We start from the raw sequence: 72,089 nt of genomic DNA, 5'->3' as shown, positions 1-72,089 counted from the left end.
ACTAAATAGCCCCAGTATTTGCCTTATGAAATAGTGTGTGCTCAGCCTCTCCCCAGTACTGTGTTCTCTCCCTGGTAGGCTGTAAGAATGAGGGGAGAACCCAGATTGTATCAGCTAATGTGGGGGGTTGGAAAGATCACCCAAAAACGATCTACTTGGGTCTGAGACAGGGTACCAATAAGTTTTTTCTTTCCCATCCACCCATCCCTAGGGAACACTATATGAATAAAAGACAGGGACCTGACTCCACTAAAAACATGGTGGAAGGGATCTTTCAGTGTTGGGAAAGTTGGTGGCATAGCTGCCTGGATCCATCACAGACACCTCAAGAAGGCTGTTCCAGAACAGCTATGGAAAGTTATAGCAGATCCTGGTAACCCCTTTTGCTTGACCCTGTAAAAGACACCATGCCCTGCTCCAGTCACCTGGAAACTGACTGGTCCACGCAAGGCTGAAGCTTGAGGAACCTTCTATCTCCTCTTGCTACTTGAGACCTCCCTTTTCTCAAGAGCTCTTTGTGCCCATTGTTATCAACTTTCCCTGGTAGGTGGTAAAACAGTTCAGACACTTACCCCTGTAACCCATATCAATCAGGCTTGCAAACAGTCAGGATTTAGCAAAAATGTTTGTATAGAAGGAGGCAGCTGCTACTATTAGACTAAACACCAAGGACTTGGAAGCTCTGAAAACAGGCAGTCATGCCCAAGAGGAAAACAATATTTGTATGTTACTCTTATAGGACAATGGGGAGTAAAATCTCAAGTCCTCGAGGGTATAAAGCAAGAAAGAAATAGAAAAGACAGTAAAAGCCCTAAAAGCCCAGCTGGCAAACACATCCTATCCCATGTTCCAAGAATCTGACTCCAACTTATATATCTTCTTAAAATGGGATTTATAGACCTTGGGAAAAACCTGTTCGTGGACCTAATCATGCTTATTGCTCAGTCCCCTAACTTTATCTACTGTTGGATTTGTGTGTGTGTGTGGGGGGGGTGGCAAATGAGAGAAAATAGTCCTGGCGGGGCTTAGATCTCACCCCACCACTCTCACAAAACATTTCTCTTTTTCTTCATTGGAGGCCACTTACTTGGCCACTGACCTATCCTTTGATAGAGCCCAAGTGCATCCTCAGGCCCCAAAATTGAACAGGGGGAGCACCCAGTGGGAGATAGTTCCTGCAGGGGCAGCCTAATCTCTGACGGATCCTCAGGAACCTAGTGACATGGCACAAACTATACCAAACAGTCCACCTACAACCCCTATAAGGATCAGCCCTCAGCCTTAGCTATTCTCTGGTAATAGCCTTGGGACACGAGCCTCCAGTGGGTAGCCCCAGATCAGATGCTCTGGTTTTGTGGAAAGACAGTTTATTCTCTCCTCCCCAGCAACTGGACTGGCATCTTTCTCTTGGCACTATCATGCCAGGGTTCTTCTTGTTCCCCAACCCAATTATTGAGACCCTGGGCATTCCCTTATTTGATAATTGGTTGCTAAAGACCTTACACTGGTGATGCTGCATGGTTGAAATAGGGGAAAATCAGAGGGCAGGGCGAGGAATGTCCACCATAGCAGATCATCCAATGTTACAGCCCAGGCCCTGGGCCCAAGATAGATCGTGGGGCTACTGCACACATATTTACATGCTTAACTGCATCATCAGGCTTCAGGCAGTTCTAGAAATAATAACTAATGAAACGGCCACTGCCTTGGAACTCATAGTTAGTCAGCAATGGCAGATGAGAACAGCAATCTACCAGAACCATTTAGTCCTGGATTACTTGTTTGCTGAAGAAGGAGGAGTTTGCGGAAAGTTCAGTTTTACTAACTGTTGTCTAAATGTAAATGTCAAGGTGACACTATAACTAACATTGCTAAAAATATTAGAAAAATTGCCCATGTCTTTGTCCAGACTTGGAAGGGTTGGGACACCAACAGTGTTTTTGGAAACTGGTTCTCAGCCCCAGGGGGCTAAGAACTCTGATTGTCACTGTCTTCATTATTCTAGGGCCACTACTCTTCCTATTTTATTAAATCCTCTTACTCTTTTGCCACCTTTTGAAACTATGATTGAAGCCTCAGCACCCTGGAAAACTGCTGCTCACCCTATGTGGGTGCATTACTACAAGCCTCTCTAGAACAACCCTGAGGACAAATATTCAGAGGATGAGTTAAAAGTTATCTAAGGGTCTCAAAGGGGGGAGGGGATGAGGTAGGAGCATAAGATGACGTTGCAGTCCACTCACCAGAGAGAGACATTTAGGAGAAATCAGGTTAAAAAGGAGAAAACAAAACCTAACCAAAGTTTCTACTTCTGTACACTCAGTTATCACTAAACCAATTAGAACCAGCTGCATCTCCCTCAAGACTATATAACCTCTATGCTGACATTGCTCAGGGCTCAGAATTTGAACTCTAGTCCTCTGAGCTCCACTGGTAGAGGTAAAGAAGCTCTCCTTCCCAACCTGGACTCTAAGTCCTCATCTCTTGGAGCTGAACCTCCTGCATCAGAGAGGCACCCCAAGGGAGGAGAGGAGCTTCAGAGAGTTCTGAGAGGAAATAGCCAAGGGGAGCTTCAGGGAACCCCAAGATTTGAGTATTCTGACCATACACATCAATGAGTCCCATCTGCTATGTTACAGCTTCAAGAACCTGTCTCTGCTAGCAAGTCCAGTAGCATTAAAATCAATATAACAAAACCCCATCTTATCTTTGAGGGCCTCTGGACAAAGTAACACCTAGGGATAACCTCTGCAGGCCAAGCAAGAGGACTATGAAGAGATTGCATCCCTATGGCCCTGCACAGGGCAGCCTTGTGGGAGCAGTCTTGGGACTCTCCCCAAGGCTTGCCACCCTCACTACCACCCTTCCTCTGACACTCAGCTGCTGCATTGCCTCTATTGCAAATGCTTTTCAAGTAGTAAAGTCTATATGTGTCTTCTACTCTTTGTTTTTGGAAATTCTTTTCACCTATGTTCACATCAGGACAATCTACACCCTGCTCAAATGCCAATTAACTGGTGAATAGATATGTAAGTTGTCATAAATTTATTTAATGGGATACTGAGCAATAAAAGGGATGAATTATGATATAGGCAACATCATGAGTAAATCTCAAAAGCATTATGGTAAGTAGAAAATCTAAACACACAAAGTCTACACAGTGTATGTTTCATTTATATGACTTTCTGAAAAAACAAACTTCTTGGGGGTAGACATTAGATGATTGGTTTCTAGGGACTGGGGGCTTGGGGAGTTGTATGCTGTTTATAGTGATCAAAATATTTCATATCATGCGAGTAGCACACCAGACCCCTGGAGAAACCGGGCCCAGTACCCTGGGACCCGGGCGGGGGTCAGGCGGGGCACACTGGCCGGGGCCGGGTCGCGGGACTCTGGGCCCCAGGCCGGAATGCGCGTAGCACGCCAGACCCCTGGAGAAACCGGGCTCAGTACCCTGTGTTCCAGGCGGGGATCAGGCGGGGCATGCCAGCCCGGCCGGGTCGTGGGACCCTGGCTTCCAGGTGGAGTAGTGCGGAGCACTCTGGACCCATGGGGAAACTGACCGGGTTACAGTGCTACTGAGTGAGTGTCTGATCCCACTACCTCCTCAAACCACATATACTGTCTTCTATTATTAAAAAAAAAAAAGGAAATGAAAAAGAAAAAGAAAAATATCAGAGAGGAGTTAAGAAAGCCATTGCGGATGCCAGGACACTGGAGATGCAGACAAAACTTATCTAAATGCACTGGAACTTATGGAAAAATTCCCCGTGAAGGAGGGCTGCTGTTTCTCTATATTGTTAAGAATCTCGGACATCACCTGTAAGGAGAGAGTTTAGCAGAGACCAAGGAAAAAGGCAGTGTTGAAAGAGGTCTCTGCGATGGCGGTGGAGACTTGTATTCAGGAGAAGCAGAAACCGGATCCTACCAACCTTATTTTTTTGGAGAAATTACACCAAATGTCGAATGCTACTGTCATGCATGCTTAGGAACACTGGACAACATTCAGAGTGGAAAAAGAACCTGGGAAGGATTTGAAATGGTGGAGACAGTGGCAATGGCAGTGGCTGGTACTCAGGGGAGGCAGAGATCTGATACATTACACCTGGAAACTTTGAAATAATAACCCCAGAGACAGTGATCGGAGTCTGCTGAGGGGTTAGGCGGGTGCCAGGGCCAATGGCCGACATCAGAGCTTGCCATGAGGCAAGGCCGGTGCTGGGGCCTCCGAGGCCGGGATTGGAGCCTGCCGAGGGGTTAGACCGATGCTGGGGCCAGCGAGGCCTGCATCGGAGCCTGCTGTGAGGCAAGGCTGGTACTGGGGCCTCCGAGGCCAGGATAAGAGCCTGCCGAGGGGTTAGGCCAGTGCTGGGGCCAGCGAAGCCGGCATCGGAGCCTGCCATGAGGCAAGGCCAGTACTGGGGCCTCCGAGGCCAGGATAAGAGCCTGCCGAGGGGTTAGGCCGGTGTTGGGGTCAGCGAGGCCAGCATTGGAGCCTGCCATGAGGCAAGGCCGGTACTGGGGCCTCCGAGGCCAGGATAAGAGCCTGCCGAGGGGTTAGGCCGGTGTTGGGGTCAGTGAGGCCAGCATTGGAGCCTGCCATGAGGCAAGGCCGGTACTGGGGCCTCCGAGGCCAGAATAAGAGCCTGCCGAGGGGTTAGGCCGGTGTTGGGGCCAGCGAGGCCAGCACTAGAGCCTGCTGTGAGGCATGGCCAGTGCTGGGGCCTCCGAGGCCAGGATAAGAGGCTGCCGAGGGGTTAGACCGGTGCTGGGGCCAGCGAGGCAGGCATCGGAGCCTACCGTGAGGCAAGGCCGGTACTGGGGCCTCCAAGGCTGGGATCGGAGCCTGCTGAGGGGTTAGGCCGGTGCTGGGGCCAGCGAGTCTGGCATCAGAGCCTGCCGTGAGGTAAGGCTGGTGCTGGGGCCTCCAAGGCCGGGATCGGAATCCTGCCAAGAGGTTAGGCTGGTGCCAGGGCCAATGGCCAGCATCGAAGCCTGCCATGAGGCAAGGCCACTACTGCAGCCTCCAAGGTCGGGATCAAAGCCAGCTGAGGGGTTAGACCGGTGTGGGGGCCAGCGAGACGAGAACCAGGGCCTCCCATGAGGCAAGGCCGCTGCTTTAGCCAGCAAGGTCTGGATCAGTCCACCGAGTAGCCAGGCCACTACTGGGGCCATCAAGAGTGGTATTGGTAATTGCAGCGCAGCATGCACAGAGAAATATCGCAGAAAATATAAATCAGATGCTTCCCCTAATCAGCAATAACTAGGAGAAAAGGGGCAACAGGAAGAGTTTGAGCTATAGAAAGGGCCCTATAGTGAAGCAACTAATGTGTCCAATCAGAGGGTATGGAATAGTGGAAGATGGAGCCTCTTTAAAATGCAGGAGGTACATAAACAAATGTATCAAAGTTAATCACCAAAGAAGCATGGGATCAAGGGAGGGGGAGGGAATGGGATGGGGGCTGGATGAGGGCTAGTTGGATGATGTGTGCTTGTATATCCTCTCAAGTCTTGTACTCCAGTGTGATTGATATATGACTACAATGCACCAATTTAAAAAATAAATTAATTAGCCGGGCGTGGTGGCGCACGCTTGTAATCCCCGCGCTTGGGAGGTGGAGACAGGAGGATCGCGCAGGTTCGAAGCCAGCCGCGCGCGCTGGCTTAGGAGACCCTGTTTCTAAATAAAAAATATAAAATTATAAAATAGGTCTGGGAGTGTAGCCCGGAGGTAGAAGGGCTTCCAGGAACCCCAGTACCACCAAAAAAAAAAAATAAAATTAATTAATTAATTAAAATAAATAAATAAATCAGAGGAAAAAATATTTCATATCTTGGTTGTAGTTATAGCTACATGACTATGTCAAAACTCATTAAATTTTATTCAAAGGATAAATTTTATTGTATATAAACATACTATAACACTACTGACCAAAAATAAATTTATACTTACCATTTTTTTTTTGTAACACTGGAGAGTGAATCCAGGAGTGTTCTATCACTGAGCTACATATATTCTGGGTCTCTAAACTTTTTATTTTATTTTATTTTTGTGGTACTTGGAATTGAACTGAAGGGCATTCTTACCTCTGATCTACATCCCTGACCCTTGTCCTTTGAAACAAGGTCTCACTGAATTGCTGAAGCTAGTCTTGAACCTGTGATTATATTTTTGGTCATTTTTTTTCTTTTTTTGTTATGCCAGTCATTCCAACAAGTGAAAAAATATTGATTCAAACTGTTCTGGGAGATAGAGAAGATGATGACCGAGTAAAGCAGTGTCTATGAGTACTGCTGACATTCGATCTCCATAGTTCCAAAAATAACAGCTTACATAACCAGAAAATACTATCAATAGAGAAATAAAAGCTATAAATACAAGGGAAAGAGAAAAAGAAGACTAGAAGAACAACCAGAGAGCAGAAAAGAAACTTGCCCACCTTGCGGCGGCGGCCAGCATACCAGCGCCATCTTGCCTCACAGATCCAGATTTTAGGGACAAAAAGGAATACAAGGAGCTGAAGTGACCAATTGCAGTCCAATCAGCTGTAATTCAGCAGTTCTTTAAGCACAAAGACTGGCTAAAATTTCCAGCAGACAAGCCCATCATGCCCTCCAGGGATTCAGAGTGAAGCTCAAAATGAGAAAAGAAATATGCCAGCCTCATGGCCGAGGGCGTGGCATCAGCGTCATATTGCCAGCAGTGGTGGTGAGTTCACCATGCCTGTGAGAGCTCCAACCCAGCAGGCACAACAATTGTAAGTGAAATTGCAGGCCCAATAGGAGAAATCCCAGAGCTGCACCCCAAAGGACTCACACAGCTTTGACAAACTACCTGGGTCTGAGATCTTGCAGGTCAATCCAGTGAAGGAGTAGGGGTGGCAGAAATTACTACACCCTAGTAGCAGTTCCCTGAAGGAAAACACTCAGCCCAGAACCTTCAGGGTCTTGTGTAGCCGCGACTAACTCCCTGGGTCTGAGACTTTGCGATAAAACCTAGGGAAGGAGTGGTGGTGGCTGAGATTACCACAGCCTCTAGAAATCCAGAGCACAACAAATGAAGTTGTGGTGATTGGAGAAGAACCCAGAGAAGGTGGGAGTGGTATCTGGTGTTGATCATATCAGAAGCTCAGACAGACTCAGGCTCTGATCAGTGGAATGTGTGGGGGGGAGTCTTATACTTAATGCTAAACCCAATGGGTAGGATCTTTGGGAACACCACAGACATCCCAATTGTAGTGAACAGGGATAAATCAGACTAGCCCAGCCCTAGCTGTGGAGAAGTGAGACTCCTACATTTAGTTTGGTCTCAGAGTCATATGCTACCAACAGAGGCAGGGAGAGATCTAGACTCCAAATCTATGGAAAATGTGGAGGGTGACCTTTACTCAATATTAAATCCAGCCCCATTGATACCAACCATCTGCATAGACTGAGAAAGACTCGGAGAACCAGACTCACAGTGGGAAAGAAGACATGGCACTCAGTAACTACATAGAGACTGCTGATTAATCATTTATTTTTAGAGTTGCATTAATTCATTGTTGGAATTATTTGGTTTTTTTTGCTCTATTTTGTGTGTGACAGTGTATACCTGACTTTTTTTTTTGGGGGGGGGAGGGAGTTTGTGGGGTTTTTGTGTATTTTTCTGCTTTATTTTTGTTTTATTTTGTTTTTTAACCCTCATCCCAAATCCTCTCCCAAGCTTCTTCCCTTGTACATACTTACTCTCTCCTCTTTATCCCTTCTCTATCCTTTCTCTTCTTTTTAGTGCTCACTTGTCTTGTATTAAATCCACTTCATATCACTATACTAGAAACTCTACATTGGTTACTAGAATATTACTACATTTGTACTATCTCTAATCTCAAGTATATACTACCTTACCAAATTCATATACTCATACTATTCGACCCTATCTGAGACTTTACCCTATTCTTCCATTTACTCCTTCACTTCCCTACTTACTCAACCTTTACTGTTGAATACAGTACAATTTTCCCTTGAATATACCAGCTGACACCTAGACACTGAGAGAAATCTACCAAAAGCAATAGGTACAAACTTTTAAAATAATGGGAATGAAGAACAACAATGGGCCAATGAGCTCTCACAACCACATAATAACAGAACCTGATAACCCAGAAATATAGAGATCTCCCGAAGATCAAATCAGGAATGTAACTGTAGAAATAATACAGGATTTTAGAAAAGAACTTAGAGTCTGAAATAAAGAAAGGATGCAATCATTGAGTAAAGACATCAATTCAAACTATAAGCAATCAATTAGACCACATGGAGAATAGACTCGCTCCTAGAAGATGACAATTCCAAAATTGAACACATAGTTTATAACATAAAAAAAAAAACAATTTGAGCCAGGTGTGGTGGTGCATGCTTGTAATCCCTGGGCTTGGGAGGCAGAGACAGGAGGATCACACAGGTTTGAAGCCAGCTGCACTGCTTAAGAGACCCTGTTTCCAAATAAAAAAGTATAAAATTAGGTCTGGGAGTGTAGCCCAGAAGTAGAAGGGTTTCCAGGAACTCCATTACCACCAAAAAACACCAACCAAACAAACAAACAAAACAACAACAACAACAACAACAACAACAAAAGCAATTTGACAGCAGAATTAGACACTGAAGAAATATGAGTCCATCTTAAGAAAGCCAACCTAAAAATAATTGGAATAGAGGAGGGAAAAGAAGGTGAAACCAAAGGGATCAACAATCTCTTCAAACAAGTATTAGCAAAAATTTTCCAATCATACAGCAAGAGGTTGATACACAGGTTCAGGAAACTTATAGAACTCCCTTTAGACAAGATCATAATAAAGGTTCCCCATGCCATAAAAAGTGAAAATGACCAATGTAGAACCCAAAGAAAGAATCTTAAAGCCAAGAAAACAAAAACAAAAGGCCCAGTGACATTCAGAGGCAAACCAATTAGAATCACTCCAGACTTCCCAAACCAAGTCATGAAAGCCTAGAGTACAATATTCCAACTCTGAAAGAAAACAACTTCCAGCCAAAAATGTCCTACCCAGCAAAACTATCTTTCAAATTAGATGGGGAAATAAGAAGCTTCCATGACAAACAGAGCTGAAGGAATTTATGTCCTCAAATCCAGTGCTAGAGAAAATACTCAAAGAGATTAACTACAAAGAAGAAATAAATAGTACATCCCATAACCAGGAAACAAGAATTTCCATCCAACAGACTACTAAGCAAAGAAGAACAAACAATATTTCAAACAGAAATAAAATCTTAACATGTTAGGAATTAAAAATCATCTCTCAATAATCACATTGAATGTAAATGGCCTCAACTCCCCAATAAAAAGACATAAAGTGGCAAAATGGATTAAAAAACAGAACCAATCTATCTTCTGCTTGCAAGAAACACACCTTAAAGTAAAGATAGTAACAAACTTAAGGTAAAGGGCCGGAGCAAGGTAATAGAACTGCCAATAGAACTTGGAGGCAAGCAGGAGTATCAACCATGATATCAGACAAATTAGACTTTAAGCACAAGCTTATTAGAAGAGACAAGGTCATGTTTTACTGGTAAAAGGAACAATCCAGCAAGAGGACATAACAATAATCAACATTTATGCCCCAAACATAGGTGCAGCTACTTTCATAAAACAAACTCTCTATGACATTAGTCACACATAAATCCCAATACAATAATACTGGGAAACTTCAAAACTCCTCCCATGCCAATAGACTGATCACCTAGACAAAAGGTCAGTAAGATGCCTCAGAGCTAAAAACACCATTAATCAAATGGACCTGTTGGTCACATATAGAATATTTCCCCCAACTACTGTGGAGTTCACATTTTACTCAGCTGCTCATGAAACCTTCTCCAAAATAGATCACATCCAGGGCCACAAAGTGAGCACTAGCAAATTCAAAAAATGTGACATACTTCCCTGTGTCTTTTCAGACCATAATGGAATGGAATTATAAATCAGCTACAGGAAGACCCAGAGAAACCACAAAGACATGTGGAGGCTGAACACCACAATTCTGAATGAAGAATTGGTCATAGAAGATATAAAAGGTGAAATCAAGAAATTTATAGAAACAAACACTAATAGAGATACAACATATCAAAAATTCTGGGACACTTTGAAGGCAGTGTTAAGAGGAAAATATATAGCACTGAGTGCTCACATAAGAAAAACAGAAAATCATTGAATAAATAACCTAACAACACACTTCAAAGCCCTCAAAAAAAAAATCTAACCCCAAAGCCCATAGAAGACAGAAAATTATTAAAATCAGAGCAGAAATTAACGAGGTAGAGAATAAAAAAAAATACAGAAAATCAACAATTCCAAAAGCTGGTTTCTTGAAAAAATTAACAAGATAGATAAACCACTAGCCAAATAACTAAAAAAAAGAGAATCAACCCAAATTATGAAGATAAGAGATAAAAAAAGAGATATTGGACTTCCAGGAAGATGGCGACGGAGAAAAGCAGGGCTTACGAGCCCTGCTAACAACCAATCTCTATTACCACAAAATCAGCGCCTTTCATAGCCAGAAAACACCATCAACAGAGGAACAAAAAATGTAATTACAAGGGACAGAGAAAAAGAGGGCTGGAAAAACGAGACACCAGAAAGAAACCAGACCGCAGTGCTGCAGCTGTAGCCGTGGTGTGAAGTGGCGGGCGCCATTTTTCCTTGCAGCACCAGGCTCCAGAGAGGAGGGGAACTCATAACGGAGCACAGAATCAGAGAGGAGATAAGCCGGCCTCACGCCCGAGGACGTGGCAGCAGTGCCTTACTGCCAGCGGCAGTGGCAAACCCACCGGATGGCACCAGACCAACGCACTCAACAGCCCACCAGGCTCCAGAGAGGAGCGGTGGACAGCAAGCCGAGGTGAGCCGCTGTGGATAAGCCGGGAGGAATTCAGCAGATTTCAGGGTGCAGGGAGCATCTAAAGCTCCCAGAGGCTCGGCTCAGCACACCCTGCAGGGACTCAGAGTGGAGCTCAAAAACAGAAAACAAATACACAAGCCTCATGGCTGAGGGCGTGGAAGCAGTGCCATATTGCTACCGGCGGCAGCAGCAGCGAATTCACCGAGTCCACTACAGCTCCATCTGCACACTCAACAACAGTGAGTCAAATTGTAGCCCCTAGAGGAGAAATCCCAGTACTGTACTCCCAGGGACTTGACCCAGTGGGGGAGTGGCAGTAGCAGAGATATCACACCATAGGAGAACGCCCAACAAGGCACCCCCCATGGTCTAAAGCAGCCTCAATTGACCTCCAGGGTCTGAGACTCTGTGATACAACCCAGTAAAGGAGTAATGGGGACTGAGATACCACAGACTCGAGATCCAGAGCACCTTAAGTGAAGTTGTAGTGAACCAGGGAAGAACCCAGAGAAGGCACAAACTTCCAAAATCATGGGAAAGAGGAATAACAATGGAGCAATGAATGCCCACAACCCCACAACATCAGAACCCGATAAAACAGAAATTCAGAGATTTCTAGAAGATTAAATCAGGAAAATAACTGTAGAAATAATAGAGGTGCTTCGAAAAGAACTCAGAGAGAGCCAAAAAGAGATAAAGGATGCAATTAATGAAGTAAAGGCCTCAATTCAAAGTACAAACAACCGATTAAACCACAAGGAGAATAGAACCTTACTCTTTGAAGAAGAGCATTCAAAAAATGAACACATAGTATCTAATTTAGAAAAAAAATCCAACAGCAGAAATCTGACATTGAAGAAATATGGGCCCATTTTAAGAGAGCTAACCTAAGAATAATTCGAATAGAGGAGGGACAAGAAGGTGAAACCAAAGGGATCAACAATCTCTTCAAGGAAGTAATAGCAGAAAATTTTCCAAACATAGAGCAAGAGGTTGATACACAGGTCCAGGAAACTTATAGAACTCCCTTTAGACAGGATCGGAGAAGAGGATCCCCACGCCACATAATTGTCAAAATGACCAATGTGGAAGCCAAGCAGAGAATCTTAAAGGCAACAAAAACAAAGGGCCAAGTGACATTCAGAGGCAAGCCAATTAGAATCACTCCAGACTTCCCAAACCAAGTCATGAGAGCCAGAAGGGCTTGGAGTAACATATTCCAAACTCTGAAAGAAAACAACTTCCAGCCAAAAATTTCCTACCCAGCAAAACTTTCTATCAAATTAGATGGGGAAATAAGAAGCTTCCATGACAAACAGAAACTGAAGGAATTTTTGTCTTCAAAACCAGCGCTAGAGAAAATACTCAAAGAGATTAACTACAAAGAAGAAATAGGTAACACACACCAGAACCAGAGAAACAAGATTTTCCATCCAACAGACAACTAAGATTGGTTATCTGTGGAGATTCATTATTTATGTTAGTCTTTTACCTATCTCTAAATGGTATTGTTTGCCTTTATTGTTGTTAATTTTTAGGATTTCTAGTTGGAATATTTATATACCTTCAGATATAGAATTTGAAATATTTTATCCCATTCTATTAGTAACTGTTAACTCTGTTTACATTGTCTTTGGATATACAATTTTTTTTTTATTTTTTAGGGAGTTTTTATACTCTTCTGTTGCCTATGCCATTGAAATCATATCCAAGAAATCACTGTCAATTTCAATGTTGTGAGGTTTTATGACCCAGATTTTCTCCTAAAAGTTTATAGTCTTAAGATTTATATTTAGGTCTTTTATCTATTTTGACTTAATATTTGTATATGGTGTTAGGTAAGGGTCCAATTTTATTCTTTTTCATGTAATTATTATTTTTCAACAATATTCAGTTAAAAGATTATTATTTCCTCCACCAAATGTTTGTGGAAACCTTGTCAAAAATAACTTGACAATATATGGAAGAATTTATCTCTAGGCTTTTATTTAACTCCAATGGTTTATATATCTGCCTTTAGAATAGTACTACACTGTTTCAATTATTGTAGCTTTATATGGTTTGAAATCAGAAAATATACATCTTCTACCTTTGTTCTTCGAGATTGTTTTGGGTATCTAGAGTCCATATTCCATATCAGGATAGATTTTTTCTGAAAAATAAATAAATAAATGTATGATAGTTTCACCTAAAAAAAAAGAAAAAATATTCTCTGGTAAGAAAGAAAGCAAAAATAAATATTGAAATGTTATCTTTAAGTCATCAAAAGCTTGGTATCAGACAAATGAAACTGTTATGTGAGATTATCATCACATATTGGATAAATTGCTATAAAACTAGATGTCAACCACTAAGCCAAGCATGGGAAGGAGGGATGGGGAGGGTACGGGGTGGGCATCGTGTAGGGGTTAACTGGGTGATGTGTGCATGTATGTTTACAAAAGTATTTTCTTTATACCATGATGATGTATGAATACAGTGCACCAATAAAAAACATGGAAAAGAAAAAAAATGAAAAAAGAGATATTACTAATTACAATGTAGAAATCCAGAGGATTATCAGAAACTACTTTGAAAAACTATACTCCAACAAAATGGAAAGTCTGGAGGAAATTGACAACTTTCTAGGTAAATACAACCTTCCTAAATTGAGTAAAGAAGACATAAAAATTTAAACCAACCAATAAAAAACAAAAAGATTTAAACAGCAATAAAAATAAAGAGCTTACCATCAAAGAAAAGCCCATGACCAGATGGTTTCCCAAGTGACTTCTATAAAACCTTTATAGAAGAGCTAATTCCAATACTCCTCAATCTATTTTATGAAATAGAAAAAACAGAATTGTCCCAAATACAGTTTATGAAGCCAACATCACATTAATACCAAAACCAAATAAATACAGTTCAAGGAAGGAGAACTACAGGCCTATATCTTTGATGAATTTATATGCAAAGCTGTTAAACAAAATACTAGCAACATGCATTCAAAACCACATTAAGAAAATCCTACATCATGACCAGGAAGGTTTCATCCCAGGGATGCAAGTCTGGTTTAACATATGAAGATCAATTCATGTAATTCATCATTTAAAAAGAACCAAAGACAAAAGTCACATGATAATTTTAATAGATGCTGGAAAAGCATTTTATAAAATCCAACATTTTTTACGATAAAAGCACTGCAGAGAATTGGAATAGAAGGAACATATTTCAACATCATAAAGGCAATCTACAATAACCCAAAGCCAACATTATATTAAATGGAGTAAAACTTCAAGAATTAACCCTAAAAAAAAGAACAAGACAAGGATGTCCATTATCACCGCTTCTCTTCAGTATAGTACTTGGGACTCTAGCCAGAGCAATAAGGCAAGAAAAGGAAATCAAAGGAGTACAAATAGGGAAAGAAGAACTCAAACTTTCACTATTTGCAGATGACATGATACTATATTTAGAAAACTCAAGAAGCTCAACCAAAAGGGTTATAGAACTGATCAACAAATTCAGCAAAGTGTCTGGATACAAAATCAATCTTAAAAATTCAGAAGCTTTTCTGTACAACAACCATAAATCTACTGAAAAATAAATTCAGAAAACACTTCCACTCAGGATCTCCCACAAAAAAATAAAATACTTAGGAATAAACTTAACCAAGGAGGTAAAAGACCTTGACAAAGAAAATTATAAAACATTGAAAAAAGAAATCGAAGATGATCTTAGAAGACAGAAAGTGTCATATTAATGGATAGGCAGAACATATATTAAAATGGCCATCCTTCCAAATGTGATCTATAAATTCAGTGCAATGCATATTACTTTACCAAGATCATTCCTCACATACATAGAAAAATACCAGACTTTAAACTATACTACAAAGCCATTGTAATAAAAACAGCATGGTACTGGCACAAAAACAGATACATAGACCAACGGAGTAGAATAAAGAACTCAGAAACAAGACCACATACTTACAGCCAATTGATTTTTGACAAAGGGGCCAAAAACATACACTGGAAAAGAGATAGCCTGTTCAACAAATGGTGTTGGCAAAACTGATTAACCATATACAGGAAATTGGACATTAATCCCACTTTCTCACCCTACACAAGAGTCAATTCAAGATGGATCAAAGACTTGGAAATTAGACCAGAGAGTTTGAGGCTTCTTGAAGAGGGCATAGGTCCAACATTGCAACACATAGACACAGATAAAAGCTTTCTCAACAAGACCCCAAAGGCACAACAAAGTAAAAGGCAAATCAATACATGGGATTGCATGAAACTGAAGAGCACACAGCAAAGAAAACTGTTAAGAACCTCAATCGAGTGCCAACAGAATGGGAGAAGATTTTTGCTACCCACTCCTCTGATAGAGGACTAATATCTAGAATATACAGACAACTCAAGAAACTCAACAGTAAGACAACAAATAACCCAATCAGAAAATGGGCAAGTCAACTAAATAGACTTTTCACGAAAGAAGAAATTAAAATGGCCAATTAATGCATGAAAAAAATGCTCAGCGTCATTAGCAATCAGAGAATTGCAAATCAAAATTACCCTGAGACTTCTTTTAACTCCAACTGGAATGGAGTTAGAATAGAATTAGAGTCATTCAAAACACAATCAACAACAAATGCTAGCGAGGATGTGGAGAAGTGGGAACTCTAAAACACTGTGGTGAGATTGGAAATTAGTGCAACCACTTTGGAAAAGAGTATGGAGAATCCTAGAAGAATGGGAACAAACCTACCATTTGATCCAGCAATACCACTTCTGGGTATCTACCCAAAAGAAAATAAAGCAAACTACCAAATTAATACATGTGTATCTGTGTTCATAGCTGCACAATTCACTATAGCCAAACTACTGAACTAGCCAAGATGTCCATCAACAGATGAATGGATTACAAAACTGTGGGATATGTACACAATGGAATTTTACTCAGCCATAAAAAAACTACAATTGCAGCATTTGGAACTGGAGGACATTATGCTAAGTGAGATTAGTCAGTCACAAAAAGTAAGAAATCAAATGCTTTCCCTAATATGTGAAAGCTAAGGTGAAATGGGACATAGGAGGAATTCCAGATGAAAAAGGAGATCCTATAGAGGAGCAAATAAGGCAACCTAACTGTGGGGATGGGAGAAGGGAAGAAGGAAACTCTTTAAAGCACACAATGTACCTATTCATATCATAGTCAACCACTAAGCCAAGCATGGGAGGGAGGGATGGGGAGGGAGAAGGGTGGGAACTTGGTGAGAGCTGGCTGGGTGATGTGTGCATTTATATCTACACAATTTTTTTTACCCCATTATGATGTATAAATACAATGCACCAATTAAAAAAAACTGTTCTGAAGTATATTATTGAAAAGTAAAAGTTTCCTAGTTTTTCCTCTCTCTCTCTCTCCATTTTCCTAACCCTTGAATTAACTCCTTTTGATTATTCTTGTTTTTAGCTTTTCTAGTGCTTATTCAAGTCTACATAAAATAAGAAACTAGTTTATTAATTTATACATAAACAGTTTTCCTGTCATGAGAATCGAAATATTAACTTATATTCTTCTGGCTTTATAGCTTCAATTTTTATGATTTTGTTTTGTCATTATGAATTTTAATTCTCATTGATTGCTGATGTACATTTAATTAGTACTTGAGATATTATGACAGCTTTCCATTATTGTAACAAATACTTGAGGTAATCAGCTTATAAAGAGAACAAGTTGATTGTGGTTTATGGTTTTAGAGGTCCAGGGCTGATGGGTCCTTTTGCTTTGGGCCTGTGGTGAAGCACCACATCATGGCAAGGGGCATTTGTTTGAGCAAAACCCTTTCACCTTAACTTTCTGGAAATGAAAAGATAAAGAGGAAAGGGACTGGAGTCTGCATATCCCCACCAAGGATGATTCCTCTCAGCGAGGTGCCATTCCTTAAAGCTTTCACCATCTCTCAATAATGCTGCTCTGGGGAGGAAGCCTTTAATACATGGGCCTTTGGGAAATATGTGAGATTCATCCTACGGCAGATCTCATCTAAAGACAGCTTCTTTTTCCTCTCCCTTGGAAGGAAGAGGAAGTCAGAATGCCTGCACTTCCTAATGCCTTCAGTTTTCTAGCTTCACTCAAGAGATGCCATTGTTTTGTTCTTAATTAAGGTAGGTAACAATTATATTATCTTTTCAAGTGCAAGGTCCATTGTAATTTGTTTCCTCTTACATACAAATTAACTCAAAATCATAAAAAAATTTAGATTTGCTATTACAGTTTTCTAGTACAACTATTTTTTTTTTTATGGTACTGGGGATTGAACCCATAGGCATTTTACCTCTAAGCTATATCCCAAGTCCTATTTTGTTCTTTATTTTTAAATGGTTTCATTAAGTTGCAGAGGGCCTCACTAAGTTTCTGAGATTAGTCGTGGACCTGTGATCCTCCTGTCTCAGCCTCACAAGTACTGGGATTACAAGCGTGCAACACCATGCCTGGCTCTGATACAACCATTGACTTCTTCTGTTTCCCCTTCCCTACCTAAAAGCCATCTTTTATTCTTGTTGATGATAAAGCTTATGCTTAATTTACCCATATGACTAAAATATTAAAACTACTTAATGGTTTCATCTGTTGATCAAAATGTACTTCCTACTTGAGGACTTTTTCCTCAGAGTTCTCTGGCTTCCTATTTTAATTTGGGTTGATTGCTTTCTGGATCCTGCTGCTCATTTGTCTTCCGAGATTTATTTTAACTGTACTCCTAGTTCAATACCATTTTTCTTGGCTCTGCTGTTTTATCTTTCTTGAATTTGTTTTTTAATTTGCTGGATGACATAATCAAACAAATGTTTTTCATATAAACTTTTTCAAGAAAACATTTTCTTACAAAAGAAAGTGCATTGTAAAGTTAAAGAGATTTTGCACATGTAATAAAATTGGTTTTCCTTCACATTTGTTGATGGTTAAAAAGAATGTAGAGGTTTTTTTTTATTTTTTATTTTTTTTTAGGTCTGGAGATGGAACTCAGAAGCATTAGACCTCCAAGCTATACCCCCAGCCTTATTTTTTATTCTTTATTTTGAAACAGGGTCTCACTAAGATGTGAAGGGCCTCACTAAGTAGCTGAGGCTGTCGGTGAACCCGGATCCTCTGGTCTCAGCTTCCCGAATGCTGGGATTACAAGTGTGGGCCACCACACCCGGGTAGAATGTAGAGTTTTTGGTTGAAAATTATTCTCTAAGAATTCTGAATTGTTCCTTTCTAAATCTAGTGTTATTATTATTATTATTATTATTATTATTATTATTATTATTTTCGGTGGTGGTACTGGGGTTCCTGGAAACCCTTCTCCGGGCTGCACTCCCAGACCTAGTTTTATATTTTTATTTGGAAACAGGATCTTTTAAGCCAGCGAGGCTGGCTTCGGACCAGAGTGATCCTCCTGTCTCCGCCTCCCAAGCGTGGGGATTACAAGTGTGCGCCACCACGCCGGGTCTCTAGTGTTATTTTTAAGAATTCCAGGGTCAATCTTGAACTTTTTTCTTTTCATATAATTTATTTTAATATTTCCGTATGTTCTCTTTGCTTTGGTACCTGAGTTCCACATTATGTCTATATATGGATCTTTCTTTGATTCATAGGGATGGGTACCTCATAACTCATTTCATTCTTTACTTTTTCAATCTTCTTGTATTTATCTTCCATCCTTATTTAGATAAAATAAGTGGAATTTTTATGGGAATTAATTTATTTATTTTAATTATTTATTTATTTTATTTTTTATTGGTACGCTGTATTCATACATCATAGTGGGATACAAACTTTTGTAGACATACATGCACACATCGCCCAGTCAGCCCCCACCCGATCCCCACCCCATTCTCTCCCCATCCCTCCCTCCCATGCTTGGCTTAGTGGTTGACATCTAGTATTATAGCAATTTATCCAAAATTAAAAATGATAATCTCACATAACAGTTTCATTTGTCTGATACCAAGCTTTTGATGACTTAAAGATAACATTTCAATATTTCTTTTTGCTTTCTTTCTTACCAGAGAATATTTTTTTCTATTTTTATTAGGTGACACTATCATATATTTATATATTTATTTTTCAGAAAAAAAAATCAATCCTAATATGGAATATGGACTCTAGATACCCAGAACGATCTTGAAAAAGAACAAAGCTAGAAGATATATATTTTCTGATTTCAAACCATATAAAGCTACAATAATTGAAACAGTGTAGTACTATTCTAAAGGCAGATATATAAACCATTGGAGTTAAATAAAAGCCTAGAGCTAAATTCTTCCCTATATTGTCAAGTTATTTTTGACAAGGTTTCCACGAACATTTGGTGGTGGAAATAATAATCTTTTAACTAAATATTGTTGAAACATAATAATTACATGGAAAAGAATAAAGTTGGACCCTTACCTAATCCCATATACAAATACTAACTCAAAATAGATAATAGACCTAAATATAAATCTTAAGACTATAAACTTTTAGGAGAAAATCTGGGTCATAAAACCTCACAACATTGAAATTGACAGTGATTTCTTGGATATGATTTCAATGGCACAGGCAACAGAAGAGTATAAAAACTCCCTAAAAAATAAAAAAAAAATTGTATATCCAAAGACAATGTAAACAGAGTTAACAGTTACTAATAGAATGGGATAAAATATTTCAAATTCTATATCTGAAGGTATATAAATATTCCAACTAGAAATCCTAAAAATTAACAACAATAAAGGCAAACAATACCATTTAGAGATAGGTAAAAGACTAACATAAATAATGAATCTCCACAGATAACCAATCTTAGTTGACTGTTGGATGGAAAATCTTGTTTCTCTGGTTCTGGTGTGTGTTACCTATTTCTTCTTTGTAGTTAATCTCTTTGAGTATTTTCTCTAGCGCTGGTTTTGAAGACAAAAATTCCTTCAGTTTCTGTTTGTCACGGAAGCTTCTTATTTCCCCATCTAATTTGATAGAAAGTTTTGCTGGGTAGGAAATTTTTGGCTGGAAGTTGTTTTCTTTCAGAGTTTGGAATATGTTACTCCAAGCCCTTCTGGCTCTCATGACTTGGTTTGGGAAGTCTGGAGTGATTCTAATTGGCTTGCCTCTGAATGTCACTTGGCCCTTTGTTTTTGTTGCCTTTAAGATTCTCTGCTTGGCTTCCACATTGGTCATTTTGACAATTATGTGGCGTGGGGATCCTCTTCTCCGATCCTGTCTAAAGGGAGTTCTATAAGTTTCCTGGACCTGTGTATCAACCTCTTGCTCTATGTTTGGAAAATTTTCTGCTATTACTTCCTTGAAGAGATTGTTGATCCCTTTGGTTTCACCTTCTTGTCCCTCCTCTATTCGAATTATTCTTAGGTTAGCTCTCTTAAAATGGGCCCATATTTCTTCAATGTCAGATTTCTGCTGTTGGATTTTTTTTCTAAATTAGATACTATGCGTTCATTTTTTGAATGCTCTTCTTCAAAGAGTGAGGTTCTATTCTCCTTGTGGTTTAATCGGTTGTTTGTACTTTGAATTGAGGCCTTTACTTCATTAATTGCATCCTTTATCTCTTTTTGGCTCTCTCTGAGTTCTTTTCGAAGCACCTCTATTATTTCTACAGTTATTTTCCTGATTTGATATTCTAGAAATCTCTGAATTTCTGTTTTATCGGGTTCTGATGTTGTGGGGTTGTGGGCATTCATTGCTCCATTGTTATTCCTCTTTCCCATGATTTTGGAAGTTTGTGCCTTCTCTGGGTTCTTCCCTTGGGTCACTATGACTTAACTTAAGGTGTTCTGGATCTCGAGTCAGTAGTATCTCAGACCCCACTACTCCTTTACTGGGTTGTATCACAGAGTCTCTGACCCAGAGAGTCGATAGAGGCTGCTTTAGGTTATGGGGGGGTGCCAGGTTGCACGTTCTCCTATGGTGTGATATCTCTGTCACCGCCCCTCCCCCAACTGGGTCAAGTCCCAGGGAGTACAGTACTGGGATTTCTCCTCTGTGGCCCGCAATTTGACTCACTGTTCTTGAGTACGCAGATGTAGCTGTACTGGATTCGGTGAATTCTCTGCTGCTGCCGCCAGTGGCAATATGGCGCTGCTGCTACGCCCTCGGCCGTGAGGCTGGCGTATTTCTTCTTGGTTTTGATTTCCATTCTGAATTTCTGCAGCTTGTGCTGAGCTCAGCCACTGGGAGCTTTAGATTTTACCTGCGGCGAGAAATTCTGCCTGGCTGTTCTGCAGCGGCTCACCTCGGCTTGCTCTAGCCGTCCGGGGAAGTTGCCGCTGCCGCCGGCAGTATGGCGCTGCTGCCGCGTCCTTGGGCGTGAGGCCGGTGTATCTCCTCTGTGGCTCTGAGCTCTGTTCTCAGTCTGCTTTCTCTCTGGAGCCTGGTGATTTTTTTGTTTCTCTGGTGATGGTGTTTTCTGGCTATGAAAGGTGCTGATTTTTTGGTAATGGAGATTGGTTGTTAGCGGGGCTCTTAAGCCCCGCTTTTCTCAGTCGCCATCTTCCTGGAAGTCCAGTATCCTTACGGGAATTTATAAAAGATGTTTTTAACCTTTTATTCTAGATTGCATCTGAAATATCTCCCAGATTCCGTGTATTAAAGGCTCGGTCCTCAATGTAGCAGTGTCCAGAGCTGGAGCCTTTGGAAGGAGCACTGAGTTCATCGGTAGATTAATTCACTGATGGATTCACAGTGGATTAATTAATGAATGGGCTATTGGGAGGTGGTGGAAATGTCAGGAGCTGGAGCCTGACTGCAGTAGGTTAGTCATTGGGGGCATGTCCTTGATGGCTAGATTTTATCCTTGGTCCCTTCTCTTTCTCTCTGCTTCTGGCCACCACAAGCTGAGCAGCTTTGCTCCACCACACTCTCCTCTTGATGATGTTCTACCCATCACAGGCCCAGTTGCTATAGAGCCAAAATCCAAGCACTGAAACTGTGTACCAAAATAAACCTTTCCTGCTTTTAAATTTTCTCAGATATTTTGTCACAGTAATGAAAATTACAAAAATACTTGCTGAAGGAACCCCCATCTCACTTTACTTATTTTTCTTTTACTAAATTTTGTTCTCTATGTTTTTGTTTTCTTCATTTTGACAGAGTTCCTAACTCAGTGCTTCTATGACATTTTTTCTTAAGTATTTGTTGGACTTTGGTTCTTCATTTTTGTTTAAAAATGAAGGACTTTCTGGACTATTACAGATAGTTGGTGTGTATTTATTCTGCTTTTGAGTATCTCCCATAAATGCAAAATTTAAATGGAAGCTTTATGTTTTCTTGCCTGTTTGTTTAACAAATATGTAATTAAAAACTACCGTTGCTTTGGGAAATGATAAACAAAACAAGACACGATTCTTTCTCTTATGAGCATTCCTCTTTAGAGGGGGAGATAATCGAAACCCAGTTGACCCTGTGTACCTGTTACTTCCATATTCATGGATTCAACCAACTGTGGATCAGAAGTATCTGAAAAAACATCTTTGTATTGATCATGTGCAAACTTTTTTTTTTGCCACATTTCCTAAATAAGAGAGAATCACAAATATTTACATAACCTTTACTCTGTATTTGCTATTATATGTAATCTAGAGATGTTTTAAAGAATATAGACAGATGCGCACAAGTCATATGCAAATATCACGCCATTTTTTTTTTTTTTTTGGTGGTACTGGGGTTCCTGGAAGCCCTTCTACCTCGGGCTACACTCCCAGACCTCTTTTTACATTTTATATTTGGAAACAGGGTCTCCTAAGCCAGCGCGCGCGGCTGATTTCGAACCTGCGCGATCCTCCTGTCTCTGCCTCCCAAGCGCGAGGATTACAAGCGTGCGCCACCACGCCCGGCTATATCACACCATTTTATATGAAAGACTTGAGCATTTACAAATTCTGACATCTGCAAATACTGAGGGATGACTGTGTATCTAAATAGATGTATAATCACACACTGATATGTGAGTAAAGGACCATATTTATGTAAAAACATAATCAAATAAACTGATACAACACTTTTGCTGCTAGCAACAAAAACCTCACTGAAGCTGAAACAATGAGAAGGGAATTTAATGGTTCTTTTTGTGAAGGATCCTGGTGTCCGATGATATTGTTAGGAACTTGTATCTTTTGATCATTTACCGTGTGTGTGTGTGTGTGTGTGTGTGTGTGTGTGTGTGTGTCTGTTGTTTTCATTCTCAAGTGTGTTCTCCCCAGGTACTAACACAGAGGGCCACCAGTGACCAGGTTTACATCCTACAAGCTCAGAAACTCCATCCTAGACCCCAAAGCAACTTAAAATACTTAACTTAGCTATCACTTTTTGTTTTTGCAACAGCCTCAGGATTGTGTTCCCTTGAGCAGGCAGTGCCACCCATTCTTCCCTGAATCCTTTGCTGAACTTGAGAGTGTTTGTTGGTTTTTCCGATTGGCTACAATATAGACTGGGTGTGGAGCCAGAAGTTTGGGAGATAAAGTCAACCATAAAGGTTTAGATGAGAAGAGGGATGGTTATACAGAGAGATGCTTTTGAACACGATAGATTTAAATGTTATTAAATATATAACATTTAATTTTAGACAGATTTGTGTTTGAGTCTTACTGTGCTATTGTGCTGTTATAGTTCATATGACTGGGGCTAATTACCCATCTCTCTAGGCATTTTCTTCCCCTTTAAAGGAAAAGACTTATCTTGCATGGTTTTGAGTATATGACATAATGGATGTAATGTGTCCTGCATTCAGTAGCTGCCTAGTACTTACTTTTAGAAGAAGAATATGACTAGCACTCATGTACTCACAGCCTGGCTTAAGAAAGAAAACCTTGTGTATACATAATGAGGTATCTGGAGGTGAAATTCACGTCTAATATATCTAATACTCATAGTGTGAAGGTAATATTATACAGTATTCTTAGGGTATGTGCACTTTGACTAATTCATCACATGAGGTTAGATGTGTAATTTTCCACTCATGGCATTTTGTTAGCACTCAAGAATTTCACATTTTGGATCATCTCAGATGTCAGGTTTTCACATTAGGGATGCTTAACTTATGTAGCCAGTTCCCATTGTTTTCTTTGGTCACATCCTCCCATCTGGTTCCAATGTAAATTTAAGGATAATCATCCTTACTATTTAGTGTTGCTTTATATATTTTTAAACTAGGTAAAGAGTATTATGCTGCATTTTTCTTTTAAAACTCTCTCCTCCTCCTCCTCCTCCTCTTCTTCTTCCTCCTCCTCCTCTTCTTCCTCCTTTTTCAGTGCTGTGGATCAAACCCAAGTCCTCACACATACTAGGCAAGTGTTCTACCACTGAACTATATTGCTAGCCCTTGTAACTGTAACTGGCTTTTTTGGTGCACTCTTACATTTAGGATTCATCCATTTTGATACATACTTTGATACATACTCCATTAATTTCTACATTTGCATAATTTTCCAGTTTATAAATATACAGAATTTTATTCATTCTTTCCTTAGTGGAGATTAGGTTGGCTGTTTATATATTTTGCTATTAGAGATAAATGCTTTGAATATTCTTGTGTATATCTCCATGTAAATATGCAAGTGTTTTCTCTAGGGTACAGATGGGGAATAGAATTACTGTATGTTTTGGTATGAATATTTTCAGGTCCACTAGGTTTGTCAAATTGTTTTCAGAGGTTGTTTTAATCAGTTACATTCCTATCAGAAGGCTTCCAATGTTCCTTATCATTTTGAAACATTTTCATTATCTTGGAGGTTTAAGAGATAGGAGATAGAAATGTTAAAAAAGATATTACAATGGAGTAAATGTTTTAATTTTCACAATGAAAATGTAAAAGTAATAGAGAATCTCCGTGCCTAGAAGCATAAAAATGTGTATAAGGGAAGGGATTGGAGCCTGTTCTCTTTGAAGTAGGGCAGGTGAAATCTCATAGTGTCCTCCGACATAATGAGCTGGATGGTCTTTGGTGTTTCTTCTACAATGCCTAACATGGGAAAGCGGCATGTTTCTTTCGCAGATTTCCCATTACATGCCTGCTAATCTGAGCAGAGAATCACCTTCAGAAACTCCGTTCACAACATTCAAGCAAAATGTCCTGAGTCCTAAGGACATGACCCACAACTCTGTAGAAGGAGTATAAATGACATATTTGCAGTCATTATCAACTTTTAACATTATGTGATAATTTTTTTTTCTTTTGTGGTACTGGATATTGGGCTCAGGGCTGTTCTACCACTGGGCTGCATTCCCGGCCTTTTATAATTACTTATTTTGAAGCAGAATCTTGCTAAGCTGCCAAGGCTGGCCTCAAATTTGCCATCCTCCTGTTTCAGTCTCCCAAGTACTGGGATTACAGGCATGTACTACCACACTCATCATCATATATACAGCAGTCTGGAGTTTTAATAATGAGGCCTGACCTATGTTAATGCAAGATATGACAAATACAGAAATTGTATACCTCACAAAAAAAGCCAAAGGGAAAACATGTTTATAATCTTATTATAAACAACTAGAAAATAAATGAATGTTTAGTTTTGCTTAAATTTAATGAAAACTGGAAGGCAGAATGTGGCATTAATATATGTTACTGGAGTAAGGTTAAATTTCCATATTTGAGAGAAATGGTAAATTAGAATAATTTAGGAATCAATTTAGCCTCGTAAGCAGTTGTTTTTATTCCTGGCTCAAGAGTTCAGGAATGATTTCTTAAGCACAGAGAATGGCTTGTGATCACACTGATTAGAAATTTTATTAGCAAGTTTTTCAAAGGAGATATGGTGGATGACTGGTTATCCCATTTGTGCTGGCCTCCCCAGACTCTGCTTAAATGATCTTCTATTTGCATTAGTGCATCATTTTGTTGTTTCAAAGTGCTACTGCAGTTTTAATAATGATAGAAATAACCTGCTGCATGCCCATACTTTGAAAAGAAGGTTGAATTTATATTGAGTAGAGCAAATGTTTTGGATTATAGTTGATAAAACTAGCAATAGTTTCTGGCCCATAATAATAAGGATACTATATTGAAGTCCTTGAGTAGTTCATATTATGCTCAAGTGTGGAACCTTCAAAACACATGAACTTAAAGATGTTCTTTGATATCTTTAAGGCTACAGTAAGTATGTTTGTCCAAAGGTACAAGTGGAGAAGTTTAAGAATATTTTTTTAAAAAAATGTGGTCAGAATCCTTATCAGAAAAATCAGAGGTGACAGCTCTTTGGAAAATCAGTAAGGGGAAGGGTGATGGAGGAAGACTATGGGAAATAGGCAATTGGATATTCACATTGGATAAGTAGGGTGGAAGTAAAGGAAGGAGAATTCATTTGCTTTTGAGTCTTTCCATGGAAGCCAGGGTCATTTATAGAAGGGTATGAAATTTGATGTTGCAGAAGGTGGGAGAAGTATCTTCCTCTTTTTCAATTCAAAGAGTCTCTTTCACCGGGCATGGTCGTGCATGCTTGTAATCCCCGTACCCTGTTTCCAAATAAAAATATAAAAATAGGTCTGGGAGTGTAGCCCGAAGGTAGAAGGGTTTCCAGGAACCCCAGTACCATACAAAAAAAAGCCTCTTTCCCAGAAAAAAGGGAATTCCACTGGGCAAGCCTCATTCAAGTGACAGTTGAGACACAACTCCTGCTCTAGCCAGAAGCTAAAAAGAACATTTGCTGTGCCCAGAACCAAGGTGGTGTGGAACAACCCTGTGGAGCAAAGTTCAGAAAGTACATTCTTCCTCTTTTCTCCTCCCCCTCTTCCTTCTCCACCTTCCCCTCCTTCTTTTTGTAGTACTGCAGATTGAACCAGGGGCATTCTACCTCAGAGCTGGACCCCCAGCCATATTTTATTTTATATTTTGAAACAGGGCCTCACTAAGTTTCTGGGGCTGGCATTGAACCTGGTATTCTATTGTCTCAGCTTCCAAAGTACTGGGATTACAGGCATGTGCCACAGTGCTAGAGAGAATTTTCTAGATCTGGCAGTCAGAAGTCTCATGTGAGGGCCAGGGATGTGGCATAGCAGTGGAGGATTTGCCTGGCTTGGGTTAGGCCCTGGCTCTTGTTCCAGCACTGCTTAAAAACAGTTTATGTCACTTATGTACTTAAATCTGAAATCCTTCCCTGGCCTATAAGACAGAGACAGAGACATGCTTGGGTCTCTGCTGCCTTCCTGAGCTCATTTCATCTTACTCTTTATCAGCATGCACCACGTACACCCTCTCTTTTCTATTTCTTAGTCACTCAAACTCTTTGTGGCAAAGGGTCTTCATACTTTCTCTCTGCCTGGAATACTATTCCTAGTTCACTGAAAGCCCAGTTTATCCTCATTTTTTAGACCCAAGATCAAATGTCATCTTTCCAAAAAGGTCTTTCTTGACCACTGTATATAGATTAAACCCTCTCAGATTATACACCATGTGGATTTATTTTGCAGCACTTATCATGATTTGTAATTCTACTGTTTATTTGTTTACATGTTTGTCTAGATCTCCCAGTACAGAGTAAATATTATCAGGAAGGATGTTTCTCATCTTTTTGCTACTCTACTTCTAGTATGGTTTCTGGCATATGCCAGGCATTTAACAAATACTTGCTGAACCAATGATTGCTTACTATGTAATTTTCCAAATACCTATTGGCCATGGAAATGTGCCCCAACTAGATAAGAGAGATACGACTCTTGTCTTATTGTTATATCTGCATCAAGTCATATGAGGGTTACCTTTTTTGGATGTGAACTGCTAGGAAGTCAGACTCTTCCATGTGTGTACACAGTATGGCTATAACCAAATGCTTGATGGGTACCCTTTCATTATGATAAAAATGTCTCATAAGTCAAACTTTGAGAAATAATTTATAAGTGCATATAAATGAGATATATATCTACATATCATAGAGATGTTTCCTGACTTGAAATGGGGTTATCTCCCAATAAACCCACCCTAAGCTAAAAGTATCATAAGTCAAAGCTGCATTTAATACACCTAACTTAATAAACAGTATAGTTTAGCCTGGTCTACTTCAAACATGCTCAGAACACTTACATTTGCCCACAGTTGGGCATTGGAAGAAAATATTGTACCACAAATTATTAGTCTGAGAAAAGACCAAAGTTTACATTCTGATTTACAGCCAGGCATGTAAACCATGTAATTGGTGGGACATCTGTAATCCCAGTACTTGGGAGGCAGAGACGGAGGGACCACATGTTTGAGCCCAGCCTCAGCAACTTAGAAGACCTTTTTTAAAAATAAAAAATAGTAACACCAAAAAAGACTGGAGGTGTAGTTCAAAAGCAGAATGCATTTGAGTTCAATTCCCAGTTTTAAAAAAAATCTGAAGTAGTTTCTATTGACTGTTGCTGTTGCACAAAGTAAAAAAAAAGTAAGTCAAACCACCCTAGGTTGGGGATCATCTGTATATTTTACATACACATTATATTTATAGATATAGGTAGATATTAATATAATGCCAATATCTATCTATACCTGTATCTATCTGCCAAATTAATTTAGAGACCAGACTTATTCTGTGAAAGATTTTATGACTGTTTTAAGTCGTTAAGTTGCCAAACTTGCTTGGTAGCCAATAGATCAGTTGTAAAGGATTTATTTATATTTTTGCTAATCAAAATAATGTGTAGTTTTTAACAGGGCTTTAAAAATAATTAAAATTTTACATACTATCTTTATCTTCTTAGGGTATCATAATGAGAAACGAAAAGCAAGAGTCCAGGAGGGAGGTAACTTCCACCAGAAGTTGTGATGCTCCTCACCCCCAGTTCCTGTCCCTGTGAGCTCTCCCATGAGCTGGACTTGTGACTTGCTTCTAATGAATGGGATATGGCAAAGGTGGTAGAACTAGTTTCTAAAACTAGTACCTTCTGAGTGTGGATGCTGATGGTAGGGTTACTACTGGACAGAAGTCCAAGGAGGGCCTTCTAAACAGGAGAATGGGACCCTAGCTCAAGCTGGGAAGTTTCTTGACTTTTGCTGCTGAAAAGAATTCCAAGAGGTAGGCATGGTGGTACAAGCCTGCAATTCCAGTACTTGGGAGGCTGAGACAGGAGGATCAATATTCAAGGTCAGTCTCAGTAACATAGTGAGGCTCTCAACAACCTAGTAATACCCTGTTCCAAATATAAAACAAAACAAAACAAAACAAAAAAATAAAATGGACTGGGGGTGTAGCTCAGAGTTAGAATGACCCTGGATTTAATCCCTAGTAGCAAAAAAAAAAACAAAAACAAAAACAAACAAACAAAAAAACCCAAAATGATAAAAAATTTCCAGGATGTGTCAAAAGCAAGGTACAAGTTAAGATCTATTTAAGCACAAAGGGATATGCAACCCAAAAGCTGACTGTGGGTGGCTTTGTCTCTCAGAGAAAATGAGTGACACCCTCAGGGCTGAGCCCTTTTATTAAATATATGATTTTCCTGGGAAGACATATTTAGGTTCTCAGGCAACTTTTTTTTGAAATTTAAATGATTCTTAACAATCATTTGATATTTGGGGTTCAGAATATTTCTTCTTGGTTAGGTGGTTTAGCTATAAATCATTCACAGGCACATTGTGTTAGTCTTTGAATCTGGTGACATTTAAATTGATTGTTTTGGCTCTAGTTGATCTGTTACAAGCACACATTGGAGATTTTGTTCAGTTATCTAACTCATACATTCCCAGACTTATTTGGCTTGTTGCCTTTTCAGAAAAAACAAACAGACAAAACAAAAAAGCTTTAGTGCCTCCTTGGAAATCTAACTTTTTTAAGCAAATAAATAAAAATATATGATCTACATTTTATTCCAGTTTCTCCTGGCAGCAGTATCTCCCACCTACCAAGGGGACAAGCATGGCTGGTCTTATTCATAGATCTTGGTCTTTATCTATTAAGATCTCTTTTTCTCTGTCTCCAAGAGCCCATCTATCTCACAGTGGAGAACATGTACTGATTGGGGGCAGGTGAGCTGGGTGTCCTCCCAGGAGACAATGCCTAAGAAATGTGAGGCTGATGGGGATAGGTGTGTGTTCTGATCCATCCCAGAGATACTACATGAATTAACCACAGTGGCCAACTATGAATAGCACTGAGCCAGTTTCTTCAAACTAAATAGCTGTGGATACAATGGACTTTCTGTGTTAGACCATTCTGAGAACAGGATTGACTTAACAAGAAACTCCTGACAGGAGACTAGAAAAAGCGTAGGTTTGGAAGTTGACCATGGGCTCTGCTTCCTTTCTCTCTCTCTCTCTCTCTCTCTCTCTCTCTCTCTCTCTCTCTCTCTCTCTCTCTCTCTCTCCCTCTCTCCCTCTCTCCCTCTCTTCCTCTCCTTCTTTCTCTTTCTCTCTCTATTTTATACTTGTATTGATGCATTATAGTCTCACTCTGCATTCCTGCTTTCTCACATGTTAGCCAGTTGACTGGTCATGTTCCTTGCACCTCTTCAAGCCCCAGTCTCCTCTTTTTGAGATGCTGAAACAAATACTTGTTTCATAAAATTGCAATTATGCTTATATAAATTAGATATTAAAGGCACATCCTATAAAGACTCAACAAAATGAAGCTGGTATTATTATCAATTGAGATATTTTGGGGTCTGTTGTCTATTTTTCCTAAAAAATAAAAGGATGAGGGAGGCAGATTGAATGGATGACAGGATGAAGGTTGACTCTAAAATTTTAGTGAGTGGGCCAGATTATTTGAATGATGCTAAACTGAATTCAAGTTTTATAACAGCTTTACTCTATAGGCCTGGTATTCATATCAACCCTCTTTCCACAATATTTGTATTCCTCATCAATTGTTCCCTAAACTAAAAACATTGTCATCATTCTTAATTCCTTGTTGACACCTTATGCTAACCCACAGCTTCAAAATATGTCCACTGTAATTACTTTCCTAAGATATTTGGTGACAAGTTAGATTTCATTATAAATTGTTGAATGGTTGCAAAAACCAATTTATTGACCTTGAGCTTCTGAGAAAATTATATCCTTCTTTGTTTTCTGCTTGTCTTCATGGTGTTTTAACAATTACTGAGATTTATTAAGGTGTCTCAGAAATTATTTTAGAAATATATCCTCTAGTTTTTTGTAACTTTGATGATATGGAAGCTTTTGTTGTTTTGCAAAAGCAAGCTTTTCTTGGAATTGAACAGTTTTTTATTTATTTATATATTTTTTTGCGGGTCTGGAGATGGAACCCAGAGGCATTCGACCTCTGAGCTACACTCCCTGCCCTATTTTTTATTCTTTATTTTGAAACCGGGTCTCACTGAGTTACAGAGGGCCTCACTAAGTAGCTGAGGCTGTCCGCGAACCACGATCCTCTGGTCTCAGCCTCCTAAATGCTGGGATTACAAGCGTGCGCCACCACACCTGGCTGGAATTGAACAGTTTTACCTTTAGGGGAATCCTTTCACTTAGTAGATTATCTTAGATTTTATATATTCTGCAAAGATGCTTAAAAATAATAAGGTTGACATATTGGCTTAGATGATTTCCATGTGGTTAGATGATTTCCATGTGGTTGAGTAATATTCTGAACTGTGTAAATGACATTCATAATTGGTAATGGGTTGTTCCTGTGTCTGAAGGGCATAAGAGGTAGGGAGGCAAGTTTGTCAGTTTTCTGTTGCTAATGACATAATACTATAAACAGGGAATGTTATTAAGAAAAGAGATGCATTTTGGCTCATGGCTCTGCTGTAAGATTAGGGCGACACATCTGGTGATGACTTTCATACTGGTAGAGTCCTAAAGTGGCCCAGAGCATGACAAGGCCAGAGGGAGTGACCTGGGCAAACCAGCTGTTCCAGCAAATGTATGCTCAAGAAAACCCAGGAATGTATGCTCAAGAAAGCTCAGGAATACATGATCGCCTGAATAGGTTGATCTATTCCCGAAGAAGGAACTCAATCACCATTTAAAGCTATTGCCTAAAATGGTTAACCATATGCAGAAAATTGGAAATTAATCCCACTTTTTCACCCTGTACAAAAGCAACTCATGATGGATAAAAGACTTGGAAATTAAACCAGAGACCTTGAAGCTCCTTGAAGAGGGCATAGGTCCAACACTACAACACATAGGCACAGATAAACATTTCCTCAACAAGACCCCAAAGGCACAACAATTTAAAAGGAGAATCAATACATGGGATTGCATGAAACTGAAGAGCTTCTGTTCAGCAAAGGAAACTATCAAGAACCTCAATCGAGAGCCAACAGAATGGGAGAAGATTTTTGCCACCTACACCACCGATAGAGGACTAATATCTAGAATCTACAGAGAACTCAAGAAACTCAACACTAAGAAAACAAAGCATCCAATAACAAAATGGGCAAATGAACTAAATAGACACTTCACAAAAGAAATTCAAATTGCCAATAAATGCATGAAAAAATGCTCAACATCACTGGCAATCAGAGAGATGCAAATCAAAACTACCCTGAGATTTCACCTAACTCCAACTAGAATGGCAATCATTCAAAACACAAACAACAACAGTTGCTGGTGAGGATGTGGAGAAGTGGGAACTCTAAGACATTGTTGATGGGATTACAAATTAGTGCAACCACTTTGGAAAAGAGTATGGAGAATCCTCAGAAGAATGGGAACACATCTACCATTTGATCCAGCAATACCACTTCTGGGTATCTACCCAAAATATAGGAAGCCAAACTACCAAACTAATGCATGTGTATCTATGTTCATAGCTACACAATTCACCATAGCCAAACTATGGAACTAGCCATGATGTCCATCAACAGATGAATGGATTACAAAACTGTGGGATATGTACACAATGGAATTTTACTCAGCCATCAAAAAAACCCTCAATTACATCATTTTCAGGGAAATGGATGGAACTGGAGGACATTATGCTAAGTGAAATTAGTCAGTAAAAAAAAAAAAAAAAAAAGAAAGCAGATGCTTTCCCTAACATGTGAGTGTTAGGGAGAAATGGGTCATAGGAGAAACTCTTGAAAGAGGAAATCCAATAGAGGAGCAAACAAGACAACCTAAAGGAGGAGAAAGGACGGGGGAAGAGGAAAATCTCTAAAACACACAATGTACTTAAATATATCGAAGTCAATCACTAAGCCAAGCAAGGGAGGGAGGGACGGGGAGGGAATGGTGTGGGACTTGGGTAGGGGTTAAATCAGTGATGAGTATATGTTTGTATACACAAGGTTTTTACCCCAATATGATGTTTGAATATAATGCGCCAATAAAAAAATTTAAAAGAATAAAAATAAAGCTATTGCCTAGTCTCATTTTTTTTTTTTTTTTTTTTTTTTTTTTTGGTGGTACTGGGGTTCCTGGAAACCCTTCTACCTCCGGGCTACACTCCCAGACCTATTTTATACTTTTTATTTGGAAACAGGGTCTCCTAAGCCAGCGAGGCTGGCTTCAAACCTGCGCGATCCTCCTGTCTCTGCCTCCCAAGCATGGGGATTACAAGCATGTGCCACCATGCCTGGCTTAGTCTCATTTTTTTTAACATCCCATAAAGATTGAATTTCAGTATGAGTCTCATAGAGGATGGCCTATATACAAACCATAGCAAGAGGGTAGGAAAAAGAAAAGAAAAATTACAAGAACTAAAAATCTCTCACATTTTTCACAGAAGTCATTTAGTGTCTGCTATTGTATAAAGCGGTCAACATTGAATCTGGTGGTTAGTAAGCTGGTGATCATATAAAATTGAGAAAGCTGATTGTAAATGCCAATTTCCTTTCTTTGTCTTTCTGTCTCTTTTATCCTTCATCTTTCATTTTCCTCTTATTTTGTGATACTGGGGGGGGGGGCCCAGGGGAATTCTACCTTTGAGCTACACCCTAGCCCTACTTGTTTTTTATTCTTTATAAAAACAGCATCTCACTGAGTTGCAAAGGGCCTCATTAAGTAGCAGAGGCTGTCTGAGAACCGCGATTCTCTAATTTCAGCCTCCAAAATGCTAGGATTACAAGCATATGCCATAATGCCCCGTTTTCTTCTTTTTAATTAAAAATTATTATAATTTTTCTTTATACATTTGCACATAAAAATATATTGGCACACATATATAATTGTGTATAAATACTTATATGGTATGCTATCACAGTTTTTTTTTGTAATACATCTAGATATGTATTACATATGGCCACATTTATCCTCCAGAACTGAGTAGGTATAAAAGAGACCAGGCTATCACGATTTTTTGAGGATATAATTTTCTACTTTTTTACCCTCTCTTGCTTCTATCTTTTTCTCTTCTTTAAATCAGATAGAACTAAATCCTTTCAAAATATTTTTTGTCATGTTCTGTAATTATGACCTAAATATAGACTTGCATATATACTTGTATTATATATGTATATATAATTGTATGATTGTAAACTAATATGGACTTGTAAATAGAGACTTGCACAAACATATAAATGGGCCAATATCAGTTTTTTAGTTTTATATGGTTTTATATTAGTCCTGTTTTCAAATATGGGATTATACTATTCTTAATTTTTCTATTCTCATTAAAATCTCCAAGTAATTTTTATCAAAGTATGCAGTAAAATTCAGTCATATTCTTTTAAGTGATTCATAATATTTTATGATATAAATTAATCAATAGATTCAATAACAATGAATATCCACTTGCTTATATTTATTGGCCATTTTCAACAATGCTACAATAAATACACTTGTATATATTTTTAGATACCAATGCCCTTATTTTTATGTGATATAAAATATGATATATCATATATGACCAGTAGAATTACTAGATCAAGGAGTATACGTATATTAAATTGTAGTATATGTTACTAGACTTTTTCACCCAAAGACTGTAAAACTGACATTTACCCTGCAGCATAGGAAAGTTTTCCTTCCTCCATATATTCAGGATTAGGTAGTTTCCTTTAATTTTTATAAAATGTTACATTCCACTATCTTTGGTGTTTTTGATGGCTAATGAATTTAATCATGTTTTCACTTGTTGCTGGTCATTTAGATTTGCTTTTCTGTGAACTATTTATTTTTCATTGCCCATGATGTTATACATTATTTTGTAAAAGCTTTGAATGTATTATAGCTGATAATTTTTTTTTTGTGTGTGTGTATGGTACTGGGGATTGAACTCAGGGGCATTCTCTCCTGGATCTACACCCCCAGACATATTTCTTCTTTCTTCTTCTCCTCCTTCTCCTTCTCCTTCTCCTTCTCCTTCTCCTCCTCCTCCTCCTCCTCCTCCTCCTCCTCCTCCTCCTCCTCCTCCTCCTCCTCCTCCTCCTTCTTCTTCTTCTTCTTCTTCTTGTACTGGGGATGGAACTCTGGGACTTTTCTACCTCTGAGCTATACTCCCAGACCTATTTTATACTATTTTGGAAACAGGGTCTTACTAAGTTGCTGAGAGCCTCACAAAGTAGCTGAGACTGGCTTTGAACCTGTGCGATCCCCCTATCGCAGCCTCCCAAATGCTGGGTTTACAAGCATGTGCCACCACACCTGACTTACCTACTCTATTTAAAAAAAAAAAACAGTAACAATAGGAGTTAGACTATAAAGACACAAAAAGTCTGTATGGAATTAATATGGAAATAGATTAAAAATAATCAGTACAACAAAATAGCCCACCTGGAAGGGCCCGGAGGTCCAGGCCTCAAGACCCCGACCCTGAGCAGGGTGGGTGGGAGCATGCGGGGCACCTTTAGGTGACCCGCTCCCCCCAAGGGCTCGGAGGCCCAGGCTGCAAGACTCCGACCCCGGGTGGGCATGCGCAGGGCACCTTAGGCGACCCCTGCCCCAGAAGGGCCCGGAAGTCCGGACCTTCAAACTCCGACCCCAGGCGGGGTTGATGTGTGACCTGCCGGCGCCCCGGCCCTCGGAAGGGCCCTGGGCAGAGGAGGGGGGTGGCTTGACCTACCCATGGGAAGGCATGGTACAGAGGCCGAGTCTGAGTCCTGGGAGGCCCAATGCCAAACAGAAGGCCCAGCCGCAAGGTATAGAGGAACCCAGCACTGCGGTGCTGGACCAGGCCTGGGTGCACTTAGAACAGCAGATTCTGCTCTGCGTCTGAGGCTGTTGGACTCCGCTCTTGGAAGGGAGGAAAGAAAAAACAAATTTCATCGCTACAGAGTGCCTGATCCTACATCCTCCCCAAACCACACATACTCTCTTCTCTTATTTCAAAAAAAAAAAAAAAAAAAAGGAAAAGAAAAGAGAAAAATATTCGAGATGGGTTAAGATTGCTGCGGCGGCAGCTAGATTATTGGAGACGCAGACAAAACATATCCATCTGAACTGGAACTTTTGGAAAAACTCCCCGCTAAGGAGGACTGCTGCTTCTCTACATCATTAAGAATCCTGGACATCACCTGTAAGGAGAGAGTCTAGCGGAGCCCTAGGAGGAAAGCGGTGGCGGCAGCGGTGGCTGCGACGGCAGTGGAGACTTGTATTTGGGAGAGGCAGACATCTGATCCAACCCATCCTGATCCTCTAAAGAAATCACCCCAAAGGTCGAATGCTACTGTCGCACATGCTTAGGAACACTGGACGTTATGCGGTATGGGAAAAGAGCTTGGGAAAGATTTGAAATGGTGGAGGCAGTCGCATTGGCAGTGGCAAGTACTCAGGGGAGGCAGAGATCTGATGTAATACACCTGGAACTTTTGAAGAAATTACCTCAGAGGCAGAATACTACCACCACGCACCCTCAAGAACATGGGACAATCTGCTGGGTGAAGAGAATGCTTGGATCAGAGCCAAGGGGTAAGGCCGAGGGGTAAGGCTGGTGCTGGGGCCAGGCAGGCTGGAATTGGAGCCTGCTGTGAGGCAAGGCTAGTGATGGGGCCTCCAAGGCCAGGATTGGAGCCTGCGGAGGCGTTAGGTCGGTGCTGGGGCCAGTGAGGTTGGGATTGGAGCCTGCTGTGAGGCAAGACTGGTTCCGGGGCCTCCGAGGCTGGGATTGAACTCTGCCGAGGGGTAAGGCCGGTGCTGGGGCCAGTGAGGTCGGGATCGGAAACTGCTGTGAGGCAAGGACAGAGCTGGGACTTGCGAGACCAGGATAGGAGCCTGCCGAGGGGTTAGGCTGGTACCAGGGTCAGCAAGGCTGGAATCGGAGCCTGTTGTGAGGCAAGCCTGGGGTGGGGCCTCCGTGGTTGGGAGCGGAGCCAGCCGAGGGGTTAGTTCGGTGTGGAGGCCAGCGTGGCCAGGATCAGGGCCTCCCACGAGGCAAGGCTGGTACTGGAACCAGTGAGGTCGGGATCAGAGTCCACTGGGTGCCCAGGCCACTACTGGGGCCATCAAGAGTGGGATTGGAACTTGCTATGCAGCATGCACAGAGAAATAGCATAGAAAATAAAATCCAGATGCTTCACCTAATTAGCAAGAACTAGGAGGAAAGGGGTAACAGGAGGAGGTTGAGTAGTAGAAAGGACCCTATTGAGAAGCAATTAAGGTGACCAATCAGAGGGGAGGGGATGGGGGAGGATGGAATCTCTTTAAAACTCATGAGGTATGTAAACAAATATATCAAAGATAATCACCAATTAAGCATGGGATCGAGGGAGAGGGAGGGAATGGGATGGGGATTGGATGAGGGCTTATTGGATGATATGTGCTTATATATCCTCTCAAGTCTTGTATTCTAAAGTGATGTATGATTACAAAAAATAAATAAATAAATAAATTTATTATATAAAAAAACAAAATAGATAACCTAGATATAGACCCTAGTGTATACGTGGTAAAAGGATATATTAATTGCATAAGTCATGAATTAATCATTTAATAAAAAGTACTGGCATAATATTGTAGAGTAAATAAAGATTAGCCCATATTTATATTACATAAAAATAAAGTTCAGGTGTATAGAAGACTTTGTTTTTAAAAATAAATAAAACAAAATAAAAGTTAAAAAAATGTAAGAGCCAGAAGCAGTGACCCATGCCAGTAATCACAGGTATGAGGGGGCTGAGGCAGGAAAATCACAAGTTCAAGGGCAGCTCCAGCAATATAGGGAGATGCTGCATCAAAATAAGAAGTAAAAAAGGCTGGGGATGCAGCTCAGTAGTATAGCCCTTGCCAAGTATGTGTGTCACCCTGAGTTCAACCCCAATACTAAAAAAAAGGAAAGATGGCAAAAGAGACTGCACATTCAATCTAGGTATAGAAGAAAATGTATTAGCCAAGAAAGAAAAGCCAAAAGCTTAAAAAAAAACCCTGAAGAATTAGAAAAGAAGGATGGAAGGCGTCAAAGAGGGAGAGTGGGAGGGAAAGAAGAAAAAATATTTGACAATATAGTTTTATAATTAGAGTAAAGGTATAAATAAAGTCCACAGACGACATAAATAGTGCTCCTTGAGAAAAAAATGCTTTCACCTTAAAGAACATAAAAAATGATCATCTAAGCTAAGCATAGTGGTGGACACTTGTAATTCCAGTACTTGGGAGGCTGAGACATGTGGATCACAGGTTCATGGCCAGCCTCAGCTACTTAGTGAGGCCCTCCACAACTTAGCTAGACTCTGTTTCAAAATAAAGAATAGCCAGGCATGGTGGCACACACTTTTAATCCCAGTGGAAAAAAATAGAGTAGGTACTAATTACATACTCATGTAGAGTGAGTTTTTGTTGAGGAATTTGTTGGTAGAGGCAGGGTGATCTATGTTCTTCCCAAATGGTTACTTCTGTCTTTGGTCATGGTGGCCATCTTCCACCTAAGAGCATCCCAGGGATCTCCTGCACCTCAGTCCCATAGGGGATGGGAAACCAGGAGTTTCATATGGAGTTTTTGTTGCTATGTCTGGACCTGATATTTAGTTCTGGTGTCCATATTCATCAGCCAGAACTCAGCCGCATGATCCTGCCTGGAGACAAGGAAGCACAAGCTCAGGGAACTCAAGAGAAAAGAGTGAGATTTGGGGAGTACATAGCCAGTCTCTGCCAGGCAGCATTCCTCCCTGTGTGTCCCTGATGTTGGCTGAGACTGGCTTCTGGCAAAAGCTCTTTCAGAACTTTTCACATTCATAGAGTTTTTTCTCAGTGTGGTTTCTCTGATGAACAGTAAGGTCTGACTTATGGCAGAGGAATTTCTCACATTTGTTGCATGCAGAGGATTTCTCCCCTGTATGTGTTCTGTGAGGACTGATTTGCTAATGAAGGTTTTCTCGCATTTACTACATTTATAGCATTCCTCTCCTATGTGTATTTCCTGAAGTTCATCAAGGTTAGACTTTTATGGGAAGTTTTACCACGTGATTACATTTGAAAGTCTTCTCTGCAGAGTGAGTTCTTTCACTATTAGTAAGGTGTAATTTCATGCTCAAATGACCCCCATTTTGGTTACACTTGTGGTTTTTCTCTGACAAATCAGTTCTATAAAGACCCAAGAGTGTTGGTTTCTTATGAAATGTTTCTGTATTGGTCACATTAATGGAGATTTTCCTACCGGAGTTTTTTCTTAAATAGGGAGAGATGATTTGTCATGGTCTTTCCCATATTTGCTGTTTCTGGGAGGTCTCTGGCATGAGAAGCCTTTTTCATCATAAAGAATTTTGACTGTTAAAGGCTTTATCTTGCTCTCTGTGTTCAGAATGGTGCTGCTCAGTTTGAATCTGTGATGCTAAGATGGCAGAATGTTTGAGTGAATCCCCAGTTATATAATGTCATCATGTCTCCCTCTCTCATGCATGACATTAGGCCTGTCAGGGAGAAGCACATTCTGATCTCTATTAGACCTTTCAGTCTTATTTTCTGAGTAATTTTTACTATTTATAATCAGTTTTGGAATATGATTTAGGCTCAAGTTAAATGTTTTCCTAAATCAACTCCCTCCTTCCTCCTCCTCCTCCTCCTCTTTCTCCTCCTCCTCCTCCTCCTCCTCCTCTTTCTCCTCCTCCTCTTTCTCCTCCTCTTCCTCCTCCTCCTCCTCCTCCTTCTCCTCCTCTTCCTCCTTCTTATTCTTATTCTTATTCTTATTCTTTTCTTCTTTTTTGTGGTACTGGGGATTGAACCCTTGGACATTCTACCTCTAAGCTATACTCCAGCACTTTTTAGTTTTAGTTTTGAAACAGAATCCTAGTAGGTTGCTGAGAGTCTTGCTTCCTGGGAGAGGCTATCCTTGAACCTTTGATTCTCCTGTCTAAGCCTCTCAAGTTCAGAATCCTTCTTTGATGTGCCATAAATGTTTGTCCTGACTTTCCTGGCTGGTCATATTCAGGACATCTGGATGGCCTGGTTTGGAGAATCCTTCTCCATCCATGGCTTACTTTTTGCTCCAGCTTAAAGATTGCCCCAGGTTTGGTAATGTGGATACCTGGAAACAGATCTTTTTTTTTCATATCTTTCCCCAGTTAGGTCTCTTTCCTGGGCTCTAATGAGGAAACCATATCTCGTTTAGAAATGGAAAGCCTGTTGGATCCAGCAATTCCATATTTGAAGATATCGCCAAGGGAACTGCAATTTGTGTGTCAAAGACACATCTGCACTCCTGGGTATGTATATTTTGGTATTATTCACAATAGCCAGAAAGTGGAAGTTGTCGCGCAAGAAAGGGTGGCCACAGTTCTCCACCATTATGACTCTGTACACATCTCAGAGTGGGTACACATCTCAGAGTGGGCTGAAGTCATTTCTACTCCTCCTGGGAGAGGTCTGTGGCTGCATCTCTGGATGTCACTGACCTTGAGAACATGGCTTACAAAGGGACCTGAAGAGACTCCCGCTTAATGGTCACACGGCACACACTTCTACTGTGCTTCTGACTGTGTGGGCAGTGGTCCTGGGACACATCTGGGGGCATGGTGAGGCCTGTCATTAGATTTATAAAAAATACCTTTTGGGGGCTATTCTTGGTATTTATTTTTTATATAATAGTCAAGACAGTTAAATTGAAATAGATTCTTTTGGAATTCTGACTTATTGTACTAATTTGCATATTACTTTTGGTAGAACTGATTTTTTAATTTTTAATTTCTCTCTCTCTTTCTTTGATTGAATCCAGGGACATCCTACTTCTGAGTGATACCCCTAGCCTTATTTTATTTTTAAGTTTAAAAAATGGTCTCACTAAGTTACTGAGGCTGGCCTCCAACCTGTGATCTTCCTGCTTCAGCCTCTCAAGTACTAGAATTACAAGTATGTGCTACTATGCTCAGTTTATTTTTTTATTATTTTCTTTCTACCCCCAAATGTTATATCTTTGCATTTATTTCAAGTTTGTTTTATGTCTCCCAATAAGATGTATACTGTTCCTCTTCTATGTGCTGTGCTTGTATTGAGACAATGGTTCTTGTCACTTTTGTGAATGGGATTTTTGCATTTGTATTTGTAAGTGTTTTTTTTTATTGCTGCAGAGAAAGGCTATTGATATCAAAGTATTTGTCATTTACCCAGCAGGTGGATAATTTCAATGAACATATTGATCATATTTATCATTCATTCACACTATTTATTGGGCACTCTTATAAACACTAGGATGTAGCAGTTGGTAATTCACCCCAAATCCCTACCTTAGTAGACCCCACATATTAGTGTTTACAGTAACCAGAGGGAAAAGCATGGTTTAGTCATCAAGTACAAGGGATATGGTAGGTTGAAGAGCAAAAATAATTTTATGTATATGACATAATGGTGTATTGTAAGATTTGATGAAGGATGATTAACCAAGACACTGATTTTTCTTTTCAGTCTGACTTTTCTGAATTCTCTGTGCCACTCTCAGAGGTTTTCCCCCATTGTGCCATTGTTTCTCCACTACATCTTTTTTGTTTTGATATATTGTGTGCTCTCAATGTGTAGGTGCTCTGAGGCAGGTCTTTTAATTATGCAATTGGGATACATGCAGAAATCCTAGTGTTTCCAATTGGAATGCAAGAAAAAAGATAATACGCAACGGTTCTGTTACTTATCCAAGCCTTCTAGAGAGCAATTATTCAATTGCTATGCCAACTTCAGCTCTTTTATCCACATATTTACAGACTTCTCATAGATTTTCATCATTAAACAATGTTGAGTGCTTTGTTAAAGTCTGAATAGGTAACCATTAATCTAGCATTCCTGTACTCATTCAGATATGTAAAAAATACATGACGTGGTCTTATGTGGTTCAAGCACTTACAATATGTACCAATAACTTGTCTTTGTGTCTTTACCCAGACAGACAAAATTAAGTTCTTTGCTGTGTTTCCAAATAATTTTTGAGCTACCAAGACACAAGTCATTCCCGTGGTTAACAATTGACTCTTTGTCTCCTCTGAAACTTGGCTCTCATCATTTTCTATAGCTTTGGAATAATTCTCTTGATTACTATAATAAATCAAAACTCTCTCTCCCTACAATTTATTGCCTCATAATCCTGATAAGATTATTAATCTTTATTATTACCTGTCTAGACTCTTGCATCTGGGTGCTGGCTATGACACACCTGAATTGTACATTAATCCCTTTTCTAGCTTGTTTTGAAGCTTATTAACTCAAATTTATAAACCAATTTCTGTTTATTGGCCCCTAGAATAAAAATATACTGAATTGTTTGACCAACAAAAAGAGATAGACAGATAGATGGGGGGGAGAGAGAGAGAGAGAGAGAGAGAGAGAGAGAGAGAGAGAGAGAGAGAGAAAGAGAAATATGTATTGTGTCAGGGGCATTCTATTCTTGAGCTACATACTCAGCACATTTTAAACAGGGTCTTGCTAGATTGCCAAGAGTCTTTTTATGCTACTGAGGCTATCCTTGAACCTGTGAATCTCCTGTCACAGCTTCCCAAGTGCTGGGATTATAGGCATGTACTACCATGCCTAGCTAAAAGATAAAAGATTCCTTCTTTCTTTCTTTCTTTCTTTCTTTCTTTCTTTCTTTCTTTCTTTCTTTCGTTTCCTTTTTTTCTTTCTTTCAACTTGGGGTTGAACTCAGAGACATTTACCTTCAAGATACACCCTCAGCTTTTTTTTTTTTTTTTTTTTTTTGGTGGTACTGGGGTTCATGGAAACCCTTCTATCTCTGGGTTACACTCCCAAACCTATTTTATATTATCATTTGTAAACAAGGTCTCTTAAGCCAGCAAGGTGGGCTTCGAACCTGCACAATCCTCCTGTCTCTGCCTCCCAAGCACGGGGATTACAAGCATGCACCACCATGCACAGCTATGTTTTCTTTTTGAAACAGGGTCTTGCCTGGATGCTTATTCTCACTACTTACTGATACTGTCCTTGAAACTATGATCCTCTTGTCTTAGCCTTTCAAGTACTGGGATTGTAGGCATGTGCCACCATACCTGGCTGAAAAAAAAATATATTTTTTGGTGCTGGGGGTTGATCCCTGAGGTATTCTGCCTCCAAGTTACACCCCTGGCCCTATTTTGTTTTTTATTTTGAAGTAGGTTCTCACTAAATTGCTGAGGCTGGCTGAGAACCTACTATTCTCTTCTCTTACACTCCCAGGTACTGAGATTAAAAGTATGTACCACCATGCCAGCCTAAAAGATATTTTAGGATTTTTTTGGGGGGAGAAGTAGAAGTAGAATACACGATAAGCTACATATCAATGTTCCAAATGCCTGCTAATCATGTTTATTGTGAGTTGGAGACACTTATAAAGTTGTGTTAGTGAACTTCTCTCTCATCTTCTACATTGCAAACAACCACGTATTTTCTATTCATTGCATTACTGTGATTTCTTAATGTTTCTCTTGTTACTATTGGGTTCTCACTAAGTTGCTGAGGCTGGCTGAGAACCTACCATCCTCCTCTCTTACACTCCCAAGTACTGAGATTAAAAGTATGTACCGCAATGCCTGCCTAAAATATTTTTTAGGATTTTTTTTGGGTGAAGCGGAAGTAGAATATATGATAAGCTACATAGTCTCTGCCAGATGCCAGATACTATTTCTTGATTTATTTGTGTTTGACTAGTCTCTATCACCTAGTACAGTGGTCTACAAAAACTTATCTATGGCGCTTAGTGAATACCATTGGCTCTCAGGTTTGGAGGGCCACCTGAGCTGTTTTGGGTGGAGTTACAGTGACCTGGAGTGAGCCACATCAATGAGATGAAACTTTTCATGCAGTTTTTCTGCTATGAAACATCCTAATACAGAAGAAAAACTTTGAGGCCACACATCTGAGTCAATCCCTCAAGAAACCCAAGTGTAGGGAACAATTTCTGATGAATCATTGTTAGCTCCTGGGAGGTAGCAAATTATCTCTTTTAGGACATAGCAAGGGTGAAACCACCATGCAGAGACACCTGCTTCTGTTTTGTAATGCCTTGAGATGTAGAGAGTGATCAGAACCAAAATATCCTTCCTAAGTTTATGTCACTGTGTCTAGGTTCATGGGAGAAATGCCTTTAAGCTTGGGACTTTGCCCTTTTAGAAAGCTGCTAAAAGTGTAGGTGGATATTTCCTACTCATGTTTTAGTGTAAGAGTCTTATATTTTTGCCAATTATTTTCTTTTATATGGTAGTGGGGTTTGAACCTACGGGGCATTCTACATATAAGCTACATCTCCAGCCCTTTTTATTTTTATTTTTTGGTGTGAAATCTCACTAGATTGCTGAGATTCTTTCTTTATTGCTGTGGCTGTCCTCAAACCTTTGGTTTTCCTGTCTCAACTTCTAAGTCCTGGAGTTACAAGCATGTACCACAATCTCAGCTATTCTTGAGTATTTTGAATATATCAAGAAATATTTTGCTTTTCAAGAGGCAAAACTCATAGTTGGGTAGTTACAAAGAAACTCCTAAGTTTATGTGAGAAAGATTGAAAATGGATGATTGATTTCACTTTAGATAGAATATGAAAGCTCAGCAGTAGGGTCCAGACTCCAAGTGCACATTCTTCTTGAATCTAACCTACATCACTATATAGGACAGAAATGATAATAATTGCTACTGTTAATTATATGCTTACGGAGTGTCAGACTATATATATATATATATATATATATATATATATATATATATATATCCACAGTTAATTTTCGCACTAAGTAATCCCCATTTACCAGATGAGGAAAAGAGAATAGTTGTTAGGTTATTTTCCAGAAGTGACTTAACTAATTAGTAATACCATATGTTGCTTGGCCCTGTGGTAACAGAACTAGAAAACAACAGCCTGTTAACTGTACATTATACTAGAACTAGAAAAAAACAGCCTGTTAACTGTACATTATACTAACAAAATGACATTGGGTGGAATTTAAAAAGACTAGTTCTCATTGTTTGGGGTTATATTCATTAGGATAAGAACTTATCGTAAGGAATGATAACCTATAGAACATATTCAATGGAGAATTTCTTTGGGTAAATTACTAATATATATGTGGATTTTAAAAGTAATTTTAATGTTTAATTCCATACTCATATTTTCTTTGTGGCAATACACTTGTTTGCAACCACTTGCATATCTTCATAGAGCACAAATTTATCTACAAGGATAATTAAAATTTTTAAGCAATAGTACAGAACTACATTTGACCACCAGATGGCAGCAATGTTGGAGTTTGCAAGCCTCTTACATAGATTGTCCTTCCAGAAACTAGATACTTAAATTTCATTAATACAGCTTATCCCCTACTGAAACACACTTTACATGATCTTTGAAGATAGTTCTATTTTACTTTGACACAGAAAAAATAGCTTAAACCCTGAATTATTGGAAATCTGAATTAATGAGAATTTAATATATAGACATGTTTTTAGTAATGAATAGTAAAATTCTTTTTAAAGGAATTTAGCACATGAATCATAGCATGCCAGGCTAATTTAAAGTATAAATATTTTTTTACCTTGTAGTAGGATAGACAAAAACCAAGTTTTGTTATATTCTGTTGGCAGTCACACTGAGTTACACTCTGATCCTAAGAATAATAGCTACATCTTTTATTTTTTTTATTTTTTATTTTTTTGGTGGTACTGGGGTTCCTGGAAGCTCTTCTTCCTCCGGGATACACTCCCAGACCTATTTTATATTTTTGAAACAGGGTCTCTTACGCCAGCACGGCTGGCTTCGAACCTGCGCGATCCTCCTGTCTCCGCCTCCCAAGCGCGGGGATTACAAGCGTGCGCCACCACGCCCGGCGAGCTACATCTTTTAATAACAAAGCATATTATTTAAATTGTTTTCTCCTAGTTAGTCTCAATTAGTATTTATTTTATTATTATATCTTTCTCTGCCAAATTCATATGGAAGTCATAGAAGTAGTAAGAATAGTAATACCAATATATTACATTTAAAGAGTTCTGAATAATTGATAAGCATTTTCCAATATACTATCTTATTTTATGATTAAAACCTGTTAAACTAATTTTTTTGTGGTTCTTAAGATTAAATCCAGTGGTGCTTTATGGTGGAACTGCACCCCCAACCCTTTTTATTTGTGAGATAGGGTATCACCAAGTTGCTTAGGCTGACTTCAGACTTGTGATTCTCCTGCCTCAGCCTCCTGATTAGTTGGAATGCAAGTGTGCACCACTGTGCCAGCCTGGTAGACTGACATATAAATTCAGAAAGACATCTGCATCTTAGTTCAGGAAATAATTCCCTAATTCTTTCTAACTTTCTTAGATGATTATTTGATGGAAATGTCAATATGTTCAGTCAAGACAGCATATTATTCCTACTACACTTGACAGGACAATCTGAAAGATGATAGTTTGAATAACTGTGTCAAGTGGACACTTGAGCCCAAGAACCATCCAGTGATGAGAGAGAATGTGTCTTGGATGAAGTTCTACAGTTTGGGTCTTATCCTGTGGTTACCATTCACTATTGTTACACTCTAATATGCCTGTTAACTTGATTTTTAAACTGAGATATTGGACTAAGCGATCTGTCTACTTGTCAAACTTCATGACCTAACAGTACAGTTAGAGGTCCACACAGGAGACAGATACATCATTTCATGGAGGGCCACCTTTGCTCCAAACTCTTAGAACACTGACTCCTAAGAGAATCACTTTGGTGAGTCGTAAATCTCCGTATGTATAACAGTTAGTGAGGATTTGTAAAAAAAATGTTAGACAGCATTCTTGGATTATATTCAATTTCCAAATTACAATTAAAAAAAATGAAAAATGACTTAACTTTATGTCTGGTGTCAAACCTAGGACTTAACGGGTTTCCAGCACATCTGAGAATTCATTATCGTTCCTCTTTCCTTTGTTCTTTGACTTCTCTTGACTTCCCACTCTGTGTACTGACTCTTCCTCAGCTATGCAAAGAGATCTAAAAGTATCTGTCTACAGTACTTATTTTTTAAATGTAGAGCTATTCCTCTCCCCAGGCTAGTGTTAATTATACTGTCAGGATGCAGTGGTAGAGTTAGGTCAGTTAAAAAAAAATAAAGAAAGAAAGAAAGACAAAGAGAAGGAAAGAAAGAAAGAAAGAAAACACACTGCTGATAACTGGAGGCACAGTTCTGTGGTTGAGATCATAGAAGGAATACTCGGTGGACAAAGAATTAAATTTTGATGCGACCCTCTTCATGTGGATGTCTGTGGACATGTGATTATGAGTGATTTAATGAGGTCAAAGATAATAATCCTTTATTTGCTTGGTTTCATCTCTGAAGTTTTTTCAGCTGACTTTTATCAGGAAAATATACTTATCTATCTTATGGTAGGACAGATTTTGCCCCCACATTTTGTTTGTGAGCCTCTCTACTATGTCCCAGGACCCAATCATTAATTCCACTTTCTATAAAAATAATCTCTTAATTGGGGACATTTCTCTTGTTCCCTCATTGCCAGGAGTGGGAGAAAGCTGTCTATATATTCAGCTATTTCCGCTCACTGCTAGATGCTTTTGAGCAACTTCCTCAATCATTTATAAAACTCAATTTCAGCATCAGCAGCATGGAGATGCTAACGTCTGCATGTGATCATGCATATAAAGAGTACACTCTTGGTCCACTGTTTGGCCAGATACTAAGCCCTGTCCATCTGTCTTCCTTTCTTCTCTTCTTTCATTCTTTTCTTTTATGGTTTGAATTAAAAATGTCCCCCTAGACCTCACAGAGATAAGATGGCCATGTTGGAGGTAGGGTCTGGTTGCTGAGAAGGTTCCTTAGGCTGTGGCCTTGACAATTATATATGGTCTCTCTACTCTTGATCTCTCTTTCTGCTTCTGGCCTCTGAGATGTGAGAACAGAGCCCTTGTGCACTCTCTCTGTTCCCTGCCCCATGTTGTGAGCCCACAGACTTGACGTGGCCTAACATGGACTGAATCTCTGAAATCCCCAGAACTGTGAGCAAATAAATCTTCCTTTCTCTAAGTTGTGATGATCAATTATTTTAGATTATCGCAGTGAGACTAATGACTAGAATGCCCAGGGGCATTCTATTTCAGAAGTAGATCTCCAGCCTTTTTTTTTTACTTTTTATTTTGAAATAGGGTCTCACTAAGTTGCTGAAGCTAGCCTTGAACTTGTGATTCTTCTATCTCAGCCTTCCAAGGACTGGAATTACAGGCATCCACTTCTGCATTCAGCTGTGTTATATTTCTTATACATCTCTCTGTTTTCCCTCAGACCTTGGGAGCCTTAGTTTCAGGGGTCATGGAGTGTGTGTGTGTGTGTGTGTGTGTGTGTGTGTGTGACGGAATTGAACCCAAAGACATTATACCTCTGAGTTTAGCCTCTGGTCCTATTTTATTGTATATTTTGAAACAGGGTCTCACTAAGTTGCTGAGAGCCTTGCTAAGTTGCTGAGGCTGGCTTTGAACCTGTAATTGTCTAGTCTTCCCCTCCCAAGTACTGGAATTAAAAGCATGAACCACAACATCTGGCTGGATTTATTTATTTATTTATTTATTTATTTATTTATTTATTTATTTATTTTTATTTTTGGTGGTGCTGGGGATGGAACCCTTCTACCTCCAGGCTACAAATATTTTTATTTGGAAACAGGGTCTCTTAAGCCAGTGCGGCTGGCTTCGAAACTGCGGGATCCTCCTGTCTCCGCCTCCCAAGTGCAGGGATTACAAGCATGCACCACCACGCCCGGCTGGATTTCTTTTTTGTTTCCTCTCTTCAAATGTTTCTTCGAGGAGTGAAAGCAGTCAGCGTGCTACAGACTGGTAGTTTTAAGTGCTTCTTGCTTTGTGTTTCTTCTCTCTTCATGGTCCTAATATAATGATTCTCAGACTTACAGACTTGGTGTACTTGTATATACTTTTTGACTTGTAGTACTTAAGAAAAATTTCAAGAGCTGACATAGAGTTGTAAACACTTTATTTAGCTAAGTACATTAAAAAAAAAACCAACCAAAACATCTAGCATTTGCTATTACCATCACCCAAAAGGCAGGGAGAATGTCCTTAAACACATCCACCTGGAGAAGCTATGTAGGGTGGAGGGTGGTGTATTGCACGCTTAATAAACTACGGACGGAAAAGAAATACGATACTGTGGTACACACCTATAATCCTAATTATTGAGAGGCCAAGAGAGAAGGATTGCAGATTCAAGGCCAGCAGCTTAGAGAGACCATCAGCAACTCAGTGAGACACTGTTTCAAAATAATAAAATATGGCTAGGGGTATAGCTTGGAGGTAGAATGCCTCTGGGTTCAAACTGCAGTACCAATAAATGAATGAATGAATGAATGAATGAATGAATGAATGAAATAAGTAAAGTGAAACCCAGCTGAGGAGAGGCCATAGGGTAAAAGAATAAGAGAGAGTAAGGAGAACTTAAAAAAATTTTCTCTCAGAGATGAAATTGATTTTCAACACTTCATGGTAGTGGATTGATTTTTTTTTTTTTTTGCATATTACTTGAGGTATAGGACTATTTGCCATAGAGTGTGATGTTTTCACTAGACTCAATGTGTTCATTGGGTAGTTATCAACTCATGGTAGTTAGCATATCCATCCCATTAAACTTTTACCTTTTTCTTTGTGATGCACGTAACCAAATTTCTCCCTTCAATTGTTTCTAGAAACAGTAGCGTTGTGCTTGTTGGGGGACCCCTCTTTCATCCCTTTGTCACTAGTCATTGCAACCACTATTCTGTTCTTAATTTCTAGGAGATCAACTTTTTTAGATTCCACTTATGAAAGAGATCATGATATGTATATATATATCATTATATAATATAATTTTATATTTTATATATTACTGGAGATTGAACCCAAGGGTTCTCTAACACTGAGCTACACCCTCAGTTTTTTTAACTTTTTATTTTGAGAAAGTATCTCTCAATGTTACCAGCACTGGCCTAAAACCTGCTATCTTCCATGTACTGAGACTACAGGTGCGCACCACCGTGTGGAGTGGGGATGGTGATTTTAAGAAATGAGTCTTTATATTAAAGCTGACTGTCTTAGTTCCGTGCAGTTCACATTCATGCCATGTCAACATCACTCTACATTCTCATTATTCTTCCTCACTGCTATTATTTGGGTGCTGGTGTTCAGGCAACGTGCCTTAGCATAGCGGCCAGGGGTTTGACCCAGGTTTCCCCATGCTTTACTGATCCACACTCCCACCTGCTCTCCCTGCTTCCCCCATCAGACCCTTGTGTGACTCCCTGGTTCCTGGTAGTAGTTAAAACATACTTGTGGGTTTCCAGTGTCACTCTTGATTCCTCAGATCTGTGGCTCCAACTAGAGCCAAGCTACAGGAAGATTCTGCCCTTCACTTTACAAATTTTATGTCAGGTTATCAAAAAAGTTGCTAAGCTTTTAAGATTTTGATTCTCCGGAGAATGGTCCAGGGGACACTTAACAAAGAGCACTTAAAGTTATTCCTTCTTGATGTTGCTAAGTGTTTGGGGGCAGATTAAGAGCTAGCTTGCTTCTATGTCCTGTCTGTCTACATTTCTTTCTCATCCAATGCCAAATGTTGGTTCTTGGTGGTGATTTCCTGGGTAACATGCTCTTCGAGGATAAATGGCTCTACACGGTTTCCTGGGAATGTCTCAGACTAAGCACCTGTGTAGGCATCCAGGAAGTGAGAGGCGACCTGGGATGCAGTCTTGGCACAGGCTCCCCCAGTCCTGGAGCTCTGGACAGGGATAGGAACTGGGGCATTTCAACCATACTAGCTAGCCATTGAATGCAGCTCTTCCCAGGAAGGGAATGACCTTGGCCACATGGATTGAGAGCAATTCTGGAGTGGAGTGTAGCTGAGAAGCCTGCCACCAGATCTCTGGGCACTGGGACATGAGTGCTTCATTTCTGTGGGGACATCTGGTAATGGTGCACACACCATCCACTCCAGCAGCACTACTCCTCCTTCCTTTGGTGTCTGCGGTAGTACCACTTGCTGCTTCTTCCTTTCTGTCTTATTCACTCATCTCCTTTCTAGCTGATATTTCTCCACCTATACATTATATACTTCTTTTCCTTGAAGTTTTATTTTGCCCTGGCTTATACCTATACCCTCCTACTAGATGATAGCAAGTCTCATGGATTTGTTGGTCCTTGTACGCTAATGACCCAAACCTCTTAGTTCTATCTCAGATTCTGCCTTTGAGCCCATGTATACAGCTGGCTGCCTGCACCGCTAGTGTTACTTGTCAACAATTACCTACTCTTTGGTTACATGCTTGAGTTACAGATTCATCTGGAATAAAAATCAGGTTTGAATTCACTTAGGCTTCATGGGGTTGTGTGGCCAGATTATGGGATGCCATAGAATCTGCACCAGACCTTGCTCCTTTCCCTTGCTCTGGCCCTCTTGGGGAGTCGGCTTCCACATGGATGTTGGAAGCTCTGAGGGTCTCATCTCAGAGTCCACATGCAAAAGGAAAAGAATACTTCTTGTTATTTCCATTTTAACAATATCTGGGGGAGGGTATATTAGAATGTTTTGTGAAGTTGTGATTTTAATTCTAAGAAGTGAACCCAGAATTAAGGGTGAGAGTCGCAAAGTTTCAGGGTGAAGCCTCATTGCACGACCTCATCACCCTGGCCTGCCTCCATGTTCCTGGCAAGAGGAACACAGATGGCTATTTATGGCATGAGTGACCTTATCCATATTGTGACTTATGCCACTAACAGTCATGTACATATATGTTTTTTTTTAATCACATTGAACCTCACCATGGTGTATAATTGCAATGCACTAATAAAATAATAAAAGAAACTGGATAAGGATAAATGATATGTTGCAAGAGTTTATTTTAAAAATGATATAAAATTATTTTTTGAGGGGCATACTGGAGATTGAACTGGGGGCATGCTACTTCCAAGCTATACCCTCAAGCCTTTTTAATTATTTTTAAATTTTTGTATGGTATCTTTAAGTTGTTGAGGTTGGCCTTGAACTTATGATCAGATCTGCTTCTTTTGGTTCTGCCTTTAATTCTTTGAAATAAGACATTTCAAAAGTATCATTTCATGCCAGGCATGATGGCACACACTTATAATAGTACTTGGGAGGCTGAGACAAGAGGATAGTGCAGGCTCGAAGCCAGCCTCAGCTACTTGGTGAGGATTCAGCAACTTAGTGAGACGCTGTTTCCAAATAAAATATAAAAAAATAGGTCTGGTGGTGTACCCTGGAGGTAGAAAGCCCCTGGGTTTCATCCCCAGTAAAACACACACACACACACACACACACACACACACACACACACACTCACACACACACACGTATAATTTCATCCTCTTCCTCCTCATCATCACCACTAATATCTCCACCCCACAATCTCTATTATTTCCCCTCTGCTGAAAGTCAGGCAGTCTAAAGGCATCCATTTCATGGACAATTATTACTTATTATACTGGTGCAGAGCACATTTAATGACAAGAAATAAAAAGGATTAACTGTCACTGCAGACTTGTCACATTTGATAGTCTGGAGAATTTTATTTCCCTGTCGTGTAGTGAAGAGAGTGTAAAGTCTGAAATGTGAGCCTCCACACTCATTATGTACCCAACTCATCATCTCTTAGATTTTCTGGTTTTTTGAGGTTACATAGTAGTATAGAAGAGGTTTCTCCAACCCACCCCCACAATTATTTATATTTTACTTTGTTTATAGAAAGAAAAGGTCCTTATATTGTATGAGGAAAACTCTTTGGAGAAAGGATACACAATGCTGAATGTTCATACCTGCTTTTTAACCTCCTCTATTGACCATTCAATGAAACAGGTGAGATACTAGAATTTCTCTGCTCAGGACTTCTTGCAGCCCAGGAAGGCTGAGGAGGAGGTGGAATTTTTAAAATCTCATTTGCAGTTAAGTTGCCTGTGATTTTTCTGGGACAGCTGTTCTTGTAAAATAATAACTGATACTTTGATCACAACAGTCAGAAGTGCCACCTGACTTCCCCAGATTCTGGTAACAAAGGAGAGGAAGATCTGTCTGATAGTTCTAGCCAACAGCTGAGTAGGTGCATCTTTGTCTACAGGAAATGAAAGTTCCTGGGCTACTTCCTGAGGAGAGCTGTGGTCTAGTGCAAGATTACAGGCTCCAGAGCCAGCTTCATCTGCCTGCTATTGTGCTTCTTTCAATTCAGGCTGTTCGGTTTTTATAGGAAATTTCTGTACCTCAGTTTCCTCATCTATAAAATGAGCTCAGTCACTTCTATTTTGAAGTGTGATCGCGAGGAATAGAGAAAAACACACGTGATGACTGAGCTTACACTCAGTGGGTACCAGGCACAGTGCTCTATCATTTATTCACATTTTATTCCCTTTACAAGCTACTGGGTTGATGATTATTATTTCCATGTACTAAATGAAGGAACAGGTTTAGAGTGATTGAGTCAGGGTACATCAGCCAACTAGTAAGAGCTGGAATCTAGGAAAACACAGGTATCAAAGTTGTGACTTTAACATTGACACCATTTTTCTTCAAGCTACAGGAATGTATTAACTCCTTCAAGGGGGAAAATTCTTGGGTTTCTATGACAGATGTAAAATATTTTTGTTAAGCATTGCTAAGTTTTTGTAAACTGAAAATTAAGTAGATGTAATATGAGAGATGTTCCTGCTTTACTGTTTACTTTGCAAATATAGTGTAGAGTACCACAGACACAGGAGATTTTGAGATGAGCTTAGATTTTCCTCCACATGCCCTGTCATAGTTTAATTCTCCTGTCACTTTTCTCCAAGGGAACTATCATAAAGACTTTTCTCTTGAAGTTCTTAATGTCACTGGCCTTTAATTTGGCTAAAATCTGGGGATTTCCATATTAAATTCACTTTTATTGATTTCTCATTAGCCTTAGATGCAGAGCTATTTGGTGTTCAGAAAAACACATACCAAGCCAGACACTTTACCAAGCTTCTCAAATATAAGTAGTGGACACATCTTTTGAAAGGAAAAAGTGTTTCATGACACTGTATGTTATAAAGTTGTTATCTATATAATTAAAAATATGCTTTATTCTTAAAAAGATATTTAATTTAATGGTGATGCAAACTTTAAATATTCTGCTAGGGTTCCTCATCTATCAAGAACAGAGTTGAGAAACTGGGTATAGTGGTTCCTCCTCCTCCTCCTCCTCCTCCTCCTCCTCCTCCTCCTCCTCCTCCTCCTTCTTCTTCTTCTTCTTCTTCTTCTTCTTCTTCTTCTCCTCTTCCTCTTCCTCCTCCTCCTCCTCCTCCTCCTCCTCCTCCTCCTCCTCCTCCTCCTCCTCCTCCTCCTCCTCCTCCTCCTCCTCCTTCTTCTTCTTCTTCTTCTTCTTCTTCTTCTTCTTCTTCATCTTCTTCTGTACTGGGGATTGAACCTAGGGGTATTCTACCTCCAAGCTACACACCAGCCTGATTTTTATTCTTTATTTTAAAACAGGGTCTAACTAAGTTACAGAGGGCCTCACTAAGTAGCTGAGGATGGCCAAGAACCTGCAATCCTCACTAAGTAGCTGAGGATGGCCAAGAACCTGCAAGCCAAGAACCTGGCTCATTGGTGCATGCTTCTAATCCCAGTACTAGGGAGGCTGAGACAAAAGGATTGCAGATTCGAGGCCAGCCACAGCAACTTAGCAAGATCCGGTTTCAAAATAAAAATAAAATAGTGTTAGAGGTGTAGCTCAGAGGTTGAGTGCCCCAGGTTCAATCCTTGATACCAAACAAACAAACAAACAAACAAACAAAAAGTTGAGGATGTCAGTAATCTTTGGGTCCCATTTTGGGAAATAACAGTCTTTGCAACAACATGGCCTTGACATTGAAAAGGGGCACTGGAAAAGAGCTTGGCTTTAGCAAGTGTTGAAAAATAGTTACATATTTCAGGACACTTTTAATCAAACCACTTGAATAGGCAATATATTCACATGGTACACAATTTGCAAAATATGAGTTGGAAATCTGAGCTTTAAATGAATAGGTTTATATACTATGCAGGAATTGGTTAATATTTGTGTTTTTTTCATCACTCTTCCAGACAAAAATGTGCGTGATCTTAGAATGGTATGTAGAATATACAGAGGATCCTCTTTTTGTGTATGTTTCTAATCATTGTTGACTTCAAATGCCAGCAAGGCAGTATTTTAGAAGTATGGACAAAGAGATGCAGGTGGATATACCTATGCAGACCTGCATGGATTCTCCCTGGATGATAGTAAGTGGGTTTTGGATGGAAAACTCTCAGTATTGATGAGAAAACACATGTGTTGCAGTAGACGAATCTTCCATCAGTCACAGGCATGTTGATTGCTACATAGCACAACATTTCAAGGTACTGAACTCAGGAATTAGATTTGTGTACTAGAAAGGCTTCAGAGAGAACAGATGTGAAGCGCTAAGCCAAATGAGTGTGTGAGTTTTCCACATCTGTCCCTTTAATTTTCTGTATTTTTGTTTCATTATCTGCATCGTTGGAATGCTTTATCTGTCATATGCCAACAGATGGCAATATTATAAGATCTTTTTTAAAGATGGTTAAAATGAATAATATTCTCTGTTGCTCCCAGACTAGTCAGCTGGAAGAAACAAGATTTTTATTGGTTATCTTTTTGGTATTACAAATTTTTTGTTTTTCCAGTTTGTCATTAAATATTAGTAAAGTTTTTTCACCTCACTTTTTCCTTTTTTGACTGTTTTTTTCTTTTGCTTAACTTTCAACTTCATATCTAAACCATCTTTGCTATATTTTCTATGCATATCTTGAGATATCTGCTAATAATAAAAGGAAAGTGTATAATTACTGGTATAAATCTATAACATAATAGTAGAGGAATATTAGACATATACAATAATTTCTTTAACATTTGAAACTGTTCACATATTTCAATACTTTTTGACTCTTTAGAGAACAAAATATAAGTAAACTAAACTCATGCTGGCCCCTCTTTCATTTTAAAAGCTAGCTTTTTATACTTTCAGACGTACTTTTAGTTTTAGAACCATGAGTTTGTTTAAAATTTGTAAACTCAAGAAAGCGAATGTTGTGTTTGGACTAAGCTTATTTTCTTTGATAATAATCCTCTAAAATATGACCTTCAGAAACAGAAGCTATGCTATTAACATATGAACTGCAGCCTATATGGACACAGCATGTGGTTCACCAATAGAATGCTATGCTCCATTTAAGGAGCTCTGAGCACTGGCTGTTGGGAGAAACTTTGAACAAAAGGTGTAGCTGGGAGAGAATGGAGGTGGAGGCATCTAACTTGCATTGTAGCCTGGAGAAGAACACTCTATTCTTGTGTCAGTTTTACCACACAACCTTATTTGTCACTTTCCTGGCCCCTTTCCCTCACCCACCTACCTCCTGGAGTTGGGAGCATCTCAGGAGGTGTCTCTACCTGGGGATGTAATCGATATCTATCTACAGATTTTCAGATGTCACCATATGTCAGAGTTGGAAATAGATCCCCAGGCCTGATGGGGTTGGAATGCTATTCTTCATTTCAGCTGCCTGCCAGGCCTTTGGTGCCTGATGGATTTATCTACCAGCATCTCAAATTTCATATGCCCAAGAGAATTAGTTCCCAGAATAAAACTTGTCTCTGTTTCATATAATTCATTTCCCACAGTATCCAAGCTGGAACATTTCCACAGTGAGTTCCTTAATACCCGAGTCCTGAGCAGTACTCCACCAGAAATCATTGGAGAAATTCTGAACATTCATCACTCTTTTGCAGATTCACATGCTTATGAATAGAGTCCAAGCTCAAAAAGGACTTGTAGAAGGAATTGGTTTTAGCTCAGTTTATTCCCGCAGTTCCCAAATTTATTTGAACACAGAAACTTTTGAAAATATACTCTCCACTGGCATCTTGGGAAGCTAGTGTCTTGAGAAGCACAGCTTAGCACTCATCTTTGCTTTTTCTTTTTCTCACACCACTTTGAAAGTCGAGGTATGCTGTGCATATGGTAAAATGTGTAAATAGGAAACATACAACTTGATTTTATGTGTATGTGTACTTGAACTGAGACCAGATTAAAAAAATAGAACATGCTCTATGATTTCACTTATATAAAATTTAGGCTAGTTATGGCGATAGGAGTTAAAAAGTGGTCATTGTCTTAGTCCATGTTGTGTTACTATAGCAAAATCTGTGAAGCTGAATAGTTTACAAGGAAAAGAGTTTTATTTAGTTGATGGGCTGGAGGCGCATGGTGCCAGTATCTCTCTGTTTGGTTCTGGTGAGGGCTTCATGGAGAATCAAATCACCAAGGTGAAGGCTGTGCAGAAGAGATCCCATACTATGGCAGGAAGCAAGAGACTGGGGAGGATCAGGCTCACTCTTTTTGCAACTACCTGCTTTTGTGAGAACTAATGCACTTCAAGAGACCAGTCTTAATCCTTTCCCAGTATCCCCATGCCCTAGCCAGCTTCTACCTGACCCTACCACTTAAGGTTCCACCATCTCCACACCAGTACACTGGGGACCAAGTTCCCAGCACATGAACTTTGGGGGCTAGGCCAGACCCAAGCCTTAGCAGTTACCTCTCAGAGCAGGTCTGGGGAGGCATGGGGACATAAGACACAGACTGAGAAGGGTCCCGACAACTGTTGTGGGTTCTGGAACTCTTCTGTCTCCTTCCCACTCACTCTCACCCTCTGCATCACCTGGTCCTCATGGGGCTGTGGTCTGAAAGCCTGACTGCCTTCTTGCTTTCTGTTCCCATTCCCAAGCGCATTAGGGACCCGCAGGCGTCCAGGCCTCCACCAGGCTTCCCTTATGCTTCTCATGTTTTCTCGTAGGTTATGCAAGGCCCAATTCAAACTCTTATTCATCCAACAAACACATGTTACTTTCTTCCAGTTTCCAGAGACTGCCATATGCTCTGGGATTCGAGGTGAGCGAGATAGGCAAGGGTCCGCTATGATGGAGTCCACACGTGAGTGAAAAGTAGTTGAATAAGCAGGGGTATCCTAGCAGTTTCTGGAAAGTGTCAGTGATTTTACATGTTAAACACTAACATTACAGAACATTATTTAAAGTAGTGTGGTCACAGGTACATGTTTAACATCAGCTTAGCTGCTTTATTGAGTTTTGAAATTAGGTTCTGAGATTTCTCATATCAGTATCCTGTCTTTTACATGTTGATTCTTTTAGTGGTTTAAAATAATATCCTACAGCCTTGTTTTTAAATAATATTTTTACAGGCTTTTAAATATGGAGAAGCACAAATATATCAGGCTCCAGGAAAGAAAGGTTAGCTATAGCTTAATGCTGCTATAGAGCATTTTAGAATTTTGAATCTCCTGTCTTGAAGTAGGAAATTCAAGAGGTGGTGTGATATAGCAGAAGGAACAGTAGGGCAAGAAGCTTTATTCTCACTTGAATGCTTACCTCTCCTGTTAGATGACTGTGTGACCTTGGATAATTCCCTTAGCTTATTGTGTTAATCTACAAGAGATATTTGAAGTTATAAATCTAAATTCTTCTCCAGTGTTAAAAAATACAGGGTCAACTGCAGCAAGCAACACTAGAACCGTATCTTACTTAAGGAAGCCTCAGTTTTGAAAAATTGGCTACCTCTATGAAAGAAGGTATAGTTACTAATTTTTTTTCCCTGCTGTTCTTATAGGTTTCCATATGAAAAGAGTGCTCCTGGGTCCCATTGCTTGCCATCTTTAGGAAGTAGCTAATTCTGGGAGGGGCAGTTTTCCCAGGATCAGCAGGGTCCGAGATGCCAGGACATGAGGAATACAGAAAATAAAACTGGGTGTGGTGGCATATACCTGTAGTCCCAGGACTTGGGAAGCTGACACTGGAAAATTTCAGATTTGGGACCAGCCTCAGAAAACAGGGTCAGTGAGACCCTGTTTCAAAATAAAAAGAGCTGTGGGTATTGCTTAGAGGTAGAATACCCCAGGTTCAATTCCCAGTACCAAATCAAATCAAACCAAACCAAACCAAAGGAATATAGAAAATAAGGAATTATGGTGGCTATGACATGCCCCCATATTAAGTACAACTGTACCTTTTGCTCCCTCTGTGTGAATTGTTGTTTCTATAGATATTTGCATGGATTGCTACCTTCTTGAGTCTTTCCTCAAGGCCACCCACCTCCCAGTAGAACCAGCCCCCTTTACCTCAGCCCATCATCTTCCTACCTGGAATTTCCATTTTCTTTAGCACTTACCACTTTTCACCCCCTCCCCCAATACATTATCTGTCTCTCTCAATGGATATAAACTTTATTAGTATAAAGACTTTATACACACACACACACACAAACACACACACACACACACACACACACACACACACACACACACCCTGCAGGCACATACACATACACTTTCACACAGGACCTGAATAAATGGATAAGCTTAATTAAAGATACTGATTAAGAGCTGGGCGTGGTTGCACACACTTGTAATCCCAGTATTTGGGAGGCTGAGATAGGAGGACCGCAGGTTCAAAGCCAGCCTCAACAGCTTAGTGAGGCTCTCAGCAATTTAGTGAGACCCTGTTTCCAAATAAAATATAAAAATAGGTCTGGGGGTATAGCCTGGAGATAGAAGGCCCCTGGGTTCCACCCCCAGTACCCAAAACAAAAAAAAGTAGGATACTGATTATAGTTTGTGTGTGTGTGTGGGGGGGTGTACTAGGGATTGAGTCTCTAAGCTATGCTCCCAGCCTTAGTCTAGTTTTTATTTTTAAAGAGTTTCACTAAGTTGCTAAGGGACTCTCTAATTTGCTGAGGCTGCCCTCAAACTTGTCATCCTCTTGTCTCAGCCGTCAAGTACTGGGATTACAGGTGTGTACCACCACAGCCAGCTTTTGAGTATAGTTTTTTTTAAAAAATAAATAAACAATAATGGTATAAAAGGCAACATCATATGGCCATTAAGATGCTTTAATTCACAGGGTATCTCCAGCGGATAAAACAATTCACATTTCCCCCACATATCATGCTCTTATAGACATATACACAGGAGAGAGATGAGTCCACTCCTAACGACCTGCAGTGGGGAGATGAGCCAATGGGGAGCCTGCTGCTCAAAGGTGAGGAGTGAGTAGAGACAAGTGAGGGGGACTGAGCCTCCCACAGGGTTCAGTACTTGACTGGCCCAGACTTTCATTGCATGGTCCCCTTTGTGTTCCCTGGAGAGGGCCTTTGCAGAAACTCAGCTCAGTCAATCAAAGTGTGGTCAGAGTGGGAAGAGTGATGTTGCCCCTGCCTTTAATCCATCTGTCCTCAGAGAATGTCTGTGCATGAACCCAACATACCTTGTTATGCACCCAGGAATGGGACATTAAAGGAGTTGAATGGATCATGACTTCTCCTTTTTCTTTACTGGACAATAAATTGCCCTGCTTTTCTTTATAAAGATTGGAATTAAGAATGCTCAGTACGGAGCTAGGTATATAGGCATAGCTGTGTATAACTATAATCCTAGTACTTGGAAGACTGTGATAGAAGGATCACAGGTTTGAGGCTAGCCTTGGCAACTTAGCAAGACCCTATCTCAGCGCGCGCGCGCGCGCACACACACACACACACACACACACACACACACACACAGGGGGGGGGAGAGAAAATGGCTGAATAGTAGGGTAAGAGATGGTTGAAGGAGAGCATTTTCAATCACTCTGGCTCATGCGGATGTCATTGTACAGTACAAGGTGTACCACTTTAGGCCATAAATCTGTCCCTTAGAACTGTGTGTAAGAATCAGATTCCAAATGCACTAAGAAATAAATTAAAGAAAGGCCTACCATTTTAGTAGTGCTTTAAATCCTGAAAAATTTCCAAGCAGTTTTATCATTCAGGGCTCCTTCCATTTATTCAACTTGAAGTCATTGATACCAACTGTATGCTCTGGGTAGGGCACCATAGTTACAAAAGAGAAGAAAGGTGTAGATGAAGTTTACAGTTTAGGGAGGAGAACATAAGGAGTCAGTACCATCAACTGAGCCAAGCAGGAGGGCAGGCGTCCAGAGCAGGAGAGGGCATGTGAGAATGTGAAGAGAGAGCTGGGTGCAACCTGGAAGGCCAGGGAAGGTTAGATTTCACTGTAAGAGCAATAAGACGAAGTTGGTGAACTGTTTTAAGTATGCAAATGGCATCATTTAATTTGTGATTTTTACTCCTTGCAGACATTCTTGAAAACATCTCCCACACAGTATGTTTATTTTTATGTTTGTTTTTTTATTTCTTTTTTCTCTATATATTTACTTAGCTAGCTATGGCTACTGTGGCAAAAAGGAAGTTGTTACATTTAAGAAAAATAGATATTCACCAATTTACCCTTTATTTATTTATTTTTTGTGGTACTGGGAGTAGAACCCAGCAGCTTCCTACCTCTGGACTAAACTCCCAGACCTATTTTATATTTTATTTGGAAACAGGGTCTCACTAAGTTGCTGAGAGCCTCACTCAGTAGTTGAGGCTGGCTTCGAACCTGTGTGATCCTCCTGTCAGCCTCCCAAGCATGGGGATTACAGTGTGTGCCACCATGCCCAGCCAATTTACCCTTTTTACTATCAGCAAAATAGCAAAAAAAAAAAAAAATCTCTTGAGTAAGAGATAAGCCCGAGTTTAGATCTTAACCATGCCACTAATTATTTGAAAATGTGGACAAGCCATGTCCCTTTCTTATTTTTCTATTTTATAATCAGTTAAATAAAGGAGTTATATCAGAACACTGAGAAAATGTTGTACATCTGAAATGTTTTACAGTCTTTCGCCAAGTGGCTTTGGGCACTCCCAGGAAGTTAATAAATATAGAAATCTTTGTTTATGATGAAACCCACTTTTACATTTTTTTGGGTACTGGGGATTGAAACCAGAGGCATTCTACCTTCAAGCCATACCTCCAGCCCAAATTTTATTTCTTATTTGGAGACAGAGTCTCACTGAGAGCATTGCAAAGTTGCCAAGACTGACTTTGAACCTGCAATCCTTTTGTTTCAACCTCTCAAGAACTGGGATTACAAGCGTGCACCATCACACCTGACAGGTTTACCTTTTAATTTCTATTCCTGGTTAATCTATACACACATGCTTTTATACACTGACACATATACCCTCATACTACTGACTTTTCTATGCCTCCAAAATTCAAAATATTGTGTGATTAGAAGCATAAAATATTTTGAAAGCTGATACCAAAATGAAGTCACTTAAAGTCTCATAAAACAGATCCAGGAGGGTTTGTCACACATGTGGACCTATGATAACAACTACTGAAGGATTATCTAAAAAACACAATCTTGTACACAAATTATTTCTACAAGGATTCTTGCCCAGTGCCAGGCATGGTGACTTATGCCTATAATCCAGTACTTGGGAGGCTGAGACCACAGGTTCAAGACAAGACTCAGTAACTTAGAGATACCCCGTTTCAAAATAAAAAATATGACTATGGGTATAGATCAGAGGTAAAATGCCCCTGGGTTCAATTTTCAATACACCCCTCTTTCCTCCATGAAGGATGCCTGCCTAGTTACTGACTCTTCCACTAATGGGTAGATACCACCCCTGTTATTAATCTGTATAGTCAAAGATTATTCTTTCAGAGAAACTTATATAATTTTCTTAATTGGCCTTTAAAAACCCAAATGAAAGCAATTCATTTGCCTCCCAGGCTACACTCCTGGTCTACCATGCCACACACTTTCCAGATTGTAGTTCCTTGCTGTTACAAAATAAACTCTTTGCTACACATTTTAGGTTGAGTTTGTAAAGGAGATGTCTTAGTCTATTTATTGCTATCACTAAATATAAAGGACTGAGTAACTTATAAAGGATGAAGGATTATTCAGCTCATGATTCTGGAGGCAGAGAGGTCCAACTTTGAAGGTTGTATCCGGTGAGGGCCTTTATGCTGGTATAGGCTTCTGCAGGATTCCAAGGTGGTGCAGGGCATCACAGGGCAAGAAAGGCACAGCTGAGGGACAGAGCTAAACTGGCTTTAATATCAGATCCACGCTTGAGGTAACTCACTAGCACATTAATTCATGAATGGAATAATCTATTCATAAGGGCAGAACTCTGATGACTTATCACCTCTTCAAAGTCCCTATCTGGTCCCCACCTCACAACACTTTACAATCAGAATTAAATTTTCCCCTGAATTGTGGTCAAAATATTGAAACCATAGCAGGAGCCATTTTACTTTGTTGCTTGATCAAACGTCATGATATCAATAGAATTTGGCTGCTTGCCAAGACTAACAATTAATTGGTTTGCTGGTTAATTAGGAGGAATACAATAAGTTGTATTACTAAATGGTGTTGGGTCAGGTTTTAATGACTGTGAGAGAGTTTACCTCTTGGATCTCCCTTGAATCTTGAACACGCAGAGTCTTGTCTTTGCAGTGGTCTGCCTGGAGGAAACCCTGGGCTTCAGTTTTGCATGGGGTAGACCATGGGAACAGCACCTACTATTTTCTCTTCGGCTTGAGGTTCTTCAGCTAGGTTAGTATTTATCCTAACAGAGAAGGCCTGCTATGCCTGCTTCTCTCTCTCTAAATCAACATGGACCAATTCATCTTGGTCATAAATTCATTTTCCTTTTTCAAAAATTTGCAAATGGTTAAAGCTGAAACTTGGCACCTCAGCACAGCAGGGGACACATTTGTTGGTTTGAGTTTAGGTTTTCTTTTTATCAAGCAACACACTCCCCTTCTTTCCTCTAAAGCAGCTTGGAGGATGTTCCCTAGAGCCTGTATTTATTGCAAAAATATAGAGCCGCCGGCCAGATTTTAATTTTATTAACTTTCCTCTGCAATGGATGTTCAAAAGAGAAATGTTGATTAAGTATATATATATAAAAGCTAGAAATTTGGAGGCAAATGTTTCCTAAGCAATAACTACTTCTCTAAATGTTCTTTCTCTAGGGCTTTACCTATTAATTTATATTGGAGGCCCACTTTTTTCCCATTTTCCCATGTGGTTTGTTTATAAACTGTTGGTTTATGGAAGCTATAAGTCTTGTTTTTAAATAAGATTGTGATATTATTACTGCTCATGGCAATCTCCAGCCTAATTTAATAGTTCATGTGGTACAGTTTCTCTAATTGAATTGTGTGAGTTGTAGACAATGCGAGGAAGCGGCCGCAAGCTACCTGTTGTCTGCTCTTTCCCTTCAAGCAGGAAGCTGAAGTTTACAGGGGGATCACTTGATAAATAAGAATTTAAAGAAACACACGCTGAGACCAACGTGGACTCTTAAGAGCTTGGATAACATAATAATGTCACCCATAGCTCTGGGTATACAAACCACAGATTTATGCAAGTAATTAATAGTGTCTTGCCAAGAGAGTCGGTAGGCTTTTCAAAAAGAATCTTTCTTTGTGTCTTTTGATATTTAAAGAGCTGTAATTACAATGGCAGAGATTTGAATTCTTTTTTCCCCTCATCCTCTTATACACATTAATTTATGGACCAATCCAGTATTATAGACAAGCTAGTGAAAGAACCACACACTCCCTTTATCATTTTTTTTTTTTTACAGTTTCACTTGTGTGGATGAATGTAAAGTAGTTAATGCTATAAATAAGTATAATGATGTATCTCTCCTCTCAATTGCCAGTTGTTGATGCTGGAGTCTTACACAATAGAATAAAAGAATTGAATTTAAATCTCTACCCATCTTGCTTTCTTCCTCTCTCTTGTGCACCAGTTAAGAAATTCAAATGTTTCTGCTATTATGAGGTGTTTAAAAAAATGACTCAAGCTGGATTTTTCCCTCCCCTTTATTTTTAGAATTAAAAAATTATATAACTTCTGCAGTCAGCTCAGGCTTTGCCAATTTCAAGGTTTCACACTCTAGATCCTTAGTAAGACTCTCTACTCTGGTCAGGGCGGGAATATGCTTCTTTGATTACAGAACGCAGATCCCTGGTCTTTAGTATGCCATGCCAGGAGGGAGCCTTCAAATGTTCGTGAAATTAATTCAGCTTCTGATGGCAGTACCTGACCAGAATAATGTATGCACTCCCTGAGATTTTTTCTCCTTTCCTTGCAAACAAACCATTTTTTAAATTTGATCTGACTACAGGTATAAAGCTTCATTTATATAATTTTATCTAATAGCCTGTTGCATATAAAGCCAAGTCAGGATTCATGGGCTTCCAGAGAATGAGCCACAGTCTCTGTTTCATTCTGTTTTCTGTTGCTACAAAAAATGCCCTAGGTTGGGTAACAGATAAAGAAGTTATCTCCTAGTTTTGGAGACTAAACTTCCAACATCAGGGGGCCTCATGTGTATGGTTTCCATTGAGGAACTACTTGGCCAGGCTACTTCCTGGTAGATGGCACCCCAGTGGTAGAAGGGCATGGACAGAGAGGTCACATAGCAAGACAGGGAGCTAGAGAGAGGAATGAGGAGAGGACAGTCTCGTTCTTTTGTAACAGCCCACTTGAGAAGAAAGCTATCTTAATCTCTTCTGAGGGAAGCACCCTAGTGATCACCCACTAGGTTCCATCTCTTACAGCCCCATCACCTTTCAAACCAAGAGTCCAACATGTGAACTCTTGGGGTACAAACCACATCCAACCCATAGCAATCATTTTATATTTGTATTTATTTTAGTGTTTTGGTACTGGGGATTAAATGGAGAGACATTCTACCTTTGAGATACATGCCCAGACCTTGAGTTTTTATTTTGAACCAGAGTCTTGCCAAGTTATCGACACTGGCCTTGAACTTGCAATTCTCCTGTCTCAGCCTCCTATGTACTATAATTACAGGCATGTGTGACCATGGCCTGGCTATAATCAGATTATATTTATAGAAAAACCAGAGTGAAGATACTGTAAGTACTTTCTTCATGCTTTACATTTTTTTCTGTTGGTGCATTGTAATGACACATCGTAATGAAGTACAAGATGGTAGAGGCATATGTGTACACATCACTCACTTAGCTCTTTGCCAGTTCTTAAACCATTCCCTCCTCCTCCCTCCTTCTCATGTTCAGCTTAGTGGATGACTTTGATATGTCTGTGAATGTACATCATGTGCCTTAGGGTGCTTCCCTCTTCCCTCCTCCTATCACCCTCAGTTAGGTCACCTTCTTTACTCATCCAGGTTTTCTCCTTCTTGTCTGAAGTCCCTCCTATGACCCATTTTCTCCCTAGCTTCAAATATTAGGAAGAGCATCTGATCTTTTACTTTTGTTGACTGATTAATCTCATCTAGAATACTGTTCTTCAGTCCCATCTATTTCCCTAAAAATGACATAATTTTGTTCTTCTTTATTATGAGTAAAATACCATTGTGTACATATCCCATAGTTTTGTAATCCATTCATCTGTTGATGGACATCTTGGCTGGTTCCATAGTTTGCCAATTGTGAATTGTGCAGCTATGAACATAGATACACATGTATTAGTCTGGTAGTTTGGTTTCCTTTCTTGTAGGTAGATACCCAGAAGTGGTATTGCTGAATCATATGGTAGGTTTGTTCCCATTCTTCTGAGGATCCTCCATACTATTTTACAAAGTGGTTGCACTAATTTGCAGGTCCACCAACAATGTACTAGAGTTTCCACTTCTCCAAACCCTTACGAGCATTTGTTGTTGTTTGTGTTTTTAATCTTTGCCATTCTAATTTTAGGTGAAATCTTAGGGTAGTTTTGAATCCTAGGGTAGTTTTGATTTTCATCTTTCTGATTGCTAATGATGTTGAAAATTTTTTCATATTTTTATTGGCTATTGGGATTTTTTCTTTTGTGAAGTGTCTATTTAGTTCACTCGCCCATTTTTGATTGAATTATTTGTTTTCTTACTGCTGACTTTCTTGAGTTCTTGGTATATTCTAAATATTAGTCCTCTAACAGAAGAGTAGCTGGCAAAAATTTTCTCCCATTCTTAATGCTTTCTTCCATTTTTAATGCTTTATTCAATTTTCACTTCTTCTTTCTCTTGTCAATTGCTGTCTTCCTGGTGGTTTAATTTCTAGTTTTAGGGCAGCTGATATTTGCTGTTTCACTCAGTTGCCATCTTGCCATCCTCAATTCATGATTTTTGATAAGTGAAATAAAGTGCTTTTTTTCTCTAAACAAAATATACATTGTGTAACAGTCCTTGGGATTTAGTAACACATTGGATAAAACCAATATTATGTGTGCTAACTGACTTATTCTATTTATAGTATACACTTCCTCTCTGAACTTAGAACTTGAATAGACCTGTTCATTACTGAATCTAAAATTTATTTAATGGGTCATAAAACCAAGGCCCAAAAAAGAGGTGGTGCTGAGGGCCTGACAGACAGTTATTGGCAATACCAGGATTTAGGTCCCATTAGTCATAGTTGCACATCCTTTCTAGTCCAATTACTCATTTTAATGACATCTGTCTGTTCACCTGGGTCACTTGGAAGAGTCATTTTGCTGATTTCTCAGTTTGTTGACCTTTTTAAACTGTAATTTTCTTGAGGGCAAAGGCCTTGCGTGTTTAATTTGCTCTATATGGTACCCAGGAGAACTTTATAAAAAGTGATGAGAGTGAATGATGAATACTGCACTCCAACAGTAAGACAGCTGTAAAATCAACTTTGAGTACCATAATCTTGACATTGAGAGTATTTTGGTGAATCTCCCGGTTCAGTTTAGGAATTCCAGAAGGATGCCATTAAATGTGAGCCACAACAGTAAGAAGATTTGAGAAAAATAGAATTCATACAATAGATAAAATTTAATGATTAGTTGAAGAATAATTTTGCAGACAAAAATTACAAGTAATGTCTAGTGCTAGGGCACTAACTCCTTCTTGGTACTGTCAAGTCCATGTGTTTGGTTCTCTTTTGGGCATTATTTACTGATGATTCGAAGACATCAGTAAATGATGTCTTGTTCAAGCTTGTGCTAGTTGGCTTTGAAAAGCTCTTACCTTAGTACAAGAACTTTTGGACTTAGGGCAGAGAATACTTATGTACTTTGTCTATGTTTATTTAAAATTTAAATTCTGAATCCTGGGTAGTTACTAACTCTATTTCCATTGGGGAAAGTGCTGGTACTTCTCTGCCACTTCACAGATCAGCACCAGGATGAAGAAGATGGCTTGATTGATTCTTCTCCCTTTGTGGGGAGATGCGGCTCAGTCTGGAGAAAGAGAAGACAAAGGACCAGATTACTTACTATACTGATACAGCATAGATGTGGTGGAAAGAGTTGTTGTACTGTATTGTTTAGGGAATGATGGCAAGAAAATGTTTGTACATAATATGGACAAAGTTTAATTTTATATTTTAAAGAATATATTTGATACACAATTATTTGGATCTTCAGATGTGGAACTTATGAATACAAAAGGCTGACTGTGCTAATTTAAAAAAAAATTGGCATGATCCCTATCCTCATGGCACTTACATTCTAGTGGGCCAGAAAAAACTAAACTTAATATGTGACTTATAACTAATAATTAATAAATAAATGAATGAAAGGAAGGAAAAGGGTGTCTTGATCAACTTGGACTACTGTAACAAAATGTCCTAGGCTGGGTGGCTTATACACAACAGAAATTTATTTCTCACAGTTATGGAGACGGGGAGACCAAGATCAAGACACCAGCAGATTCAGTCTGGTGTCTAATGAAAGCCTCTTTCCTGGTTTATAGGTGGCTCCTTCAAAATATTTCTTCATATGGTAGGAAGGGCAAGGGAACTCTCTGGGGCCTCTTTGATAAGAGTGGCCACTTATCCTGCTCACAGGGCTCTAATGCCATTGCCGTGAGAATTTAGTTTTATAATATGAATGTTGAGTGGGCACAAACACCCAGATTACAGCAGGAGGCCCGTGAGCTCTAGGAGTTGGAAGCTGATAGGATTTTAAGTAAAGTGACCAGGACAGCCACGGAAGGTGAAAGGCTGGGTATTGTGACTTCTGGAGAAGAGCAGAAGGAAGAGCTGGTGAAAATTCCTTGGAAGCAGGACTTCTTGATTCAGATGTAGCTAGAAGTTCGAATAGATGGGAGTAGAATGAAAAAGGATAGCAGTTCAAGATGAGATCGGAGTAGTAATGGTGTATGTGTGTGTGCGTGCGCATCCTTGTGCATACAGATCATGTGTGCAGGGACCATTTAAGAATATGGGTTACTCAGAGTGAGCTGGAAGTCGCTGGAGGGTTTGAAGCAGAAGAGTGCTATAATCTGACTTTAGTGAATTTGAAGTATTCTCTGTTGGAATAGGATAGAATCTTCACAGGTGGATACTTGGGACTCATATTAACAAGATTAATTAAGATGAAAAAAGTACCTTTGGTTGAAATGTTAAGAACAGACTCTTTTGGGAGATGCTGCACTTTAGGTGGGGTTGATGGTGTCTTGGATCAGGATGGGAATGATGGGCATGGCAAAGTGTAGTTGAGTTCTGTATTTTTTGTAATGGTTACTCATAAGAATTTGCCTACAAGTTGGATATGGGTAGAGAGATAGAGGGAGGGAGATAGGAGAGAGAGGGCGAGAGGGAGAGGGAGAGGGGGGGAGTTAGCTTTACCTTTTTTCTGGAAGGATACAATTACTAATAACTGAGATGGAGATGATTCTGGAAGAAGGAAGTTTTGAGTCAGTCTATGTATGTTAAATTTGAGATGCCTATTAGACATTTTTGTTAGTTAGTTTTCCACCACTATGACATAATACCTGAGATAAGCAACATACAAGGCAGAAGAGTTTATTTAGCTGCCATTTTCAGAGGTTTCTGTCTATGGTCACTTGGCCCTGTTACTTTGTGCCTATGGCAAGGAAGTGCAACATAGTGTAAGCATATAGTGGAGACAACCTGTTCATGTTATGGTGGCTAGGAAATAAAAGAGTGGGAGGGGCCAGAGCCCTAATATTCTCCTCAAGGCTTGTCCCCAGTGACCAAACTTCCTCCCACCAGGCCCCACCTCCTAATGGTTTCACCACCTACCAGCAGCACCACAGGTTGGCGGACAATAATGGCTTTGGGGGCATTTAAGATCCCAACCATCACAAAGTTAAATGGAAATCAAGCTGGTAATTGAATGCACGATTCTAAAGTTCAGGTTAGAGTTCTAGGTTAGAGATAAAAATTTGAAATCCTAGTGAATAGATGACAATTGAAGCTTGTATGGAATAAATGAGGGAACAAGTAGTAAAAAGAAGTCATTAAGGAAAGAGTTCTTGGAAATTTCTGTGTTGAGAAGTTAAGAAGATGAGGAAGAACCAGTAAAAGGACCTAAGAAGGGGTTTTTAATGGACAGCTAGGGATGTATGGCATCCTAGGAGGCAGGGAAGAGAACAATCAACTATGCCCACCTCTTGACTATTTTGGAATATGATATGCTTAAATTCTACATTAAGAATTTAGAAATTCTAACATTTGTCATTTTATATCCTAAAAAGAAAATATCATTTTAAATCAAGAATTTTCCCTTTAAGAAAGAGAGAAGATATTATTTTTCTTTGTTATTCTTTGGGAGAAATACTAGGGCGACTTTGTATCTTTTATATGATGGAATAAACATATGTACATATGTATACATGTAGTGTTTATACAACAAATATTGGTTTGACTTGGATCAAAATACTGTATTTAAAATTTAATAATCATACAGCCAGGCGTGGTGGCACACGTTTATAATCTCCGTGCTTGGGAGGCAGAGACAGGAGGATCACGCAGGTTCGAAGCCAGCCTCGCTGGCTTAAGACACCCTGTTTCCAAATAAAAATATAAAAATAGGTCTGGGAGCATAGCCCGAGGTAGAAGAGTTCCACCTCCAGTACCACACACACACACACACACACACACACACAAAATTTAATAATCATTGAACACAGTGGTATATTGCTGTAATCCTGGTTCTTCAGAGGCTGAGACAGGAGGATTGTAGACTCAAGGCTATTCACAGCAATTTTGCCACACTCTCTTTTAAAATAAAAAGGGTTGGGGCTATTGGTATAGCTCTGAGGTAGAATACCCTGGTTTCAGTACCTAGCACTTAAAATAAAATAAAAATTTAATAATCCATCAAGAGCATATTTTTAAAATTTTACAAAACCACATTATCTATGTACTAATGTAGAAGATGCCTACTATCTCTGTAGATCCAGTCCTGTACTTTTGATTCTTCAAAGTTATTTTTTGTACCTTTTTGTACATTTGAAAAAAGAATTCTTAACTTGCAAGTATATGAAATTTATGAAGCAAATGGGACATTGTACTGACTGATCTTTAAAGCCTCACCTACTTCAAAGGGTCTAAGAAAAATGCTTATACCTGTGGCCTGTATTAAGCCAAGTTGGATGGGGATGGGGAGTTAGCAGGTCTCAAATAAGCTGGATTAACCCTACTGCCAATTCTCTTAGGGAAAAGGCAGCTCAGCTTTTTAGAGCATACAGGTCATCAGCAAAAGTTAGATTATAAAAGTCTTCAAGTCGCAATCATTCCATACAGTAAGGGAATTGAATGTGATTTAGGCTTAAGAGTGAGGGAAATGAATTTCTAGTTAAGAGCCATGAAAATCAGCACTATTTCATATAGTTTAAATAGACAGCTATTCTTGGTTCGATATAGGCATTCAATTCAGTTCAGTTTCTTTTAGTTCAGAGGTAATAAAAAGATATACTTTTTTCTATAAATTAAATCAATTTTGGAAGGGCCTATAATTTTTAAAGCGATTTTTTTTGTTTAAGTTGCATAACTACTAATTTTTCACTGTCAATTTCTAGAGAAATACAACCACCAAATACTCCATACCTGTTTTAGGACTCCACTGAGACAGTAGGAGATGACATTAGAGTGGTCTTGTCACTTTTTAATCTCTTTCTAAAGTTTCGAAGAAAAATTTAAAAATTGGACAGACTCTTTTGAGAGCATTGGGTCAGGAGTTTCCTTCTCAATAATGATCTCTTTGTAATTAGAATATTATAAACTGAATCT

This window comes from Muscardinus avellanarius, assembly GCF_963383645.1.
Source record: "Muscardinus avellanarius genome assembly, chromosome: 4".
Classification (NCBI taxonomy): Eukaryota; Metazoa; Chordata; class Mammalia; order Rodentia; family Gliridae; genus Muscardinus; species Muscardinus avellanarius.
Note: the sequence above shows the minus strand (reverse complement) of the source record.